Here is a 72089-nt window from a genome sequence, read left to right as displayed (position 1 = left end):
TACCAGGCAGATTTGATTCTTAGAGCCACCTCCCCCTCCCTGACTGCCCAGAAACACGCCCAATATACAGGGCAGGCAACACTAACTACACACGCAAGCTTGGTACACCAATTGGACCCCACAAGACTCACTCCCCCACTCACCAAAAAGGCTAAGCAGGGGAGAACTGGCTTGTGGAGAACAGGTGGCTCGTGGACGCCACCTGCTGGTTAGTTAGAGAAAGTGTACTCCACGAAGCTGTAGATCTGATAAATTAGAGATAAGGACTTCAATTGGTCTACAAATCCTAAAAGAACCCTATCAAGTTCAGCAAATGCCATGAGGCCAAAAAACAACAGAAAATTATAAAGCATATGAAAAAACCAGACGATATGGATAACCCAAGCCCAAGCACCCAAATCAAAAGACCTGAAGAGACACAGCACCTAGAGAAGCTACTCAAAGAACTAAAGATGAACAATGAGACCATAGTACGGGAGATAAAGGAAATCAAGAAGACCCTAGAAGAGCATAAAGAAGACATTGCAAGACTAAATAAAAAAATGGATGATCTTATGGAAATTAAAGAAACTGTTGACCAAATTAAAAAGATTCTGGACATTCATAGTACAAGACTAGAGGAAGCTGAACAACGAATCAGTGACCTGGAAGATGACAGAATGGAAAATGAAAGCATAAAAGAAAGAATGGGGAAAAAAATTGAAAAACTCGAAATGGACCTCAGGGATATGATAGATAATATGAAACGTCCAAATATAAGACTCATTGGTGTCCCAGAAGGGGAAGAAAAGGGTAAAGGTCTAGGAACAGTATTCAAAGAAATTGTTGGGGAAAACTTCCCAAATCTTCTAAACAACATAAATACACAAATCATAAATGCTCAGCGAACTCCAAATAGAATAAATCCAAATAAACCCACTCCGAGACATATACTGATCACACTGTCAAACACAGAAGAGAAGGAGCAAGTTCTGAAAGCAGCAAGAGAAAAGCAATTCACCACATACAAAGGAAACAGCATAAGACTAAGTAGTGACTACTCAGCAGCCACCATGGAGGCGAGAAGGCAGTGGAATGATATATTTAAAATTCTGAATGAGAAAAATTTTCAGCCAAGAATACTTTATCCAGCAAAGTTCTCCTTCAAATTTGAGGGAGAGCTTAAATTTTTCACAGACAAACAAATGCTGAGAGAATTTGCTAACAAGAGACTTGCCCTACTGGAGATACTAAAGGGAGCCCTACAGACAGAGAAACAAAGAAAGGACAGAGAGACTTGGAGAAAGGTTCAGTACTAAAGAGATTTGGTATGGGTACAATAAAGGATATTAACAGACAGAGGGGAAAAATATGACAAACATAAACCAAAGGATAAGATGGCTGATTCAAGAAATGCCTTCACAGTTATAACTTTGAATGTAAATGGATTAAACTCCCCAATTAAAAGATACAGATTCGCACAATGGATCAAAAAAAATGAACCATCAATATGTTGCATACAAGAGACTCATCTTAGACACAGGGACACAAAGAAACTGAAAGTGAAAGGATGGAAAAAAATATTTCATGCCAGTTACAGCCAAAAGAAAGCAGGTGTAGCAATATTAATCTCAGATAAAATAGACTTCAAATGCAGGGATGTTTTGAGAGACAAAGAAGGCCACTACATACTAATAAAAGGGGCAATTCAGCAAGAAGAAATAACAATCGTAAATGTCTATGCACCCAATCAAGGTGCCACAAAATACATGAGAGAAACACTGGCAAAACTAAAGGAAGCAATTGATGTTTCCACAATAATTGTGGGAGACTTCAACACATCACTCTCTCCTATAGATAGATCAACCAGACAGAAACCAATAAGGAAATTGAAAACCTAAACAATCTGATAAATGAATTAGATTTAACAGACATATACAGGACATTACACCCCAAATCACCAGGATACACATACTTTTCTAGTGCTCATGGAACTTTCTCCAGAATAGATCATATGCTGGGACATAAAACAAGCCTCAATAAATTTAAAAAGATTGAAATTATTCAAAGCACATTCTCTGACCACAATGGAATACAATAAGAAGTCAATAACCATCAGAGACTTAGAAAATTCACAAATACCTGGAGGTTAAACAACACACTCCTAAGCAATCAGTGGGTTAAAGAAGAAATAGCAAGAGAAATTGCTAAATATATAGAGACAAATGAAAATGAGAACACAACATACCAAAACCTATGGGATGCAGCAAAAGCAGTGCTAAGGGGGAAATTTATAGCACTAAATGCAAATATTAAAAAGGAAGAAAGAGCCAAAATCAAAGAACTAATGGATCAACTGAGGAAGCTAGAAAATGAACAGCAAACCAATCCTAAACCAAGTAGAAGAAAAGAAATAACAAGGATTAAAGCAGAAATAAATGACATAGAGAACAAAAAAACAATAGAGAGGATAAATATCACCAAAAGTTGGTTCTTTGAGAAGATCAACAAGATTGACAAGCCCCTAGCTAGACTGACAAAATCAAAAAGAGAGAAGACCCATATCAACAAAATAATGAATGAAAAAGGTGACATAACTGCAGATCCTGAAGAAATTAAAAAAATTATAAGAGGATACTATGAACAACTGTATGGCAACAAACTGGATAATGTAGAGGAAATGGACAATTTCCTGGAAACATATGAACAACCTAGACTGACCAGAGAAGAAATAGAAGACCTCAACCAACCCATCACAAGCAAAGAGATCCAATCAGTCATCAAAAATCTTCCCACAAATAAATGCCCAGGGCCAGATGGCTTCACAGGGGAATTCTACCAAACTTTCCAGAAAGAACTGACACCAATCTTACTCAAACTCTTTCAAAACATTGAAGAAAATGGAACACTACCTAACTCATTTTATGAAGCTAACATCAATCTAGTACCAAAACCAGGCAAAGATGCTACAAAAAAGGAAAACTACCGGCCAATCTCCCTAATGAATATAGATGCAAAAATCCTCAACAAAATACTTGCAAATTGAATCCAAAGACACATTAAAAAAATCATACACCATGACCAAGTGGGGTTTATTCCAGGCATGCAAGGATGGTTCAACATAAGAAAATCAATCAATGTATTACAACACATTAACAAGTCAAAAGGGAAAAATCAATTGATCATCTCAATAGATGCTGAAAAAGCATTTGACAAAATCCAACATCCATTTTTGATAAAAACACTTCAAAAGGTAGGAATTGAAGGAAACTTCCTCAACATGATAAAGAGCATACATGAAAAACCCACAGCCAGCATAGTACTCAATGGTGAGAGACTGAAAGCCTTCCCTCTAAGATCAGGAACAAGACAAGGATGCCCGCTGTCACCACTGTTATTCAACATTGTGCTGGAAGTGCTAGCCAGGACAATCCGGCAAGACAAAGAAATAAAAGGCATCCAAATTGGAAAAGAAGAAGTAAAACTGTCATTGTTTGCAGATGATATGATCTTATATCTAGAAAACCCTGAGAAATCGATGATACAGCTACTAGAGCTAATAAACAAATTTACCAAAGTAGCGGGATACAAGGTTAATGCACATAAGTCAGTAATGTTTCTATATGCTAGAAATGAACAAACTGAAGAGACACTCAAGAAAAAGATACCATTTTCAATAGCAACTAAAAAAATCAAGTACCTAGGAATAAACTTAACCAAAGATGTAAAAGACCTATACAAAGAAAACTACATAACTCTACTAAAAGAAATAGAAGGGGACCTTAAAAGATGGAAAAATATTCCATGTTCATGGATAGGAAGGCTAAATGTCATTAAGATGTCAATTCTACCCAAACTCATCTACAGATTCAATGCAATCCCAATCAAAATTCCAACAACCTACTTTACAGACTTGGAAAAGCTAGTTATCAAATTTATTTGGAAAGGGAAGATGCCTCAAATTGCTAAAGACACTCTAAAAAAGAAAAACGAAGTGGGAGGACTTCCACTCCCTGACTTTGAAGCTTATTATAAAGCCACATTTGCCAAAACAGCATGGTACTGGCACAAAGATAGACATATAGATCAATGGAATTGAATTGAGAATTCAGAGATAGACCCTCAGATCTATGGCCGACTGATCTTTGGTAAGGCCCCCAAAGTCACTGAACTGAGTCATAATGGTCTTTTCAACAAATGGGGCTGTGAGAGTTGGATATCCATATCCAAAAGAATGAAAGAGGACCCCTACCTCACCCCCTACACAAAAATTAACTCAAAATGGACCAAAGATCTCAATATAAAAGAAAGTACCATAAAACTCCTAGAAGATAATGTAGGAAAACATCTTCAAGACCTTGTATTAGGCGGCCACTTCCTAGACTTTACACGCAAAGCACAAGCAACAAAAGAGAAAATAGATAAATGGGAACTCCTCAAGCTTAGAAGTTTCTGCACCTCAAAGGAATTTCTCAAAAAGGTAAAGAGGCAGCCAACTCAATGGGAAAAAATTTTTGGAAACCATGTATCTGACAAAAGACTGATATCTTGCATATATAAAGAAATCCTACAACTCAATGACAATAGTACAGTTGGCCCAATTATAAAATGGGCAAAAGATATGAAAAGACAGTTCTCTGAAGAGGAAATACAAATGGCCAAGAAACACATGAAAAAATGTTCAGCTTCACTAGCTATTAGAGAGATGCAAATTAAGACCACAATGAGATACCATCTAACACCGGTTAGAATGGCTGCCATTAAACAAACAGGAAACTACAAATGCTGGAGGGGATGTGGAGAAATTGGAACTCTTATTCATTGTTGGTGGCACTGTATAATGGTTCAGCCACTCTGGAAGTCAGTCTGGCAGTTCCTTAGAAAACTAGATATAGAGTTACCATTCGATCCAGCGATTGCACTTCTCGGTATATACCCGGAAGATCGGAAAGCAGTGACATGAACAGATATCTGCACGCCAATGTTCATAGCAGCATTATTCACAATTGCCAAGAGATGGAAACAACCCAAATGTCCTTCAACAGATGAGTGGATAAATAAAATGTGGTATATACACACGATGGAATACTACGCGGCAGTAAGAAGGCACGATCTCATGAAACATATGACAACATGGATGAACCTTGAAGACATAATGCTGAGCGAAATAAGGCAGGAACAAAAAGAGAAATATTATATGCTACCACTAATGTGAACTTTGAAAAATGTAAAACAAATGGTTTATAATGTAGAATGTACGGGAACTAGAAATAGAGAGCAATTAAGGAAGGGGGAACAATAATCCAAGAAGAACAGATAAGCTATTTAACGTTCTGGGGATGCCCAGGAATGACTATGGTCTGTTAATTTCTGATGGATATAGTAGGAGCAAGTTCACAGAAATGTTGCTATATTAGGTAACTTTCTTGGGGTAAAGTAAGAACATGTTGGAAGTTAAGCAGTTATCTTAGGTTAGTTGTCTTTTTCTTACTCCCTTTTTATGGTCTCTTTGAAATGTTCTTTTATTGTATGTTTGTTTTCTTTTTAACTTTTTTTCATACAGTTGATTTAAAAAAGAAGGGAAAGTTAAAAAAAAAAAAAAGATGTAGTGCCCCCTTGAGGAGCCTGTGGAGAATGCAGGGGTATTCGCCTACCCCACCTCCATGGTTGCTAACATGACCACAGACATAGGGGACTGGTGGTTTGATGGGTTGAGCCCTCTACCACAGGTTTTACCCTTGGGAAGACGGTTGCTGCAAAGGAGAGGCTAGGCCTCCCTATGGTTGTGCCTAAGAGCCTCCTCCCAAATGCCTCTTTGTTGCTCAGATGTGGCCCTGTCTCTCTAGCTAAGCCAACTTGAAAGGTGAAATCACTGCCCTCCCCCCTACGTGGGATCAGACACCCAGGGGAGTGAATCTCCCTGGCAACGTGGAATATGACTCCCGGGGATGAATGTAGACCTGGCATCGTGGGACAGAGAACATGTTCTTGACCAAAAGGGGGATGTGAAAGGAAATGAAATAAGCTTCAGTGGCAGAGAGAATCCAAAAGGAGCCGAGAGGTCACTCTGGTGGGCACTCTTACGTACACTTTAGACAAACCTTTTTAGATTCTAAAGAATTGGGGTAGCTGGTGGTGGATACCTGAAACTATCAAACTACAAACCAGAACCCATGAATCTCGAAGACAGTTGTATAAAAATGTAGCTTATGAGGGGTGACAATGGGATTGGGAAAGCCATAAGGACCACACTCCACTTTGTCTAGTTTATGGATGGATGAGTATCAAAATAGGGGAAGGAAACAAACAGACAACGGTACCCAGTGTTCTTTTTTACTTCAATTGCTCTTTTTCACTCTAATTATTATTCTTGTTATTCTTGTGTGTGTGCTAATGAAGGTGTCAGGGATTGATTTGGGTGATGAATGTACCACTATGTAATGATACTGTAAACAATCGAAAGTACGATTTGTTTTGTATGACTGTGTGGTATGTGAATATATCTCAATAAAATGAAGATTAAAAAAAAAAAAAAAAAAAAAAAAAGACTCATTGGCGTCCCAGAAGGGGAAGAGAAGGGTAAAGGTCTAGAAAGAGTATTCAAAGAATTTTTGGGGGAAAACTTCCCAAACCTTCTACACAATATAAATACACAAAGCATAAATGCCCAGCAAACTCCAAATAGAATAAAGCCAAGTAAACCCACTCCGAGACATATTCTGATCAGACTGTCAAATACTGAAGAGAAGGAGCAAGTTCTGAAAGCCACAAGAAAAAAGCAATTCACCACATACAAAGGAAACAGCATAAGACTAACTAGTGACTATTCAATGGCCACCATGGAGGGAAGAAGGCTGTGGCATGACATATTTAAAATTCTGAGAGAGAAAAATTTCCAACCAAGAATACTTTATCCAGCAAAACTCTTCTTCAAATTTAAGGGAGAGCTTAAATTTTTCACAGACAAACAAATGCTGAGAAATTTTGCTAATAAAAGACCTGCCCTACTTCAGAGACTAAAGGGAGCCATACTGAAAGAGGAACAAAGAAAGGAGAGAGACAGATAGAGAAATTTAGCAGACATATATAGAACATTACATCCCAAATCACCAGAACACACATTCTTCTCTAGTGATCATGGATCTTTCTACAGAATAGACCATAAGCTGGGACATAAAACAAGCCTCAATAAATTTTAAAAAATTGAATTTATTCAAAGCACATTCTCTGACCACAATGGAATTCAAATAGAAGTCAATAACCATCAGAGACTTAGAAAATTCACAAACACCTGGAGGTTAAAAATGAGGGAGAGGTGAAAACACTTCCAGATAATCAAAAGCTGAGGGACTTCATCACCAGTAGATCAGTCCTATAAGAAATGCTAAAGGGAATTGAGCAGGCTGAAAGGAAGGGACACTAAACAATTGACTGAAACCACGTGAAGAAATACAGATTTCCAGTAAAGATCACATGGTAAATATAAATACCAATATTACTGTATTTTTGATTTATAACTCCACTATTTACTTCCTATGGGATCTAAAATACATAAACTGTAATGATAAATCAGTGGTTTTGGACCCAATGTAAAATATGTAATTTTTGACAAGAACAACATAAAGGTGGGGGAATGGAGGAGCATAGGAACATAGTTTGTGTCCTATTGAAATAAAGTTGGTATCAAAGAAAAACAAGATTGGTATAGATTTATGATGTTAAATTTAAGCCCCATGGTAAACACAAAGAAAGTATCAGAGAATATGACCATAGAGACTGTGCTGCTTTGAATATATTGTGTCCCCCCAAATGCCATTATCTTTGATGTAATCTTGTGTGGGCAGACCTATCAGTGCTAATTAGATTGTAATTCTTAGAGTGTTTCATGGAGATGTGCCCCACCCAACTGTGGGTGATGACTTGGATGAGATCATTTCCATGGAGGCTTGCCCCCATCCATTCAGGGTGGGCCTTGATTACTGGAGCAGTATATAAGCTCAGACAGAAGGACCAAGCTTGCTACAGCCAAGAGGGACACTTTGAAGAATGCACAGGAGCTGCAGTTGGGACACAGTTTGAAGATGGCCACTGAAAGCAGACTCCTGCTCTGAAGAAGCTGAGAGGACAAATACCCCAAGTGCAAATAAGAGTGACATTTTTGAGGAACTGCAGCTTAGAGAGGAATGTCCTGGGAGAAAACCATTTTGAAACCAGAACTTCGGAGCAGACACCAGCCACATGCCTTCCCAGCTAACAGAGGTTTTCTGGACACCATTGGCCATCCTCCAGTAAAGGTATCCAATTGCTGATATGTTATCTTGGACACCTTATGGCCTTAAGGCTGTAACTGTGCAACCAAATAAACCCCCTTTTATATAAGCCAATCCGAGAGAAACTAAGATGGCAGCTAAGTGAGACAGGGCAAAAAAACACCTCCATGAAAAACACTAGATAAAAACCAGAAAGTGACCCAGAATACCGGTTACAGTGATGCACCAGCTGGACAAGGTCTGCTAGTATCACAGGAGCCGTATACTTGGTGAAACCAGGAGTCTGCATTCTGAAATAAGTGAGTAAGCTGGCTGGAAGACCCACAGCTGAGTGGTGGTGAGGGGAAACCAGGGCTTGGCATTTGGTGACCAACTGGCTCTTTTAAAAAACAAAAAGGGAAAAACTCAGGAGCAGCTGCAGTTATGGGAGTGGGAACCATGCAGTAAAACACAGCAAGAGGGGGCTGGGCCAGCCTCTCAGTGTCTGGCCTGGAGGATAGTTCGCTGCAGATACCCTTGGGGCCGGGGAATGGAGGGGAGAGCTGGAAGCTGAAAGAAACCCCATGGCTAGAAGCTGGCTCCCCAGAGGGCTGGATAAACTCTTGCCCAGGGCTGTGCCCACAGCCCAGAGCCCTGCCAGTTGTCCTGGAGCTGGGAAGGAGGAACTGTGCAAGGAGGGGTGAGACACACCATTCAGCCATCTTTGCATCAGGCAGAGAGTGCTGCTGCATGGCCTGGCAGCCCAGGGCTTCCCTTGAGGGATGGCGTGCACTTGTGATGTAGCACGGCATTCCCTCAGCAGAGATCCTGGAGGATCATGGCTGGACGGGGGACCCACTCAGAGAACCCAGGGACACTATGCCAAGTCTGGTGGTTTGTGGGACAGTGAGAGAGAGGGTCTGGGGCTGAAATGAAATGAAGGCTTATACTCTTGCGGCAGCCGTGAATCTCCGGGAAACTGGGGGATTTGAATATTAAAACTGCCCTTCCTTCCTGGCCACCCATACATGCACCCCACATTCAGGGCAGACGGCTCCAGCAACACACCCAATCTGAGTTCTCAAACTGAACCCCACCAGAATCATTTCCCCACACACTGCGGGAACAAGGTTGAGAACTGACTTGAGGGGTATGGGTGATTCACAGACACCATCTGCTGTTTAGTTAAAGTGTATGTCACCAAACAGTGTTTCTGAAAAATTAGATTGGTATCTTCTTCTTTACAACTTGAAAGAACCCTATCAAGCAAGGCAAATGCCAAGAGGCCAAAAACAACAGAAAATCTTAATGCATATGATGAAACCAGATAATATGGAGAATCCAACTCCAAACACACAAATCAAGGTATCAGAAGAGACTCAGTACTTGGAAGAATTAATCAAAGAACCACAATCTAGGAATGAAAACATGGCAAAGGATTTAAAGGACATCAAGAAGACCATGGCCCAGGATATAAGTGACATAAAGAAGATCCTAGAAGAGCATAAAGAAGACATTGCAACAGTAAATAAAAAAATAGAAGATCTTATGGAAATAAAAGAAACTGTTGGCCAAATTAAAAACACTGAATACTCACAATACAAGATTAGAGGATGTTGAACAACATCTCAGTGTCCTAGAAGTCCACAGAACAGAAAATGAAAGAATAAAACAAAGAATGGAGAAAAAAATTGAAATGACATAAAAAAGTGTTGAATTTTGAGGAGACCCCATTTATCTATTTCTTCTTTGGTTGCTTGCACTTTGTGTATAAGGTTTAGGAAACCACCTCCTGTCACAAGATCTCTAAGATATTGCCCTACATTTTTTTCTAAGAGTCTTGTGGTCTCAGTGCTAATGTTTAGGTCTTTGATTCATTTCAAGTTAATTTTTGTATAAGGTGTGAAGTAGCAGTCCAATTTCATTCTTTTGGAAATGGATATCCAGTTCTTCAAACACCATTTATTGAAGAGGCTGCTCTGTCCCAGTTGCTTTGACTTGACTGCCTTTTCAAGGATTAATTGCCCATAGATGTGAGGGTCTATTTCTGAATACTCAAATCAATTCCATTCATTTGTATATCTATCCTAATGCCAGTACCATGCTCTTTTGACCACTGCAGCTCTGTAACATGTATCAAAGTCAAGTAGTTTGAGACCTTCCACTTCATTCCTCTTTCTCAAGATATTTTTGGCTGTTTGGGGCACTTTGCCTTTCCAAATATATTTGGTTATTGGTTTTCCTATATCTGCAAAGTAAGTTGGGATTTTAATTGGTATTGCATTGAATCTATAGATCACTTTAGGTAGAACTGACATCTTAACTATATTTATTCCTCCAATCCATGAACACAGTATGCTCTTCCATTTACTTAGATCCTGTTTCATTTCTTTTAGTTGTTTCTTGTAGTTTTCTCTGTATAGGTCTTTTGTGGCTTTGTTTAAGTTTATTCCTAAATACTTGATTCTTTTGGTTGCTACTGTAAATGGAATTCTTTTCTTGATTTCCTCCCCCTGTTGCACATTATTTGTGTATAGGAACAGTGCTGATTTTTGCTTACTAATCTTGTAGTCTGCTGATTTGCTGTATTCATGGATTAGTTCTAATAGCTTTGCTGTAGATTTTATTTCTACATATGGGATCATGTTATCTGCAAACAGTGAAAATTTTAATTCTTCCTCTCCAATTTGGATGCCTTCTGTTTCTTTTTTTTTTTTTTTTTTTTTTTTTGCCTAATTGCTCTAGCTAGAACTTCCAGCACAATGTTGAATAGCAATGGTGACAGTGGACATCCCTGTCTGCTTCCTGATCTTAGAGGGAAAGCTTTTAGTCTTTCCCCCATTGAGTATGGTGTTAGCGGTGAGTTTTTCATTTATTGCCTGTATCATATTGAAAAATTTCCCTTCTATTCCCATCCTTTGAAGTGCTTTCATCAAGAAAGATGTCAAATTTTGTCAAATGCCTTCTCTGCATTGATCTAGGTGATAATGTGGTTCTGCTTTGATTTATTGATGTGGTGTGGTTCATTAATTGATTTTCTTGTGTTGAACCAGCCTTGCATACCTGGAATGAATCCCACCTGGTCGTGGTGTATAATTATTTTAATGTGCTGCTGGATTCAATTTGCAAGTATTTTGTTGAGGATTTTTCATATATATTCATTAAAGAGATTGGCCTATAATTTTATTTTTTTTTTTTCTAGTATCTTTGCCTGACCTTGGTATTAGGGTGATGCTGGCTTCATAGAATGCATTATGTAGCTTTCCCTCCTCTTCAATTTATTGAAGAGTTTGAGCAGGATTGGTACTAATTCTTTCTTGAATGCTCAGGAGAATTCACATGGGAAGCCTTATGGTCCTGGGCTTTTCATTTTTGAGAGCTTTTTGATGACTGACTAAATCTCTTTACTTGTGATTAGTTTGCTGAGGTCATCTATTTCTTCTTGGGTCAGTGTTGGTTGTTTATGCTTTTCTAGGAAACTGCCCATTTCATGTAAGTTTTCCAGTTTATTAGCATATAGTTGCTCATATCATCTTCTCATTATCTCCTTTATTTCTGTGGGCTCATTAGTTATGTCTTCTTTCCCATTTCTGATTTTATTTATTTGCACCCACTCTCTTTTCTGTTTTGTTAGCATAGCTAAGGGCACATCAATTGTATTGATTTTCTCAAAGAACCAACTTCAATTTTGTTGATTCTATTGTTTTCCTGTTCTCAATTTCATTTATTTCCACTCTAACCTTTGTTATTTCTTTTCTTCTGTTTGCTTTGGGGTTAGTTTGCTGTTCTTTCTCCAGTTCCTCCAGGTGAACAGTTAATTCTTCAATTTTTGCTCTCTCTTCTCTTTTAATATAGGCACTTAGGGCAATAAATTTCCCTCTCAGCATTGCCTTTGCTACATCCCACAAGTTTTGATATGTTGTCTTTCCATTTTCATTTGCCTCAAGGTATTTACTAATTTCTCATAATTTCTTCCTTTACCCACTGGTTTTCTAGAGTGTGTTGTTTAGCCTCCACATATTTGTGAATTTTATGACCTTATGCCTGTTATTTATTTCTGACTTTATTCCATTATGTTCTGAGAAAGTGTTTTATATAGTATCAATATTTCTAAATTTGTTAAGACTTGCTTTGTGACCCAACATGTGGTCTATCCTAGAGAATGTTCCATGAGAATAGAAAAACTTGTATCTTGGTTTTGTGGGGTGTAGTCTTCTATAAATGTCTGCCAAGTCTAGTTCATTTATCATAAAATTCAACATCTCTCTTTACTTATTGATCCTTTGTATAGGTGTTCTATCCATTGATGAGAGCGGTGTATTGAATTCTCCAACTATTATTGTAGAGGTATCTATTTCTTCTTTCAGTGTTCTCAGTGTTTGCCTCGTGTTTAGTGGCACTTTGGCTTGGTGCATAAATATTTATGAATTTTTATTTTCTTGATGAACTATCCCTGTTATTAATATTTATCATCCTACTTTGTCTCTTTTAATTGTTTTACCTGTGGATTTGCCTGATATTAATATGGCTACTCCCTCTTTTTTCTATTTGTTGTTTTCATGAAATATCTTTTTCCAGCCTTTCACTTTCAGCCTACTTTTGTCCTTGTGTCTAAAGTGAGTTTCTTGTAGACAACATACAGTTGTGTCCTGTTTTTTAATCCATTCTGCCAGTTTGTCTTTTTATTGGGGAGTTTAATCCATTTAAATTTAGTGTGATTACTGTAAGGGCAGTACTTTCTTCTTCCATTTTTGTCTTTTGGGTTTTATATGTCATACATGATTTTTATTATGTCTCCTTTTACCCTTTCTGATAGTCTTCATTTCTACACTCTTCTCCAAACACCTCTCTCCTGTCTTTTCTTACCAGCCTGTAGCACTCCCTTCAGTATTTCTTGTAGTACCATCTGTTATTCACAAACTCTCTCAGTGTCTGTTTGTCTGAAAATATTTTATTCTTTCCCTCATTTTTGAAGGACAGTTTTGCCAGATATAGTATTCTTGGTTGGCAGTTTTTCTTTTTCTGTATCTTAAAATACATACCACTGCCTTCTTGCCTCCATGGTTTCTGCAGAGAAATATGTACATAGTCTTATTGAGCTTCCCTTGTATGTGATGAATCACTTTTTCCTTGCTACTTTCAGAATTCTCTCTTTTTCATTGGCATTGGACAATCTGATCAGTAAGTATCTTGCAGTAGGTCTATCGGGATCTATTCTCCTTGGTGTACACTGTACTTCTTGAATCTGTAAGTTTATGTCTTTCATAAGAGTTGGGAAATTTTCAATGACTATTTTTTCTATTATTCTTTCTGCCCCTTTTCCCTTCTCTTCTCCTTCCAGAACACCCATAGTACATATATTCATGTGTTTCATGTTGTCTTTCAGCTGCCTAAAACCCTGCTCATATTTTTCCATTCTTTACCCTATGTGTTCTTTTGTGTGTATGATTTCAAATGCCTGTCTTCCAGTTCAGTGTTTCTTTCTTCTGCCTGTTCAAATCTACTGTTGTATGTCTCCATTGTGTTTTTCATCTCTTCTATCATGCCCTTCCTTCCCAAAAGTTCTGCCATTTATTTTTCAAGCTTATGAATTCTTCTTTATGGTGATCCAGGGTCTTCTTTATATCCTTCATCTGTCTTCCCACATTTTCCTTCAGCTTGTTGAGTTGGTTTAGGAAATTTGTTTGAATATCTTTAATTAGTTTTTTCAATTCCTGTATCTCAGTTCATTGAATTGATTTAACATTAGTTGTCTCAACTCCTATATCCTGGTTGTACTATTAGTTTGTTCCTTTGGCTGGTTCATATTTTCATGTTTCCTAGCATGTCTCATTCTTTTAAGCTGTCTAGGCATCTGATTTTCTTGATTACTTTATTCTGGAGCTCATTTTCACTATTTTACCTGGGGTCTTTTTGTTGGTTGACTTTGTTCTCTATCCTTTGGTATTCAGTTCGCTTATTCTAGACCTCCAATTTAACTTCTATGTAGCTCATAAGAATTTTTTTACCTCTTGTTTTTCTGTTTCTTGCCCTGCCTATGTAACCTTTTTGTGAGATTGTCTCCTCAGATATAGTTGACCCCAAAGATATTTTCCCAGTTCAGAGATGCCCAGATCCCAAGTCTCAGGAGGAGGATATGGAGTTTCCCTGAGACTGAAACCCTCCTGTGAGGCCTCTAAACTCTTTGCTTTTCCTATCCTGTCCTGAAGGTGGCTCTTGTCAGCCTTCCAAGAAGTGTAAAGAGTTCTTTTCATGTTTTTCATCTCTTCTATTGTGACTTTCATTCCCATAAGTTCTGGCCATTGTTTTATTCAAACTTTCAAGTTCTTCCTCATGTTCACCCAATGTCTTCTTTATATCTTTCATCTCTTTCACCATATCTTCCCTCAACTCATTGATTTGATTTTTGAATTGATTAGCACATTTGTTTGAAAACCTTTAATTAGTTGTTTTAACTCCTGTATCTCAATTGAAGTATAAGATTTTTCCTTTGACTGGGCCATATCTTAATTTTTCTTACTGTGACTCATAATTTTTTGTTGTCTAGGCATCTGGTTTCCTTGATTACCCCAATCAGATTTTCCCAGACCAGATGGGCCCAGATCCCAGGAAGAAACCATAATTAGTATCATGTTTCCCCAAGGATGAGACCAAGCATGTTGTCAGACTTTCCTGTGAGGCCTCTAGACTCTGCACTTTTCCTGTCCTGATCAGCAGGTGGTGCCTGTCAGCCTGTAGCTCCCCACTGGCATAAAGAGGTGCAGTGCCTCTAATTCTTAGCAGACACTGTCTCTGCCAGGGGACTCAGAGTGAGTCAGAGGCCAAGCTTAAGCTGTTTCTGTTTTTTTCCCCATTCCCTGGAGTCTGAATTCTCTGAAGGACAGCTACCACTTGAACTGGGCACCGCTCCCCCCTTTCCTTAGGGAAGATATGCCCTTGTCCTAGTTTGCTAATGCTGCAGAATGCAAAACACCAGAGATGGATTGGCTTTTATAAAACGGGGATTTATTTCGCTACACAGTTACAGTCTTAAGGCCACAAAGCGTCCAAGGCAACACATCAGCAATCGGGTACCCTCACCGGAGGATGGCCAATGGCCTCCGGAAAACCTCTGTTAGCTAGGAAGGCAGCTGGCATCTGCTCCAAAGCTCCGGCCTCAAAACGGCTTTCTCCCAGGACGTTCCTCTCCAGCAAGCTTGCTTCTCTTCAAAACATCACTCCCAGCTGCACTCTCTTTTCTCTCTTTGAGTCAGCTCATTTATATAGCTCCACCAATCAAGGCCCACCCCGAATGGGTGGGGCCACGCCTCCATGGGAACATCTCATCAAAATTATCTCCCACAGCTGGGTGGGGCACACTCCAAGCAAATCTAACCAACACCAAAACTTCTGCCCCACACAAGACTATAAAGATAATGGCATTTGGGGGACACAATACACTCAAACTGGCACATTCCACCCCCTGGAACCAAAAATGGCATTATCTTTCCAAATACAAAATACATTCATTTCACAAAAACTTAAATCATTTCAGTAACAAAAGTTAAGTACAAAATCCCATCAAAATCAGTTTAGGCTTGGTCAGTTCTAAGGCACAATCTTTCTTTAGCTGTGGATCTGTGGACTTAGAACAAGTTACGTGCTTCCAATACATAAAGGAGAGACATTCATAGGATAAACATTTCCATTGCCATAAGGAGAAACAGTAAGGAAAACAGGGTTAACAGGAGCAAAACAGTTCCTAAAACCCACAGGACAAAGTCCATTAGATTTCAAAGTCCGAGAGTCATTTACAGAACAATGTTGCATCCTTGGGGCTTGAGAGAGCGGGAGCCTAACCCTTCCTAAGAGCCTTTTCGGCAGCCCTTTCCTCTCCAAACACTTAGGTGAGTGCTCCAATATATCCACACATTGGGGAGACCACCTTCTCGGCCCCACCCTCCTCAAACATCGGGGCAGCTCCCGGATTCCCTTCCATCTCCGGGGCACACGCTCAACCCCTTCAGAACAGCGTGGTGGCAGCCAGGCTCTCCCCAATTCCCTGGGAATGTGCTCCACCCTCTTTGGGGCTTGGGGTGGCAGGACATTTCCTGAGCAACGAGGTGGAAGGCCCGCCCTCGACCTCCAGGGCAAACTCACCCTTTCCATGCATGTGGGCTGCTCCGCTCTCTCAGCCCTAGACCTCCTGACTCCAGACCTCAACCTCCACGGCTCTGTCTTTGAAGAAATTTTTCCTTTAATTTTTTCCTTGTCTGTCTCCTCCAGTCCAGACCGGCAATGGCTCTGTCTATAAAGATCTCGCAAAAATTCTGTTGGCTTTGCATGAAGCACACAGGGGTCAAAGCCATCAAACAATAGGACTTTCCACAAATCCTTTCTGGATAATTCCATCTCCAATCTTGGCTTGTACTGAAATGGCGGCTGGGTTTTGTGTTTGGTTACATCCTCACGTTGGGCTGTAGCCTCTGGGATTCCACCCCCTGGAAGCTCGTAATTTTCTAAGCCATCAGCTTCTGGTTTCTTTGAACCCAAGAGTTCAGTTCTAAGTTTATCTCTCTCCACTCACATTTTACTATAAGCTACAAGGAGAAGTCAGGGTATATCCTCCACAGATAGTCTGGAGATCTCCTCAGCTAAGTATTCCAGGTTGTCACTTTTAAATTCTTCCTTCCATCTGACACCAGGACTCATTTTTGCCAAATTTTGTGCCACTTTAAAACAAGGATCACCTTTCTTCCAGTTTGCAACAACACATTCATCATTTCTGCTCAAGTCCTCATCAGAAGTATCTTTAGAGTCCATATTTCCACAAACAGTCTCTTTAAAGCAGTTTTGGCCTTTTCTATCACGCTCCTCACAATTCTTCCAGAATCTTCCCCTTATCCACTTAAAAAGCCGTTCCAACATGTTTGGTATTTGCAGACTCAGCAGCAAAAGCACCCCACTTCTCTGGTACCAAAATCTGTCCTAGTTTGCTAATGCTGCAGAATGCAAAACACCAGAGATGGATTGGCTTTTATAAAACGGGGATTTATTTCGCTACACAGTTACAGTCTTAAGGCCACAAAGCATCCAAGGCAACACATCAGCAATCGGGTACCCTCACCGGAGGATGGCCAATGGCCTCCGGAAAACCTCTGTTAGCTAGGAAGGCAGCTGGCATCTGCTCCAAAGCTCCAGCCTCAAAACGGCTTTCTCCCAGGACGTTCCTCTCCAGCAAGCTTGCTTCTCTTCAAAACATCACTCCCAGCTGCACTCTCTTTTCTCTCTTTGAGTCAGCTCATTTATATAGCTCCACCAATCAAGGCCCACCCCGAATGGGTGGGGCCACGCCTCCATGGGAACATCTCATCAAAATTATCTCCCACAGCTGGGTGGGGCACACTCCAAGCAAATCTAACCAACACCAAAACTTCTGCCCCACACAAGACTATAAAGATAATGGCATTTGGGGGACACAATACACTCAAACTGGCACAGCCCTGAAGGAAATTATCTCCTTCAATTGACTTCTTCCTTTGTCTGACTATCTTAAATTCACCCCTGCCTGGGTCAATGCTGACAATTGAAAATGTGTGAGGCTTTCTCTAATGAGTTACTTGGAATAAGAGAAAAAGAAAGAAATCCTCTCTTCAGATCCACTCCCAAGACCCCAAGTTTCACCAGTCAAGAGCCAGAGATGGTATGCAGTTCTGTGTGCCCCTTTTCTTAGGACACATCACCTTTCCAGTATTCTGAGTTCAGCCAACTCCAAAAACCTCTGTTTTTTTTTCCATTACTCTGCCCCTCTCTGCTGGGAGAGACCTCAGGGTTCATTTCCTACTTGGTCTGGATTTACCTGTGCTCATAGTTTGTATTCAGTCATCCAAACTTGTTAATTAAAACTATGATTGGAGCCTTGTTGAACCACTTTCCCTCGCTCTCAGCAGAGACAACTTCTTTTTCCAACAGGGAAGTGTTCTAACTCAGCCTGCCATGCCAGTGGGGAAGAGGCACCAGCTATGCTGTTTGCAGTGTTTTCTTTACAGTTTTATGCTGTGGTCTCAGTCCTTCTACCCATTCCAGACTGTTGTATGATGTGTATCCAGTCACAGATGTCTCCCAAACAATTTTTCTAGACTACATACTAGTTGTTCCTGGCTACTTACTAGTTGCTCTAGAGGACAAACTAAATTCCACACCTTCCTACACTGCCATCTTGCCCCACCTCCTCTCCAGTATATTTATAATTTCATCTACAGTGATTCTTATTTCATAATGTCTGTTATTTTTCCATGTATTCTTTCAAATTCTTTATGCTCTTCCAGTGTCTTCTTAATATCCTTTATCTCTTTATACACATTTTCCTTCATTTCCTAGTTTAATTTCAGGAGATTTGTTTGAAAATCTTTGATTGGTTGTTCCACATTTTGTGTCCTCTACAACTTTTTATCTGTTCCTTTAACTGGGCCACTTCTTGAGTTTCAGTTTTCCTTGTGATGTTTGGCTGGTCTCTGGTTATCTGATTACCTTGATGGGTCTATTCTGAAGGTCAATTTCTCTCTCTTGTCTAGGATTTAGTTGTTGCCAGGTTTTGTATCAGGGCACTGCTTTTGATCGTGAGGTCACCCATATTTCTTAACCAAAACAAAGCCTATCCCCAGGCACTTGGTGTAGAACAGCTCTGAAGGGCCTGGGATAATGTCTGGAAAACCTTGCAATTTTGCCCTGCACTTTCTGGCCTGCCCAGCAGGTGGTGCTGCTTGGTGACTTTTCCTCAGAAGCTGTTCACCTCCTGAAGCCCACAGCATCTGACCAGGAAGGGCTGTGCCCTAGCTTTGATGGACAAAATCTGGCTCAGTGTGGGTCTCTATCACCCACTGTGCTTGCGGCAGAGGACCCCCAGCCCTGCAGTCTGCAGCCATACCCCAGGCAAGGATTGGGCTGCCTGCTGCTGTTTTCCTTAAGGGTATGGAATGGGCCCCAGGACCCATGACTGGAAACACATCCACAGTCAACATTTCTCAGACTCTTCATCTTTCATTGATCTGGGACTCTGTCTCCTGGGTCCCCAAACAGTAGATTTGGACAGTTTCTTCCTGGCTACTTGCTGTTTGGGGGAATATTCTGCCATTCCCTCCTTATTCCACCATTTTGGAAACTCCTCCTTGTTGTCCCTTTATAATCTGCCCTCCCCAGTGCTTTAAGTCCTTTTGTGAGTTCCTGTGAGCTTGGATTTCTATGTCTGGATATAGGTGGGGATCTGTCTCACTACTTTGAGAGATTTTATAGTCTGTGTTCCTGGTGGGAGGTGGAAGGGATCCTGGCTGCTGCCTGGGCATTTCCAAAGTTGCATGTGACTGAGTGAGAAGGGAGGGGAGATGACCATCCTGTCTGGTATGGAAGTTTCCTACATGATATTTTTCTCTTTCTTTGATTCAGCTTTTGTGGGATCTTTCTCAGGTCTTTACCTTCCTCCAGAGTTCAGAACAAGTGAGAATTGTCCTTTTTTTGCTGCATCTCTGTTCAGCTCCTTTTGATACTTGGCAGTTCAGCTCAGCTCTCAGCTCAGTTCTTGACCCTGACCTTCACTGAAAGCCTTAAGGTTTGATACTGTCTCATAATGGAAGCAGATTCATCACTTTGGGGCATCCTTCTCTCAAAACAGCAGTACTCTACTGAAACATTGTAACAATTAGCCTGAGATCCACCTCCTGGTGAGGTCATGTGATGACAGCTCTTATTGTTTTTTCATCTTGATTATTGATCATTGGCTCATAAAGATTAGTGTAGATGGTCTCCATCCTGGTGGGAGTGCATTAAAATTTTATAGATGAAGTTTATAAAGGTCAGGGAGCCTAAGAGTGTTACTCTAGATGAGTCTTCACTGGAGTCTATACTCCATATTTTGAAATCTATGTGGTTCTCTCTCCCTGCTTACATGGGTGACAAGACTCCATCTTCCCCGACATAGATGTTCCTGGTCTTCAAGGGGTTCCCAGCACCTGGTTGATAATATATTCTGGCTCTGGTTCTCCCTCAGGAGTAAGAAGATTCCTCTTCAATGACTCTGGACCCCTGGACAGTCTCAAAGACCACATGGTCAAGATAAAGGCTAGAAAAGTCAGATTGGCTGTAATGCAAACCAAGGGTGTTGGGGCTTTACGTCTAGCTTCTAGAAGACAACGATCCTGGGGTCATGAGTCCCAAGTCCTGGGAATCACCATCACATGCTTTACAGATTGATTCACCGGCCAAAACTCCCGATGCAGCCTCTTGCACCCCACTTGTCACAGAACTGCCATCAGCACCCATGTGATGTGCTTGTACATCCACTTCCCATTCCTGCATCAGCTGCCACAGTCTCGATGTGTCATATGAAGCCCACTTCAGATAACCTGTTCCAGAAAAACACAAGGATTTGGAAACCAAAAAATGCATAATTATCTTCAATTACAATGATAGAGTTACTTGCTCAAGAATTGTGTCTGCTCTGTTCAGGATCATCATCCACCATCCCCATCCCTGTCTTTCCACTCAGTGAAGACCTCAACCTGCACCTCCAATTCTCACCCCATTTCTGGCCTCTTCCCCTTTATCCTCACACTCCACCTAGGCCAAGACTGACTGCTGGAGGGTCAGGACCTCAGAGCTAGGCTTTGGAGGAGAGGATTAAAGGTCCCCACATGCAAGAGCAGGCTCTGTTATAAAGACCCACGTGCCTAGGCTGATTATTAACCCAGATTGTATATAACAAAGAGGCTAGCAATGGCCTGGGGACGGCACTGCTGGCAATCATGGCCAGCACGTTAAGCCCCAGCATCACATCTGGGACCCAGGAGCCATCTGTGATGTCAGAGCACATCCAAAATGCTGCTGACATCTCTGTCATTGTCATCTATTTCATAGTGGTCATGGCTGTTGGGCTTTGGGTAAGTGGTAAGTGGGGCTCTCAGGGTGGGCACAAGGCATGGGAGGAAAACACCTTAGGGAGGGAGAGGTGTGGAGTGACAAAGCTAAGAAAATCAGATGGCATTTACAAATTTCATTGCATTTCTATCAGAATCATTTTCTTGTGCATGACATAGATAATCCTTACACTGAGTTGCATGAGTTAATTTATTCTCCTAACAATCTGTTTGTTGAAAACAGAGCCAACACTAAAAACTTCAGACTCATTCTGTTCAGCATCTCTAGCACCTATCATCAGTGAATAATTTATTTTTGTATTCTCCTTTCTTTTGCTTCCCTTCATTATTTGGTCCTTTTTTAACTTTATGAGCTGAATGCTTAATTCATTTACTTTCTTCCTTTCTTTTTAGTTAATGAGTTTGAGGCCAAATTTTCTTCAAAGCACAGTTTAGCAGTGCCTCACAATGTCTGATTAAATGAAAATAAACAGAGTAGTTAGGAGACAAGTTGAGAAATATGATTTCTCAAGTTCCATCAAGCTCAGGGATTTTATGAAACAATGATTTTAAGCCCTTTAAACAATGATGCTGTATCACAGCTTCCAGCAAAATGATTCTCTCTTTCACAGTGCTAAAAAGTCACCTCTGTCAGCATCCTGGCCTGTGCATCTGAGATGTCTTGGGTGCATAAGCTGTGATATGACCCTCTCATTTCCTCCATTATGCTCAGGCCATGCTGAGGACCAACCGAGGCACCGTTGGAGGCTTCTTCCTGGCTGGTCGAGATATGTCCTGGTGGCCAGTGAGTTTCCTGGGAATAAATCTCCTGTATATGTTTAAGTTTGAATAAAGAAAATATTGGGAATGACCATAATTTCTGATGTACATTGGTTGCTTACTTGCTGGCATCTCTTTTCCTAAATCCCTGGCCTTAGGGCTCAGCTCTATAGTTTTAGTAAATTATGGTTTATCACCAGATGACAACAGGTTTCATCTGGCATTTAAGGATCTCTAGTTCAAACTCGACTTCATATTCTTTTTCCCTGTTCCTCATCAAGGATCTTGTTCTCTGGCTTCATTCAATGTACCCAACACATTCCTTCTTTGTTCCCATTCCTGAGCTAATGATGTCCTTCTTGTTTGGATTAGTCTCCCCTTTCTCTTCTCTCCTCCTTTAAAATCCAGCTAAAGTCCCTCTTTATGTGAGAAGCCTCCTCACTCCCTCCAGTCCTCACCTGCACACTTAGTCTTTTTATTCTGAGTATATCACTGGTAATGGATTACATGTTCCCCTGTGATGTGCTAATGGCAATGCCTCTTTGACTCTTGTAAGGTGGTATTTTCCTTGCTGAGTTTCGATATCTGGCCTCCTCCTGACCTCCCCATTGCAGAAGAGTGTAGGTCTTCTCCTCTGAATCCAAACAGAACTGAAACTGGGCTGGGTACACATGGGTGCTCAGTAAGTTTACTGACATATAGTATGAAGGAAAATGGATATTGGGAATTGATCTGGACAGGGTAATTAAAGAGGACAACCAGTAACCAACTACGAGCTTGAAATGCACTTTTATTTGGCTGTCCAATCAGGCATTGCCTTTTTACAACTATTTTTATGAAACATTCAAGATTCAACAAATCCCAAAGCCACAAATGTCTGAATAGAAAAGGCAATTATACAGAAGACTGGAAATGTGGGAACACAGAGAAGTGTGCTTGATGAAATGGCCCTACAATAGTCCCACACCCCCAATTATGTTCTGTTAGGACCAGAGCTCATCTGTGCCCAATCAAGAGTTCTCTCTTAAACTTTGAAACTTAAGACTAGTAGGCAAGGTGATGGAAATTGTATGGTTGAGGAAAGAATCCCAGGGATGACAGGATGGTGAAGAGGTCCTTTTTCCTTCGCTTTTGGATCTTTGAGGCTGTTTAAAGAGGCAGAAGCTGATGAGGAGGTCTTGCAATTCTTGGGCAAGGACGGACTCAATACAGAGAGTGCAGTTAGATGGATCATTATTCCCCTAAGGCAGGAGTCAGGAAGCTTGGTCTATAAAAGACTCCAATATAAGTATTTTATACTTTGTTAGCTATAGGTTTCTTGTTGCAACCACACAACTCTACTGTTATAGCACAAAACTGCCATTGACAATACATAAACCAATGGGTTTGCTGTGTTCCAATACAACTCCCACAGTCTGTAGTTCTCTGATTCCTACCCTAAGGAGCAGTGATTGAAACATACATCTCAACATTTCCATTTAAAGAAGTCTGATTTTGATCTTTCAACTCTGATCCTAATCTTCTTTTGGATTCCAGATGGGAGCCTCTCTCTTTGCCAGTAACATTGGCAGTGGTCACTTCGTGGGCTTGGCTGGAACAGGAGCGGCTTCAGGCATCGCCACGGCAGCATTTGAATGGAATGTAAGTGACATCACTTTTTCCTTTAAATCCACCCCATATCCAAGAATGTTTTTTGGGAGACTGTATAGGATAAACTCCCCTTTGGTCTGATTTCTAATTTAACGTTCCCCTAATCTACTCCTTGTTTGACCTTCAGGACCTTCCCCAGGTAGCTCCATTTTGCTTGAACAATTCCAGACTTATAATTCCTCACCTGTGCATGTTTGGGCAAGGAGTTATTCCCACCAGGAATATCATTTCTATCCAATTCAAGCCCATTTTCACTTGACTTCCTTGGTCATTTTAGCTCCCACTTGTATCTCTTCTTTCTGAGCCATCGTACTAGGTGTCCAGCTCTGAATTAGATACCGAGAATTAAACTGAAAACCCCACAGTCCTTCCTTTTGGGGAGCTTGCATTCCAGTGGGAGAGACAGACATGTGTCAATTTATATAGGAAGTACAAGGACAGGAGCATGGACAGAGTATTGAGTGAATACACAAGAGGGACATCTCTCCTGGTAAATGGGTGGGGATTGGCACATATTGAGGGAGCTTCCTGGGACTGACATCAGGAGGATGAGTAGGAATTAATAAGTGTGACCTGATCAAGATAGAGACAGTATAGTGAGGAATGAATAATTTGATGGCTAGTAGGTAAACTCTTCAAGATTTTGTGATTGAGTTCTTAATTGTTCTATTATCATTTCACCTATAGAAGAAATGTCTATTTACTTAGACCCTAACTTCTTTAGGGACAGAGGCCATGTCCCCTCTTCCACTCATACCAGCCCATTATATTAGACGTGGATGGGCACTTAGTGAACATGCTATAAATATTTCTTGAATTGTCTGAGTTTCTTTTCTGTTCTTTTCTCTTACTCATTTTAGTTTTTTGCATGTATTTGTGGTATACATCAATCAGAGGAGATGTATGTGTGGAAGAAAGTTGGATCATAGTGAAAGTGTAAACAGACCATTCCCAGATGGATTTGGGAAGTTGCCTTGGATCATTCCCACTGCTTGGGCCACTCCCTTGTGGGAGATTCTTTCCCTAGTTTTATCTTGATAGTGTCGTGGACTTCAGAATGGACCCAACCTCCAGAGGCATGGACAGAATGACCTATGGCCCGAGTGAGTGTGATGATCGGGATGCAGAAAGTCAGGCTGCTCTTTTTAGAGCCATATGACTTTGGACTTCATTAATATCTGAGCTTCAGGTTCCCCCTCTATAAGATAGGAATGATTGTTCTTATCCATATCTGCCTCACCTAGTTGATATGAGAGTAAAATGAGCAATATATATGAAGGCAATTTGTAAACATTATGTATTAATGCAAGATTATACTATTATCATTACTATTATTTGGCAAGACATAGGGTGCACTGGGAAGATTATTCTGTCTCCTACTTTCTTTCTCATTGCTTTGTCATCTGCCTATAATTCCTACTATTCAAAAATAATTCCTATTGGCAAAGATTGTGATATTCCAGTGGTCAACCTGGGTTAGGACCCTTTATCTTCTGTCCATTTTTCTACTGGAATAAAACTTGTTTATCTTTATGACACTGCTTGAACAAAAATTTTTATTACATATCAGTCATTTGAACATACCTGGGATTTAATATTCTAGGGAAGTTCTTTATTTTTTATCAGAGTGACAGGGAGCTTCAAGCTTTTTGTTAAGGTCAGAACTTGTGAAAGAAGCCACAGCCCTTCCATAGCCTTTTTTTAATACAATTTTATTGTAATATAGTCACACACTTCATAATCCATCCAAAGTGTATAATTGATGGCTCACAGTATCATCATTTAGTTGTGCATTTCTTACCAATCCAATTTTAGAACATTGTCATTACTCCAAAATAAAGAAGAAATAAAAATAAGAAAGAACATCCAAAATATCCCATAGCCCCTATCCCCCCTATTATTTATATACTTTTGTCTTTATTTTATTACTCATCTGCCTATACACCATACACTGGATAAAGGGAATGCCAGTCACAAGGTTTTCATAATCACATGGTCACATGGTAAAAGCTATGTAGTTATACAATCACCATCAAGATCAAGTTCACTGGGTTACAGTTCAACATATTCAGGTATTTCCTTCTAGCTATTCTAATACACTAGAAACTAAAAAATGAATGTCTACCCAGGGGAGTGAATCTCCCTGGCAACGTGGAATATGACTCCTGGGGAGGAATGTAGACCTGGCATCGTGGGACAGAGAACATCTTCTTGACCAAAAGAGGGATGTGAAAGGAAATGAAATAAGCTTCAGTGGCAGAGAGATTCCAAAAGGAGCCGAGAGGTCACTCTGGTGGGCACTCTTACGCACAATATAGACAACACGTTTTAGGTTCTAATGAATTGGGGTAGCTGGTGGTGGATACCTGAAACTATCAAACTACAACCCAGACCCATGAATCTCGAAGACAATTGTATAAAAATGTAGCTTATGAGGGGTGACAATGGGATTGGGAAAGTCATAAGGACCACACTCCACTTTGTCTAGTTTATGGATGGATGAGTAGAAAAATAGGGGAAGGAAACAAACAAACAAACAGACAACGGTACCCAGTGTTCTTTTTTACGTCAATTGCTCTTTTTCACTTTAATTATTATTCCTGTTATTTGTGTGTGTGTGCTAATGGTGTCAGGGATTGATTTAGGTGATGAATGTACAACTATGTAATGGTACTGTGAACAATCGGATGTATGATTTGTTTTGTATGACTGCGTGGTATGTGAATATATCTCAATAAAATGAAGATTAAAAAAAAATGAATGTCTATATAGTGCATAAGAACAACCTCCAGAATGATTTCTGAACTCTATCTGAAATCTCTTAGCCAATGAAACTTTATTTGTTTCATTTCTTTTCCCCCTTTTGGTCAAGAAGGCATTCTCAGTCCCATGATGCCAGGGCCAGGCTCATTCCTGGGAGTCATGTCCCATGTTGGGGGATGGTAATGAATTTATTTGCAAGTGGGCTGAGAGAGAGAGGCCACATGTGAGCAACAAAAGTGGTTCTCTGGGTGTGTCTTCTGTCCATTTTTTAAACACATCTTTTATCACATGCTAAGCCACAGGACACCATAGCTTCTGACTCATGTAAACAAAGGGAAGGATTGTGTTGAGTGGGACAGAATCAAAGCAAACTTATTTTTTTCAGAGTCAGATCATAAAATGACAAGGTCCACAGCCAAGCCTCTTTAACTTTATACTCTTCTTGGTTTCTTGTAGGCCTTGCTGCTGTTGCTGGTTCTAGGTTGGTTTTTTGTTCCCATATACATCAAGGCTGGGGTGAGTATCTGCAGATGGGTGTTGTTGTGCTCATCTGTCAGGTGTATTTCATGCATTCACTTATTCAGTCATTAATTCTGCTCAATCGAGGAACACTGGTACCTGGCACTCACTGACCTGTTGCTAGAAATATACAGGTGACAAAGAAAGCCCTAGACAGGCTTTCAGTATAGGATGTAGCTGCAGCCAGGTGACAAGTTGGTAGTGGCCTTGCACATTGATCCCTGTGATTGCAGTCAGCCCAGCTTGGTACAGGAATACTGAAGCTGGGACCAGCCATGTGCTTCAAGAAAAGCTTCCCAGAGGTAACCTGAGTTGAACCTTGAAGAATAAGGGCCACCTTTTAGGTAGGAAATTGAGATCATGGAGATTCAGAGGAAATAATTTATGGAAGCTGAAAATCATAGAAAAACTTGGAGTGTTTGAGGGACAGGTAAAATTTTACTAAAATACAGGGTATATAGGAGAAAAAAATAGTAAGAGATGGAAGTGGGTCTGCAGGTGTAGGTGGAGCTCTATTGTGAAGGGCTTATGGGCAGTGTAGACTTAAAGGGTGTGCCCTTTGTCCTCCTGGAAATAGGCAGTCAGTGTAGACTTTCAGGAAGTTGAGAGTCATGATGAGATTCAGGTTTTTGGAAGCTTCACTCAAGCAGCTGAGTGAAGAATGGACTTGATCAAGAATCTACTTGAAGGCAAGATAATGAGGAAGTTCATATGATGCTACATGAGGCTCTAGGCAAGAAACAGAGAGGAAGGAGAGATGTGTCTGGGATAAGGATGACAGGTTTGGTGGTGGATTAGAGGTGAAGGCCGTGGAGAAGGAGGCAATCAGATCAATCCTAAGAAGTCAAGCCTGGGGGTCTAGATGCCTGAGGCCACCATTAACAGAGTGGGGAATTCCAGAGTGGGATGAGGTGATGAGTGACAGAGGAAACAATAAGCTCACTTTGGAATTGAGTGAGTACTTGTAGTTCAGGACATGGAGATGCCCAGCAGGCTGTGGGAGACAGATTTGCAGGGGATCAGGAAGGAGAGCTGGACTGGAGTTATTGACATGGAAATTCCTCTCTTCTGAAACATTGGTTAAGAATCCATTCCCTGTCAGGCACTGTGCATGGTGTCGGAAATGCATCTGTGAACGAGAAGTCATCCCTTCCCAGTAAGTACAAATAAATTGGATGTCCCATGTAGGAAATCTGTCTTGTCACTATAGAAGAGCTCTTAATCCATTCTGGGCATTCAAGGAAGCCTCCCTGAGGGAGATGTCAGCCAGGCAAAGAGGGTGAGGAAGGGTGCCCCAAGCAGTGGGAATAGTGTTTCAAAGCCCAAAATTAGAGAGCATGAGATACCTGTGGGGACCTGGCAGTGGTTCCATATAGATGAAGCACAGATGCTGGGGCTGGAGATGGAGAGATGGGTGGGACCTGATGCACCTGGCCATTGTGGGGCTGGGGCACCACTCAGCAGGACCCTCAATGTGAAGTCCTATGTTTTTCTTAATTCTGGAGAATTATCAGTTGCTCACATTTTTTTTTATTGTGCTTCAGTTTCACAGAACAGGAGTGCTAATCATTATATATATACATACATACATACATACATATATATAAACACACACCACATACACACACTATATATATATATATATATATATATATATATAATATCACAATAGTGTAGGAGAACAAGAGTATTTATCACACTCCTCAGTTCATGGCATACTGTCATTTGAAATCTGCCTAAAGTCCTCTCTTATTATGTTTTGTTTCCCTTTCCCTCTCTATCCCACCTTTCATTTACCTTCTTCCTGCAAGTGTCCACTTGAATGTATTTACTGTGTTACTAAGTACTTCTTTCTCCTTGGAATTCTATAGAGGTTTTGTGTATATATGTATGTATGTCTGTACATATATACTTAATATTTACATAAATGCTATCCTGCTACAGAATTTATTGTTATTTTTCTTATTTGGGTTTGTCATTTAGAATTGCACACTTCTATACACATGCCCAGTCTATTACTTTTGGCTGCTACTCATTCACTTCTCTACTGAGGGACTCCTAGATTTTCTCCAACTCCCTAGCACTACAAAGGGATAGCACGAAGGAATTTTTTTTTGGGGGGGGGGTGATGGAACTGTTTTTTATCTTGACTGTTATGGTAGGTACTTGACTGTGTACATTTGACAAAACTCATACATCAAAAGGAATTTTATTGTATGTACATTTTTAAATTAATTTATTTTTAAGTGTGGTAAAATATACATAACAGTATGAGAACCCTATATTTTATGCATGATTTTTCTGTAAACTCATGACTTATATATGTGCACATAACATAGAAATCATTTTAGCCGTTTTAAGAGGACAGTTCTTTGACATTAAGCACATTGACAATACTGTGTAATTTTCTCTTTCCAGATTATTTTCATTATCCTAAACCAAAACTCATACTCATTTAGCAATTACTCCTTATTCCCCAATCCTGTTATTGCTGGGAACTTTTAATCTGCTTTTGATCTCTATAAATTTGCCGATTCAAAGTATTTTGTTTAAGAGAAATCATACAATATTTGTCCTTTTGTGTTTGGCTTATTTCAATCAACAGTATGTCTTCAAGGGTCATCCATGTTGCAGGATGTACCAGCACTTCACTTCTTATGGCTGAATAATACTCCATTGCATAGATAGACCACATTTCATTTATCCATTCATTTGTTAATGGACTCTTGAGTTCTTCCACCTTATGGCTATTGTGAATAATGCTTCAATGAACTCTGTCTGAGTCCCCACTTGTATGTAAATTTTTAAAGTAAATAATTTTGAAAGTAAATAAAAATACTATGGTGATGAATATCTTGTACCTTTCTTCTTATAGACCTCTAAGCCAGGATTTCTCAACCTCAGCACTGTTAACATATAGGACAGATAATTCTTTGCTGTAGGGACCTGTCCTGTGCATTGTAGGATATTTAGCAGCATCCCTGGGCTATATTCACTAGATACCAGGAGCACCAGACATTTTCAAATGTCACCTGGGTCAGGGGGAAAATTCACCCCTAGTTGGGAACCATTGTTCTATCTAATATGTCCCAGAATATCTGGGTGTTTATTTACATAAATCCACTAAGTGCTGCAACATGCTATTGAGAATGGCTACAGCCAGCTGCCCTGCTGCTACTTACTATTATGAGAGTTCCAAATTTCCTACCTCCTCACCAACACATGGTATTTTCTTTCATTCTAATTTTTGCCATTCTGATAGTTGTAAAGAGGTCCCTCTTTTTAACCTTATTTTAATTTTTTTTATTAGAGAAGTTGTAGATTTACAGAAAAATCATGCATAAAGTGCAGAGTTCCCATATACACCCCCTATTATTAACCCCTTGGATTAGTTGGGTACTTTTTTTATAATTCATGAAAGACATTTTTGTAATTGTACTGTTAACCATAGTCCATATTGTATTGTCCTATGGTTTTAATTTTGTTTGCTCTTTTTTCAATTTTTATTCTGGTAACATATATAAGACCTAAAATTTCCCCCATTTAACCACATTCAAATATGTAACTCAGTGCTGTTAATCTTTTTAAATTTAGGGACAGAATACATAACAGCTGTGGCAGCTCCCCTTCAGCCTTGGTGTTGCCAACAAACTGGAGCATTGCCCTATCTCCCTAAGCCATGTTCCTACATTTTTTCCTTTCACTGCTGGTGCTTGGACCATGGGATGCTATATCCCAGGATAAGTCCTGAGACAAGGATGCTCAGAGAGCAAGCCTTCTGGCCAGTCCCTCCGCAGGTCTTCATGTGCTCCCCCCTTTGCTCAACTTTGGGTCCCTTCCAGTTCTAGGCTTGAACAAGCTCTGTTGAAGGATGCTGTAGCCTCCTTGGTGCAAACTGCCAACTTTCTGCCAAAAAACTCACTTGCATGTTTTTGGCAGTGGCTTTTCAACTTGCAGGACATCCTCACAGTTCCTGGTCCACCAAAAGTTCCCCTTCTTGTTTAAGAATGTTTTTGCAAATATTTATTTAACATCCTTTTACACTAGGAGAGACTAAATCATGAGCTCAGTGTGCTATGAATAAATCAGAAATCTGCACTTTTATGCTCGTTATCACAAAGCCAACCTCGTATTTCAGTTATGATAAACACACATCCCAGTTTTTTCTCTAAGTAGGGATTTGGTGACATTCTATTCTTTTCAATAAAGATGATGATATAAATGCATACCCATATGTATATTTGTTATTTGTTTAATTATTTATTTATGTCATCATAATTGTGATTCCTTATTGACAAGTAATATTATTTCTACTAGAGTGCAAGATTATAGGTGAAAATAATAAAAATTATGTGATGAGTATCTACCATGTGTTAGTTGTTGTAGGTGCTTCATGTGAATCTTCATATTAAACCTCCTCTTTACAGATGGTTGCAATAAGGAGATTATTTGCCAAAGGTCACACTTCTAGTAAAGGCCAGAACTGAGAACAGATCCCAAATTGACTCCAACGCCTGCATTCGTTCCAGCCTCGCTTCTCTTCCAAGGGGTCCTGCCTTTCTCACCTCTGTATCTCCAAGGTTCCATGCACAGTGCTTACTGCCTGAAGGTGCTTACTAAATGTTAAATAACCCAGCTGTGCTGGGCTCTGAGGGTGAATCCTGTTGATGTCTGTCTGTGCAGGTCATGACCATGCCAGAATACCTGAGGAAGCGGTTTGGTGGGAAGCGACTCCAGATCTACCTCTCTGTGCTCTCCCTCTTCATCTGCGTGGCTTTGAGAATCTCAGTGAGTTCACCTGATTTTGTATACTGTCTTTGAGAGATTGCCTTGATGAAGCAGAAGTGCTAAGATCAGAGAGACAGAGGTGTAGACTATTGAAAGCCTTCACAGTTGAATAATAGGAATGTCTTAGCAACCTAGGGTCTTGCCATCAAGTCCTTGTGGAAAAGCAAGAGATTCAGAGAACCTGTGTTCATACAGTAGTTGACCATTTTAAACTTCTTATTACAGTAACATTAATACAACTCAAAAGGTCCCATCTTAACTGCTCTCCATTGTGCCTTTCGTGGTGTTAATTACATTCACAATATTGTGCTACCATCACCCACGTGCATTACCCCAACTTTCCCATCACCTCAAACACAAACTCTTCACCCCTCAAGCATTAACATTAACATCTCCCCTTTCTCCTCAATACCAGGCCTCCATTAACTCCCAATCTACTATCTGTCTCTATGAATTTACTTATTTAGATATTTCACATAAGTGTGTAGTAGACTTTTAAGTTGCAAGAAGCTCCAGTGTAAATGCACCCCCTCATTAAGGATAAGAACAAATGGATGTAGGGAAAGAACAAAATGTTTCGTTCAAGTGACAGAGCTGTTTTGTAGTAGACAAGAGGAGAACTCTAGTCTCCTGCATCATTTTCCACTGCACAATAACCTCTTCATTCTTTTTGGCAAAGCCAGTATGGGTTTCCTTTTTTTTTTTTTTTTTTTTTTCAGCTAAACTGACTCGTGAACTAGGAAAAAAAGTATTCTACATGTTATACACTGACTTTTTTAAGTCTATTCTATTTATCTAAGACCGCCGCTGTAAAACAGTATTCAAAGTATTTAAAAGTTGTTTTAAAAGTTACTTTCCTTTGAGATAACCAGTGAGGAAAGAAGAAAGAAATTTGAAGATTCAGCAGCATGTGTAGGAAAGAAAGAGTAACTCATTTGCTTCTCATGGAAAGGTGACTAATGCAATAATCTCCCACAAGTTTACAGTCTAGGCAGTTGTCTCAACGTTAGTGAGAGAAGAAGCTGATCTTCACTATTGCTCTTCTATTGAGCTAAGTCATTGTTGGAATAAGTCACCCACTGAGATTTGATGGCATGAGACCGCCTACCACAGTGTGAGCATTTCCCTAGTATGTGCTGTTTTATACTCAGCTCCATGATGGGATGAACAGAGAGTCCTGAGTTTATGATTCCTGCATGACTATATGGTTATGGAGGTAAGAATTATGGCAATATGTGTAAATATAGCAAAATGTGAACTGGAATACAGTATATGTGGACAAGTATAGGAGATATGCTGTGGACACTCGGGAAGGGGAGTGGTCCCTACTGGAATTTCTTCATGGAGCAGGAAACTGAAGGAGGAAAGACCCCACGACCAAAGGGTTAGGAGTGGTAGAGGGAAGCAGAGAAGCCCATGGGTGTCTGAGACTTTGCGCTTGCATGTTGCAAGATTCAATGGTGGGTTGGACTCTCCGACCTCCCAGTTCTCCTCTGGCTCTGACATTTACAGTTTTATGGTTCCAAAGAGCATTAACAAGGTGCTGGGGCAAAATCAACAAGGTGCTGGTGCCAAAAGGGTACCTGGGGTATGCAGCTTCCTGGAATGGAGTGTTCCTGGTGGTGAGGATGGACCAGAATGGTAGCAAGCTGGGTAAGGGGAGCAGAGAAGTCCAAGAGCGTGTGCAGGGTTTGTGATCAGCTGGAATGATATGGTGGCAGGGGTCTATTCTTGCTTCCAAGGATGTTTTAAGTGATATTAGTAACAATGCTAAGAGGTGTGACCTTTTGTGTTCTTTTGCATTCTGATAACAGATTCTGTCCTGGTTACTCATTAAATGATTTATTATAAAGAAGTTAAGACTAATTTTAAGAAGTTAAGACTAATTTCATAGTCCTCCCCTGCCCCAGGTTTGGAAAAGTTCATCTTGTTTGCTGGTTCTCAGTCTTCAATAATAATAATAATAATAACAAAATATAATCAATACATATTATATATGATAATATATTAGGAATCAGAGGAATCTGTTGCAGACATGATGCCCCTTTACCCTTGAATGTTTCACTTTTCAATTTCTAAAACATCAACATTATAAATTTTAAAATCAGGAAATTTATTTGGATTCAAACTATTATCTAATCTACAGACTTTATTCAGATATTAAATATTGTCCCAATAATGTCCTTCATAGCAAAAGAAAATCCTGGTTAATGCAATGCCTCTTTTTATGACAAACATTTGATAATACTCCCTTAAATATCCTGAAATACAAGTCATTGACAATGTAAGCTTTTCACATATCAAAGTTATTAATTTAATTCCTTAATGATACTACGTAAGAGAAACAAAAAGAGGATTCATAATAAAATATTGTATGTTTAATATGTAAATTTTGGGGCATGGCTGTGAAAGTAGTCCTGATGCTGTGATTAAATAATTGCCCTTATTGAAAAATTCAGTGTATAATAAATTTGCTGTAAGTAATTTGTGTTTATAAAACAGAGTTAGATTCTAGGCTTAGATAATCATGAAGTGATTTTTCACCAACACAAATGTCTGGTGGCATAATAAAATGTCAGATCTTGCTTCAAATCTAAAAAAAAGTCTCCTCTTTTAATGGCTTTTATAGTGGCTTTTTATAATGGCTTTTAATGACCTTTATATATACATACATATATACATACATTTGACAGCTACTTTTGAGAATTTATGCAACCTTGACTGTTCTGGTTCTTTTATAACTTGCTGAAGGACCCATTTTCTCACCCACCAGTCAATAGAGCAAAACCTCTTCCAGTTTCAGCTACTGTTTCAAAACTGGCCCACTGTGCTTTCCAGTGAATATTTGCTGCTATTTGGGGGTTGTCTGGTTCTCAGGTTCTTCAGAAAAGCTGTTGTTTTCCTCTAAATCCACCCAGATGCTGTTTCACATGCCAGTCTCATCTGTGGTTGATTTGTTCCCATGTCTTGCATTTTAGCTTTGTGGAAACACCTTGTCACCTAAATCTCTTGTAAATATTCATGTGTGTTTGGTTTTTCTACTTTTGGCTCCTTCTTTCTTATGTGGAGATTAATGAAGATTCACAAATTATGCTATCACGATCTCAACTTCCCAGAATGATTTCTTTATACTTTGGAGTATGCTTGACATACTTAAATAAAATACCATGGTGGTAGTACAACAAAGTTTGAACAGGGAAAGCTTTGGAGTTACACTGTACAGGCCCAAATGCTGATGTTACCACTTGCTATCTGGGTGACCTGAGGCAAATTAATTAACCTCCCTGTGACTCAGTTTACTCAGATGCAAAATTATTATAAATAACAAATTCTCTCAAGGTTTCAAGGAATAGATAATTCTTAGCAACTTATGTTTTTTAAGAACAGAGAAAAAATATTGCCCTATCCTCCCCTAAAACATACCCAAACCTGTATATAATTGTAGCAAAAGGAAAAATCATATATAATTGTGAAAATTGTTTTTGGCCAACAAGAATGTCAACTTTATTAATATATATGAAAAAGATACTCCAATAATGTCAAGTGTGTTTCTGTAAAGTTCTTGGTACAAAGAAAAGTCTCAGGACATGTCACTTCATTTAGTAAGTGTTTCAATTGTGAAATGAATTAAGTGCTCTGAGGTTACAGAGAAAAGAGAGTGAAGATCACTGTTCAAGAATTTATGGAAATTACATGAAACTTTGAATAGAGAGTGAGATCTGGTTGGTTTGTACAGGTTAGTGTGGAGCCCTGATACATCCTAGAGTAATTTGGGCAGAGAATAAAAATGTATTTGCAAAGCCCCCTTGAAGGACTGGGGGAAAATGTGGAAATATAAAACTTCCCCATCTGGGGAATTCCTGATGTTCTGGCAAGCTTTGGGGACTACCAGTTTAGTCGGCTGAACCTTTGGTCTTGGGCTTGCCCTTATGAAGCTTGTTACTGCAAAGAAGAGGCTAAGCCTACTTATAATTGTGCCCAAGAGTCACCCCCAGAGAACCTCTTTTATTGCTCAGATGTGGCCTCTCTCTCTAAACCAACTCTGCAGGGAAACCCACTGCCCTCCCCCCTACATGGAACATGACTCTAAGGGGTATAAATCTCCCTGGCAATGTGGGACTCTGAAGAATGAACCTGGCCCTGGCATCATAGGATTGAGAAAGCCTTCTTGAACTAAAAGGGGAGGAGAAATGAAACAAAATAGAGTTTCAGTGGCTGAGAGATTTCAAATGGAGTCGAGAGTTCATTCTGAAGGTTATTCTTATGTGTTATTTAGATATCCCTTTTTAGTTTTTAGTGTATTGGAATAGCTAGAAGGAAATATCTGAAACTGTTGAGCTACATTCCAGTAGCCTTGATTCTTGAAGACGGTTGTATAACTGTATAGCTTACACTGTGTGACCATGTGATTTTAAAAATGCTTTAGCTCCCTCTCTTTATCCAGTATGCTGACAGAGGAATAGAAAAATGGGGACAAAAATAAATGAATAATAGGGGGTTAGGGTAGGATTTGGGGTGTCCTTTTTTACTTAAATTTTTATTCTTATTTTTATTTTTTTGGAGTAAAGAAAATGTTTAAAAATTGATTATGATGATAAATGCACAACTATATGATGGTACTGTGAACAACTGATTATATACTTCGGATGGTTATATGATATGTGAATATATCTCAATAAAATTGAATTTAAAAAACAACAAAAAAGACTTTATGGAAGGTATTGCTGTGGAGACAGCCCAGTAGAGTCTGTAAAGATGAGTAGGAGTTTACAGGAAAAGAAGATAGGATACATTGAAGCAGAAAAATCAGAGGCATGAAATGCATATCAATTTTTCAATCCTAACTGTTCCCTTTCAGTCAGACATATTTTCTGGAGCCATATTCATCAAGCTAGCATTGGGACTGGACCTCTACCTGGCAATCTTCATCCTCTTGGCTATCACTGCTATTTACACAATTACTGGTGAGTCTGTCGCATGTTTAGCTCAGTCATGCTGTCTTCTTGTTCCATCCCAACTTGTAGATGGGATCCTCAGTGTTGACTTTGTCACTAAGGTAAGGAAACCACTTTGTTCCCACTATGAGAGTCAAGCACAGGCCCAGAAATATAACCAGAGCAAAGAAAACAGAATCTGTAATATTGGGCACGGGGCACCTTTATCAAGCTTAATGAGACAGGCACTCAGGGTAGGGAATTGATGATTTGGCTCAGCTGTGGTTTTGGTGCCCAGATTGGCAGTTAGGACTCTAGCATTCATACACATGGAAGATCATTATGAAATAGAGGCACAGAATAAAGACTGGGAAGTGCAAGTTGGAGTCCAAATTAACACAGTTTAACTGTACCCATTCAGTTGGAAAAAATAAATAAAAATGTCAGTTTGAGCAATCAAGAAGAGTTTAGAGCTATTTTCACACAATGAACCTATGTTCAGAATAAGTGAGATGGAGGCACAGATCTACTGTTTTCAGGACAAGTCTTCTTTCCCTAGGACACTCTCATAAGGAAATATCTGTTGACTGTGAGGCTAGTGAAATTAGAGTTTAAAGAGTTCGGATTGTTGTTATTTATTTCTGTACAACATTGTAGCAAAACACTATCCTATACTATGACCAATTGTATGCTTACAAACTAGACAACTTAGACAAAATGGATAACTTCCTAAAAACACGCAAACAACCAACACTGACTCAAGGAGAAATAGAAGGCCCTAACAAACCCATCACAAGTAAAGAAATTGAATCAGTCATCAAAAACCTCCCAAGAAGAAAAGTCCCATACCAGATGTATTCACATGTGAATTCTACCAAGCATTCAAGAAAGAATTAGTACCAATCATGCTCAAACTCTTCAAAAAAAATTGAAGAGAAGGGAAACTACTTAACTCATTCTATGAAGCTAACATCACCCTAATAACAAAGCCAGACAAAGATACTACAGGAAAAGAAAATTACAGACTAATCTCTCTGATGGATATAGATGGAAAACTCCTCTTTAAAATCCTTACAAATAAAATCCAGCAGCACATTAAAGAATTATATACCATAACCAAGTGAGTTTTAGTCCAGGTATGCAATGGTGGTTCAACACAAGAAAATCAATTAATGTAATATACCACATCATTAAATTGAAGGGGGAAAACCACATGATCATCATGATTGATGCAGAAAAAAGCATTTAACAAAACTCAGCTCCTTTCTTGATGAAAACACTTCAAAGGATAGGATCAAAGGAAACTTCCTCAACATGAAAAGCCCACACCTATCTTCATACTCAATGGGGAAGCTTTCCCTTTAAGATCTGAAACAAGATAAGGATGCCCACAATCACCATTGTTATTCAACATTGTGCTGGAAGTTCTAGCTGGAGCAATTAGGCAAGGAAAATAAATAAAAGGCATCCAAATTGAAAAAGAAGAAGTAAAACTTTCAGTTTGCAGATCACATGGTCCCATATATTGAAAGTCCTGAAAAATCTACATCAAAGATACTAGAACTAAAAAATGTGTTCAGCAAAGTGGCCAGATACAAGATCAGCATGCAAAAATCAGTAGTGTTTCTATACACCAGTAATGAGCAATCTGAGGAGGAAATCACGATAAAAATTCCATTTACAATAGCAACAAAAAGAATCAAATAATTAGGAATAAATTTAACCAAGGACATAAAAGACATATACACAGAAAATTATAGAATAGTGCTAAAAGAAATCAAGGAAGACCTAAAAGATGGAAAGACATACCATGTTCATGGTTTAGAAGACTAAATATAGTTAAGATGTTTACTCTACACAAAGTGCTTTATAGATTCAACACAATATCAATCAAAATCCCAACAACTTACTCTGTAGAAATGGAAAAACTGACAATCAAATTTATTTGGAAGGGCAGTGTGCCCTGAATAGCTAAAAACATCTTGAGAAAGAAAAATGAAGTTGGAGGTCTCATACTACCTGATTTTAAAGCATATTACAAAGCTACAGTGGTGGTCAAAACAGCATGGTACTGGAATAAAGACAGATATACTGACTAATGGAATCAAATTGAGAGTTTAGAAATAGACCCTCTCATCTATGGACAGTTGATTTTTGACAAGGTGGCCAAGTTCTCTCAACTGGGACAGAAAAGCCTCTTCAACAAATGGTGCTGGGAGAACTGGATATCCACATCCCAAACAATGAAAGAAGATCCCTCTTTTATACGTTATACAAAAAGTAACAGAAAATGGATCAAAGACGGAAACATTAGAGTTAAGACAATAAAACTTGCAGAAGAAAATGTAGGAAAATGTCTTAAAGATCTAGTGGTAGGAGATTGTTTCCCAGACTGTAAACCCATAGTGCAAGAAATGAAAGAAGAAATAGATAACTATTAATAGATAAAACTGTCTACTTTTGTGCATCAAAGGGCTTTGTCAGGAAAGTAAAAAGCAGCCTACTCAATGGGAGACAATATTCAGAAACCACATATCCTATAAGGTTTTAATATACAGAATATATAAAGAGCTCCTACAACTCACCAATAAATAAACAATCCAATTAAAAAATGAGCAAAAACATGGATAGACATCTTTTTCCTTCCAAAGAGAAAATTCAAATGGCTAAAAAGCATGTGAAAAGATGTTCAATTTCACTAACTATTGGGAAAGGCAAATCAAAATCACAGTCAGATACCATTCATACCTACTAGAATGTCCATTATCAAAAAAACAAAACAAAACAAAACTACAAGTGCTGGAAAGGATGTGGAGAAGTTGGTACACTTACTCACTGTTGGTGGGAATGTACAGTGGTGTAGCCACTCTGGAAGACATTTTGGCAGTTCCTCAGAAGCCAAGTATAGAACTGCCATATGATCCAGCAATCCCATTACTAGGTATATACTCAGAAGAACTGGAAACAGGGACATGAACGGACATTTGCACACTGATGCTTATAGCAGCATTATTCACAGTTGCCAATAGAGGGAAACAGCCCAAATGTCCATTAATGGTCGAGTAGACAAACTGTGGTATATACATGCAATGGAATATTATATAGCTGTAAGATGGAATGAAATCATGATGCATGCAACAATGTAGATGAACCTTGAGGACATTATGTCAAGTGTAATAAGCCAGAAACAAAATGACAAATACTGTATGGTCTCACTAATATGAACCAACCATAATGAGCAAACTCAGAGAGTTAAAGGTGAGAACACAGGTTATCAGGAGATAGAAAGTGGGCAGAGATCGGGCAATCGATGATTAAGGAGTACAGAATGTTCAATAAGATTCATTGTAAAGGTTCGGAAATGAATAGCACAGTACTGTGTGATGGTAACACAATACTGTAATTACAACTAACAAAGTGTGAATATGAGTATGAATATAGTTGAAAGAGGAAGGCTAGAGACATGTATGTCACCAGAAGGAAAGCTAAAGGATAAAAAATGCGACTGTATAACTTAGCAAAACCCAGTGTGGACAATGATGATGATTAATTGTATAAATATAATGGAGTTCCTACATGAACTAGAACAAGCATGCGTCGCTATTACAAGGTGTTAATGGTAGGGTATTAGGTGGGAAAAAATACAATTAGTGTAAAGTCAAGTCTATAGTTAACCTTGTAATATTCTTTCATTAATTGTAACCAAGGCACTATACCAAAGCTAAATGTCAATTAATAGGGGGATATAAGGGACATGGAATTTTTTTTTCAGAAGAAATGAGAATGTTCTCATGACTTTGGTGGTGAATGCACAACTATGTGATTATACCAACAGCCACTGATTGTATACTTAGGGTGAATTGTATGGTGTGTGAATAAAACTTTTAAAATAAAATAAAATGAAAAACACCATCACAGGTGGTGTTTATACTACTATATGTACTTTTCAACCTAAGATTTGATGATTTTTTGAGAGATGGTATGCTATACTAAATATGGCAAATTAAGGGATTGTTAGGGGAAACTTTCATAATATAAAATTTTTCATTTTCCCCAGTTAATATTCAAAAACTCACACAAAGATGGAACTCCACTATAATTCATGGAAACTATGAGTCAGGGCAAGGCAAGGGAGACAGGAGAATCAATAAGAGACACAAGTCTAATGAAATAATGATTCCCAGACAAACCTGTATCCCAGCCTGGGTTTGGGTAGAGGAGAACTCAGAGGTGAAAGCAAAAAATCAGTGCACATGGACAAAATGCCCTTGTCTTTTTCTTTCTCTCCACAGGAGGTTTGGCCTCAGTGATTTACACAGATACCCTCCAGACCATCATCATGCTCGTAGGCTCTTTTATTCTCATGGGCTTTGGTAAGTGAAAAAAGGCACATGGTGGCATGCCTGTAAGCAGCCGCCGGACTGGAAACCAGGGGACATGTTTCTACTCAGTCTCTCTGGGCTGCTCTTTAGCTACTGCCTCCCAGTTCCATCTGGACTCATTTTCCAGTCATTGATATAATTTCCATCATGGGAAATTATATCAATTGACTTCTTTCTTTCTGCAGTATTTCATCATGAAGAAATGGGGAAGAAAGACTTTACTCCCTTTACAAAATCACTGCTTAGGTAAACTATCCTGTGTAGTATTGTTTCTCTGTGTCCAGAATAGACAAAATCAGTACCAATGGATTCACGGTTTTGCAAGTGTTGACTCACAAGAGTCAATGCGCAAAAACATTTTATTTGCATAGTATCATTGTGAAATGAAAGATTAACTTGGGGAAATTTTAGGTAACTAAATATTAGCCTTATTATGCTCATTTCAGATGGAAATTCTTTAAAGACTGTTACTCACTTTATTGTTAGAATAAACAACCATAGGTTGAATTTTCTGTGTTGACTGTGACTTGTTAATACCAACAGTTAGTGTGCTCTTTTGATTAAATCGTGCCAGTAGGCAATATTGATAAACTGAATTCATAGTTTACTAATTTTTGTTTTATTTTACTATGGCATTCACTTATCTTTGGATAGGAAATTCATGCACATAGTAAAAAGAGTATAGAGTGAAAATAAACCTCTCTTCATCCCACCCCTGTTCTGTAGTCTACATGCTCCAACTACTTGAACTGCAGGAAGTACAATCCTGAATATACATGAATCTAGTCACAGAGCTTCAAGATACGTGAAGCAAAAACTGATAGAACCACAAAAACAGACACATTCACAATGATAGTCTGTAATTTCAACACAATACAGATGCCACTATCACACGTGGCTATTTAAATTTAAATTAATTAAAATTAAATAAAATTAAAACTTGAATTCCTCAGTCACCTACCCACATTTCAATTTTCAATGTATGGTTAATAGCTACCATATTGGACAACACAGATATAGAACAGCTCCATCACTGCAGAAAGTTCGATTGCACAGTGCTGCTCTGGAAGCAACAGCTAGTACCAATTTTTTGTGTGTCTTTTATTCAGTTAGCCAGAACCTCTATACTATTCATGCTCTTGGTTTTTTGGTTTCTGACTTCAGTGATGCACTCCCTGGCAAATTATATAGCCTCTCTAAGCCTCACTTCTCTCATCCTTAAGATGGGAAGATGGGACTCTCTCATCTCTTGGAGTCTCCCATGGATTTTTTTTTTGCAAACCAAATTCATCTTATCAGAGCAATTTCCCCTATAGTAGTTGCTTGTCTGTACCTCTCACAAGGCTGAGCTCCTGCCTCGCTCATTTGTTTTGCACATAATCTCATCCCTACTGCTCAGCTCAAAGTCTGGCACCTAGTAGGTGCTCAATTAAATAACTAATGAGGAAATGAATTAATGTTGACTGCGACTCTACAATTATATGATACTCTGATGAATTTTAAGTTTGTAACATAGGCAAAATACAATGTTTCAGCAGAAAACTGGCGGATAAGGTTAGACTTGCCAGGCTCTATGTCAGGAAGAGAGACTTTCACTTCCTGGCCCTTTCAGGGGAGTTGGGGCTTTCTAATGACTAATTTCACTGCATTCATTCATTAGTTCACATTCAAATTAGTTTCTGTTCTGAATGGCTGTGAGACTTCAATATCAGTCTGTTGTATAACAGTTTTACTTTACCATAAAGCTAGAAACTAAATCAAAGTTTTAAAAAGCATTACAAGGAGAAAGGTGAAAGAGCAATTTGCTTTTTATATTTTGTGAAAGTAAATTTGGTAGCAGGGACAATGCCCTGGATCCCGGAAGAAAGACACTGAGAATTTGACCAGGCTTGCGTACTAGGCTACCTCGGCCATAAGGAAATAATCATGAACACCAGGTGTCTCCAACTTCTGTAATATATTTCACTTTATCTGGTGCCTTTTCAGCATTTGCTGAAGTTGGAGGCTACGAGAGTTTCACAGAGAAGTACATGAAGGCCATCCCATCAATAGTCGAGGGTGACAACCTGACCATCAGTCCCAGGTGCTACACTCCACAGCCAGACTCCTTCCACATTTTCCGAGATGCTGTCACTGGAGATATCCCATGGCCAGGAACGATTTTTGGAATGACCATTGTAGCTGTGTGGTACTGGTGCACAGATCAGGTGACATGTGTGTATGTGCATGTGTGTTTTTAATTGTTTGTGTTGTTCTTTTTCTTCTTGAGAAGGCTTTAGTTTCTATAGTGTGTCAGATTTACACACACATTGTTTTTAACAGTTCTACAAGGCTTTTTATGAAAAATAGCAGCCCAATACCCAGCTCTCTCCCCTGCTTCTTGTCCCCGGAGGCAAACACTTCAGTTTCAGCAATTTCAGTTGAGCATTTTGGTATTTATTTCATTCTCTAAATCCTTGCACTAAATGTGCGGTCTGTGGATGGTCAGCATGGACATCACCTTGAAGCTCATTAGAAACAAAGATTCTCAGACTCTGCCCAGATCCGTTGAATCAGAATTTGCTTGTAAACTTGATCCTCAAGTGATTCAAATAACATGCTCATGTTGCTCCCTCTAGGTTTTCCAGTTTTAAGATTTTTTTCTATTGGCTTCCCATGATGAGAAAGGAAAGTTTAGTTCTCTTTCAACTTTGCATTCTTGTTCACATGCAAGCAGACCTCCTGTCCCCACCCTCCCAATAGATTTAAATCACAATTTTGGTGAGATCAACATTCAGTGTTTCCATTTTGTGTCCTTATATATATAATTCATAGCTGAGCCACGTGGTATCCTCTGATCTCTTCTTCTTTACTATGGCTTTTTGTTTTACCTGGAATTAATAATTAATCTTAATTTGGGAGTAGGGGTTAAAATTTTTCAGTAATTAGTAATTAATCCCCAAACTCTCTGAAAATTGCCTAAACCTCCTTTCAATACTTGCAAACACATCAAGTATTCACTAATTCCTTTTCCTCACTTTCTCCCAAAGTGCTTTGGCCTCTTCCAATCTAGCAAGCTGTCCTCTTTGCTTCATCCCCTAGCTCACCTGGGGCACCGTTCACTACCATCATGGGTTTCCCTTTGCCTTGTCTCTTATTTCCAGTAGCCACGTCTTCTTCTTTCTTGGCTTACTCTTTCTTCCAGGGCAAACAAATCCTCCAGTAGCTTTCTGAGAAAAGCCTCAGAGGAGACACATTTATTGTATACTTTGCATGTTTGAAAAGTGTCTTCACTCCACTCCTTCCATAATTGATAGTTTGGCCATATGCAAACTTCCAGATTGTAAATAATTTTCATAAATTCATAGATTCATTGACTTCTGACTTCCACTGTCACTGTTGAAAGACCTGAAATTATTCCTTTGAACAATACCTGTCTTTTCTCTCTGGATGCTTGTTTTTCCTTTGTCCTAAGAGTTGTGAAATTTCACCACAATATGCCTTGGTATGGATCTATTTTTGTACATTGCACTGAGCCACTATGAGCCCATTTAATCTGGTGATTGATGTCTTGGGTAATTTGGGGAGATTCTTTCTTTGATTTCTTCCATTTTGTTTTCTCTTTTACGTTCTTCTATGTTTGGGTGGTGGACTTCCTGGGCTGGTATTATTATCTTTTCTCCTCATTTTCTATCTCTTGGTCTTTTTGCTCTACTTTCTTTTGACAATTCCCTCAACTTTATCCTCCAGTTTTCCTGCCTTTGTATTTTTAATTTGTAAGATCGCCTTAATTTTTTTGTTTTTTTATTCTTTGTCCCATTTTTATAGCATTTGTGTTTTTTTAAGTTTCTCCCTGATCAGTCTCTGTCACCTACAAGCTTATAATTTCACAATCTTTAACCCATCTCAAATCAATGGTTACTGTGACATTAGTGTATGATTCAGCTTTATTTTCTCTATATAATGAACTAGATTTCCAAAATATCTTCCAAAGAATACAGTTTTTCACCACTGATTTGGAGGATGTTCTTTGTTATCTTATATTTCACCTTTGACCATCCCTGGAGGAAGGCATAGCCATTGCTGCATGGGAGCCATAAACTTATTTTAATAGTATCTGATATTTATTGACTGCTATGCACCAAGGACCCTACATACATTATACCAAATATTCAGAATAACCTACAAGAAATAATCCCATTTTAGAGATGATAAACCTGAGACTCACAAGGACCAGATATTATATAAGAAGAATAAGGATTTGAATCCTAATCTTACTCCAAAGCCCATTATTTTACACTGACAATGACATCATTTCCTAGTGTAATATTAAATCTCAAAAAGAGACACTCACCTTCTTTGGAACCATCCTCTGGTTGTTTCATGAGTGCATTGTGTCTTCCTGGCAGGTCATTGTGCAGCGCTGCCTCTCGGGCAAGAACATGTCTCACGTAAAGGCCGCCTGCATCATGTGCGGGTACCTGAAGCTGCTGCCCATGTTCCTCATGGTGATGCCAGGAATGATCAGCCGCATCCTGTACACAGGTAAGTCCTGAAGCCATATGTCCTCTTTTTCATGCTTGAATTCTGAGAAGTGTTTTCAAAGTGTAGCAAAATCTTGAAAAAAAACAGAAGGGAAAAACCCAGATGAAAGGAAAAGCAGAATTTCAGAACTTGTGTTGAGGGCCAAAGGCAGGAGAGTTTGATGTATTCGACACTCTTTCCCTTAGCTCCTTCATGCTGCTGGCCTGTCTTCCATAGGTGTTAAAGCCCATGAATCCTTTTTTGGTGAGTGGCCTGGATTTAGGCAAGTGTAGAGGATAAGACAGAAAGTTATGGGAGGATGACATAGAATTGAGTGAGCTGTGGAAATTGAGTCCTGTGGTATCTCTGACTGAGAAGATCCTTTAACATGTACTGTCATTTCTTGGTCCCTTGGATGGCTGGAGATCTATACCAGCTTTCACTGCTTTGGAATCATTGATGGAGTACTTTATTTTCTGAGTCAGCTGAGGATAAACACTAGTTTTGAAAATCTTCCTAAAGCTCAACTTTCTTTATTATGAAGAATGAAGGAAGTATAATCAAACCTTTCTTGGCTAATCAAGGCCTCTGGTTATTGTTGAGACAATCCATCAAATTACACTGAATACACTTGATGTTTTGCATCATTTTTATTTGGGTGAAATAACAATGTAGTATGTTTATAACACTAAAGAATATACAGATAGCCAACAGACAGGGACTGGCTAAAGAAATTATTGTATACTTACATGCTTTCTGGAAAATTGCACTCAAGAGAATGAAGACTATCTCAAAACTTGGGAAAATGATGAAGTTACTATGTTAAATAGAAAAAACAAGCTACAAACTTTTGTCTCAACACTTATTGTAGTTATCCAAAAGAGAAATTTCTCTGTGCTAAATGATTCAAAAGGGATTTTTTACTGAAAAGAATCAGGTGTACAAAGATGTGGGTATTCTGGGTGATTCATCATCAATTTTTGCCATCTGCTATTATAATAATGCTCATGCAAAAAGAATCACCAAGATATTGTGCAACTACCACAGTAAAGTTAGACTGCATCACACAGGGAGCAGTCACCCCAGCTGAGCATCATAAGTGACACCTCTTAGATGTAGGTGAAGTTACCAGGCTAACGATGACTGGGTACAGGACGAACTCCCTGGGTCTTTGTGGTTTTATCTATGGAGTTCAGTGCTCCTGGGAGAACTTATTATCCTGATGCTTTTCTGGAGGATGGCATCAACTCCTCTGTTTGTTACAATATTCTACCTGGACCACATCTCAAGGAAAAGCCACCCCACTAGATCAGTGAAAGGGAAGCTACCAGTGTGAAAGGGGGGCTAGATCTGTGGTGTGAATACTCAGCAATAATAATTCAAATTTGAGTCTCCAAGCTCTGGACAAACATCTTTTTCTCCTCTGAACTTACAGCCTGTCTCTTTGTCCAGTGGTTGTGGGTTGTTGTTTGAGCCCTCTCTGAACTCACCTCTGAATTCCTCCTCAGATAAAGTAGCATGTGTCATACCTTCTGAATGTATGAAACACTGTGGTACTGAAGTCAGCTGCATGAATTATGCCTACCCAACGCTGGTGCTAGAGCTGATGCCTGATGGTAAGAAAACATCACAGCTGGGACTACCTCAGAGATCTGCTAGGTAGATGAACCATTAGGAAGGGTGATGGTAAATCCTTGCTAATTCTCACTTCCATTAATTCAATTCAATCAAACATTGCTTGAGCACCTTCCATAGGCTACCAGCCCTGTTCTGGGCCCAGGGAATACAGAGATGAATCAGATATATACAGTTCCTGCTAGAAGAGTCCTTAGTCCCTCATAATTAAGACTGTCTTCCAACAATGAAGGATATTTGAATACCCTAATTGTCAATAAAAGAGTTCCACAGCCATAAACTTATACACTCAAGACTAGAGGTCATCTTTAGACCAATGATATCCACATAAAACATCCCAATCTATTTTATTTACAACTATTTATTGTGTACTTATTTTGTGCCAGACACTGCCCTCATTTTTGGAAAACATCAGTTAGATAGGCACAAAATCCTCAGCCTCATAGTAGCTCACTTCTAGTTTGTGAGATAGAAAATGAACCACATACTTATTAAACAAGTAAGTTATATAGGATGTAAGAAGGTTGTATTGCCATGACATAAAGAAACAGAGCAGAGTACAGGCCTTGGAAGACAGCAGGTAATCTTGTACCTTAGGGTCATCAAGGGTTTACTAATGCTTCTGCTACCTTCACTTCCCTGATACACATGAGCATTTGCAGTAAGAAGGGAGCATGACCCACAAGTGACATTCACCCCATTCTATAAACTGTCTTAAGAGGTTTAGAGGCATCTCTAATGGACAGAGGAAGAAGCTGTCATAATGTCTCAAAACCCTCAGCTTTGCCCCACCAAAGATGTCTTTGGCAAAACCACCTACTAGGATTATTCCAGTTATTGCAAGTCTTCAGGAAACCAATAGTTCCTCCCCAAAGACAAGTTACACTGCACTGTTTTCTCTCTTCCAAAATTGGTCCCAGCAGATGACCTCTAGGTTTATACTTAGAACTAAAATTCTTTACTGGATTGTTCTCAAATCACCAGGATATATGCTGAAAACTCCCCATGATAATGTGTGTTGATAGGCACATCAGTTTGTTAATGTTCTGTGACACTTTTATCTTGGAATGACTCTGGTTTTGCAAGACCCTCAGTAGACCACGGCTTCCAGCCCCTAACTGGTGTTTGCACCTCTTCTGGTCCCAGGATTGCGAGGCCTGATGCTGTCAGTCATGTTGGCCTCTCTTATGAGCTCCCTGACCTCCATCTTCAACAGCGCCAGCACCCTCTTCACCATAGACCTCTACACCAAAATCCGGAAGCGGGCATCAGAGACAGAGCTCCTTATAGCTGGACGGTGAGAGAACCCTAGTTTCTGCCTGAAATTTCTCAGGAAAAGTGTAAATGAAGGTCTGAACTAGAGTCTCCTCACTGGTGAAACTAGTCAGAATTCTAAAGTGGGGGACGTGGCATTAAAGAACATTTAATTCAACTTTATCTTTTTTCCAGCTACAAAAATTGGGGCCATAGTTTTAAAGGAAATAGTTACTTCTTCAAACTTTCAAATGCTGCTGGTTATCTCTTATTTCTAACAGTCACATGTTTGATCTGTTTGAGAAGAGCTGTGAGTGAAGTTTGCACTCAGGGAGCAATTAGGAGAGTGATAACGCACGAGGTTGGAAAGGTAGCCAGAGACCATAATAAGACTCTGGAGTTTATTCTATATGTGATAAAAGCAATTGAATCTTGGCTAGCCCCAACCAATAGAATGCCTGAAAGCTCTAGGTAGTGCCCTGTGCTCTATCTAAGTCTCTATAAATCTTATAGCTTTCCTGGCTTTGGTAAACTTGTGCTTAAAGTTGACCATTTGTTTGTCCTTAAGTTTAAATTGCTAACATTTAAACTGTTTTTATAAATTGATTTTAATGCAATTTTATTGAGATATATTCATACACCATATAATCCATCCAAAGTATACAATCAGTGGCTCACAGTATCATCATATAGCTGTGCATTCATCACCAAAATCAATTTTAGAACATTTTCATTACTCCAAAAAAATTAAAATTAAAAGAATAAAAATAAATAATGAATGCTGCAGAAGATGGTGGCATAGAGAGGAGTGGAAGCTAAATAGTCCCCCTGGAACAACTGAAAAAAATACCAGAAACAACTAGTAAATAATCCAAAATAACTGCAGGGGGACAAACATGACCATCCACTCCTCATACACCAACCTGTATTGGGAGGAATGCCCAAGATCACAGCATAAAATCTGTAAGTAAAAACTGCGGATCCAAATTAGAAGACCCCTCCCCCACAGCCCGAGCTACAAAGCCTCGTGGTGCCAGAGAGAAGCTTTCTTCCAGCAAGCGAACATAGCTCAGCTGAGTTCCAACTGGGGTTTTAATTAGCGAGTGTGAACTGCTCACTACAAGGTATGAGTCCCCAACAAGTAGACAGAGGCTTTGGGTGACGACTGACCTTGGAGAGCTGGAGGGTCGCCTCGGACTAGCTCTGCTCCTTTTTTGACTCAATGGAGAAAGCCTCGACCATTTTCAGTTCCCAGTTCTGTGACCCAGACAAGGGTATAGCACAGGCAGAGAGAGACCACTGAAATGCTAATGACCTCCCCCTAGGGTATCTATCTTCTCTAAGAGGAAAGGGGTGGGGCCCAGCTCTACTACCTGCCTTTCATTCAGAACTTACACCAGTCAAGAATTATAGGCTAACAGGTGCCACATGCTGAGCAGAAAAGCACAGTGACCAGAGGCATCAGAGGGTGTACCAATTTTCTAAGACACACCCTCAGGGAAACTGGATACTGAATATTTCTTCCTTCTGGGACCTTAGCCCATTCTGGTCTGGGGAGGCCTGATTGGGGTAACCAAGGAAACCATGCCTAGACAACAGAAAACTACAACCTACACCAAGAAAAATGAGGTTATGGCCCGGTCAGGGGAACAAATTTGCACTTCAACTGTGATGCAGGAATTGAAACAACTAATAATAAGTGAATTCAAAAAGTTTAGGGTAGATATGGCAAAAGAGATAAACCATATAACGAAAACACAGGACGTACATAAGGTAGAAATTGAAAGTTCAAAAAACCAACTGGTGGAATCTATGGAAATGAAAGGCACAACACAAGAGATGAAAGACACACTGGAAACATACAACAGCAGATCTCAAGAGGCAGAAGAAAACACTCAGGAACTGGAGAACAAGGCACCTGAAAGCCTACACACAAAAGAACACATAGAGAAAAGAATGGAAAAATATTAGCAATGTCTCCAGGAACTTAAAGACAAAATGAAAAGCAAGAATTTATGTGTCATTGGTGTCCCAGAAGGAGAAGAGAAGGGAAAACAGGCAGAAGCAATAATGGAGGAAATAATCAATGAAAATTTCCAATCTCTTATGAAAGACATAAAATTACAGATCCAAGAAGCGCAGCATACCCCAAACAGAATAGATCTGAATAGGCCTACGCCAAGACACTTAATAATCAGATTATCAAACATCAAAGATAAAGAGAGAATCCTGAAAGCAGCAAGAGAGAAACTATCCATCACATACAAAGGAAGCTTGATAAGACTATGTGCGGATTTCTCAATAGAAACCATGGAGGCAAGAAGGAAGCGGGGTGATATATTTAAGATACTGAAAGAGAAAAATCACCAATCAAGAATCCTATATCCGGCAAAACTATCCTTCAGATATGAGGGAAAGCTTAAAATATTCTCTGACAATCAGACAATGACCAAGTTTGTGAACAAAAAACCTGCTCTACAAGATGCACTAAAGGAAGCACTGCAGACAGAAAGGACAAGACAGGAGTGAGAGGTTTGGAAAACAATTTTGGAAGATAGTAGCACAGCTATGTAAGTACACTGAACAAAGATGACTGTGAATATGGTTGAAAGAGGAAGGCTGGGATCATGTGGGACACCAGAACAAAAGACGAACGATAAAGACTGGGACTGTGTAACTCACGGAAACCTAGGGTGCTCAATGATTGTAAAAGGTACAAATGTGTTTTTACATGAGGTAGAACAAATGAATGTCAACATTGCAAGGTGTTAAGAATAGGGTAGGATTGGGGGGAAAATACAATCAATGCAAGCTAGAGGCTAGAATTAACAGAAACATTGTATTATGCTTCCTTTCATGTAAAAAAAAAGCAGTATACCAAAGCTAAATGCATATGGGTGGGTGGGGAATAGGGGAAGGGTATGGGACTCCCGGCATTGGTGATGTTGTCTGACTCTTTATTCTACTTTAGGTTAATGCTATCTTTCCTTTTGTCACCTTCTAGCTTTCAAGCTTTTGTTTTTTTGTTTGTTTGTTTTTCTCTCTTTCTCTTGCCTTTTTCTTCCACCTCTCTGCCTTCTTTGACTCTTCCTCCATCTTTGTGGAAGAAATATCCTTATATAGAGAGTGGTGATGGTGCTCAATACATAAATACGTGACTATATGGGGAACCAACGATTGTTTACTTAGGACAGAATGTATGGTGTTTGAACAAAACCATCTTAAAAGAAATGGTTTGATGAAGAAACCTTGAGGGCACTATATCGCGTGAAATAAGACAGACACGTGAAGGCAAATATTGCAGGGTCTCACGGATATGAACTAATTATAATATGTAAACTCATAGACATGAAATATAAGTTACCAAGGTATACAATGAGGCTAAATAATGGGGAGCAGTTGCTTATTATGAGCAGAATGTTCAACTAGGGTGAATTTAAATATTTGGAAATGAACAGGGGTGATGGTAGCATGTAATTAGAATAACTAACAGTGCTAAAAGGTGTGTGAAGGTGTTGGAAGGGTAAGCTCAGAGTCATGCATGTCACCAGAAGGAAAGTTGGAGGTTTAAAGATGGGAATGTATAAAACAGTGAATCTTGTGGTGGACAATGTCCGTGATTAACTATACAAATATTAGAAATCTCTCTCACAAACTAGAACAAATGTATGTCACTATAACTAGAGGTTAATAATAAAGAGGCATATAAGGAAAAAATATATACTTATTGCAAACTATATACTACAGTTAGTAGTCTTTTAACATTCTTTCATTAACAATAACAAATGTACTATACCAAAACCATGAATCAATAATGGAGGAGGGGAATGGCATGGTTAGGGGTATGGGAGGATGTGAGTTTCTCTTTTTTGTCTTTGTTTCTTTTCTAGAGTAGTGAAAGTGTTCTAAAAATTGAAAAAAAATAATTGTGTTGATGGATGCACAGCTGTATGGTGGTGCTGTGGGCAATTGATTGTATACTTTGGATCTTTGGGTAGTTGTATGGTATCTGAACAATCTCAATAAAAATAAATTAATTAATTTAAAAAAATAAATAATAAATAAATAAGTAATAATTAAAAAGAACACCCAAAACATCCCATACCCTCTTTCCCCCTTATTATTTATTTATTTATTGTCTTTATTTTTATTACTCATCTGCCCATACATTGGATCAGAGAGTGTCAGTCACAAGGTTTTATAAATGGATATTTAATCACATGGTTGAAGATAGGACTAATTATAAACAAGCAGTTGCTTTATCAGCATTTTACTGACTGATAATTATTAAACATGGGTTCATGTTAGAACAAGAGCTTGATTTTATTTTGGAAAACCAATGAATGGCCACAAGAATGAATGCAAGAACTAAAGTTCAATGCAGGTCCCAGTAATATTTTTGTTTAATATTAATGTTAATGATTTCTTTCCAGGCTATTTATCATTCTACTAATTGTCATCAGCATTTTGTGGGTCCCTTTTGTACAGCTTTCTCAAAACGGGCAACTATTCCATTACATAGAATCAATTTCTAGCTACCTTGGACCTCCAATTGCAGCTGTCTTCCTGCTTGCCATTTTCTATAAGAGAGTCAATGAACAGGTAGGTAAAAGGAGAAAAATTTCCTCTGCTAAAATGAGAAAAACTGTTTATTTCACTGGGGTAGAAAAATATTTCCTTTCACCCTAATTTTATATCTCCAAGTTTCATCTCAATTTCAGTTTCATCCAGCTATAATTCTTGATGCTCATTCAAGTGTATAAATATATAATGCACATTCACAGTATAGTTTTATACTTCTTGTGAAATACTATGTACATATATAACACAGTGCTGAAGAACACAGGTTTCGAAATCAGACTGCCGGGGCCCAATCCTGCATGTGATTTTCAGCAAATCAGTCTATTCTCTGTGCCTCAGTTTCCTCATATGTAAAATAAAGATCATAGTAGTACTTACCTTATGGGGTTGTTCTGATGATAAATGAACTGAAATGTCTAAAGTGCTTTTTAAGAAGACATAGCATACTAAAAAAGGGTATGATTGCTATTATGATATATGTAATTGATCAACTGTAATGGACCATGTAAATTTAATCCCTTAATTGTTCCAAGGTGTTGTACTTACTATTATTAAAATTATAATTTTTGGATAAGGAGCCGGTTTAGAGAGGTTACTATCCCTATCCTTGCACATTTACTTAATATTAGTAAGTAGGGCCATTGAGGTTCAGATTCAGGTCTTTCTCCATCCAAAGCTCATTCTCTTCACCTCAATTCAATACTGTTTTCCTTAAATATAACACCTAGGTCAGGAAACGGGGGCACATGTCCCCAACCCCACCAACTTCTCAGAGAAAATCAATGCTTTTGCTTGTCAAAAACTTAGTGAAACTGTCGAAACCACATGTCAGCTATGTATATTGTATAACAGAAGAAAGTTCTGTTTACTCTACAAGGTGAATCATAATATTTTAATCTATATGTGAATGAAAAGCCAAGGAAAACTATTCAGCTTGGGGTGGGGTAGACAGGATGAATTAGTCTCGTGGAGCTTGGAGAATCAACAGTGCAGTGATATTTCAGGACCACAGAGAACAGCTGCTACCAAACACATGTGTTTGGAGCTTTCCTGGCTTTGGTAAACTTGTGCTTAAGGTTGACCACTTGTTTGTCCTTAAGTTGAGAAAGCAGGTAGTGTGGTAATTATGACTTTTCATCTTTTCTAAAACTCTGAATTTGTTCTTGTTTCTTTTGCAGGGAGCCTTTTGGGGTCTAATCACTGGCCTTATAGTTGGCCTCGTTCGTATGATAGCAGAGTTCGCCTATGGGACGGGCAATTGCTTGACTGCCAGTGCCTGTCCCAAGATTATCTGTGGAGTGCACTATCTGTACTTTGCCATCATTCTCTTTTTTATGTCCATCCTGGTCGTCCTGGGAATCTCCCTGGTAACCAAACCCATTCCTGATGTACATGTGAGTAATGAGTAATGGATTTGTGCTCATTTTTAAAGAACAGTTTTTTGCTTTCTAAAGCTGCAACTAGTCTCCAAGTCCTAGGCCTATGGAATCACAGCACAACATACCAATAGAAGTAGAAGGAACCTAAGAGATTATCATCCAGTCATTCAATCAAACAATGATTTGCACCTAGTATGTGCAAAGCACCAGGAATTAAGATATAAGGGATTAGGAAAAAGGCTCCATCCTCTAAAAACCTCACAATGCAGTTGCAGGTAAATTACACCATTGTTATAGGATAGCAGAGGAGATCAATTAGCATTGCCTAAAACCTGAGAAAGGCTTCACAGCAGAACTGTCATCTGGGCTGGGTCTGTTTAGGGGCAAAAAGGATTTCACATCCTGCCTAATTAGCAGCACAGATGTGAAAAAGTTCATTGCACCAGAGACCAAGTATAAGAAAAATAGAACAATAGATGCATTTGTTGCCTTTCAGAATGGAAAATAAAAGTTTGGTATGATTAATATCCAGTGTCAGTGAGGATATGTGGAAATATCCACTTTCCAAAACTGTTGGTGAGCATATGAATTTGTAGGAAGACAATTTGGCAGTATTATCAATTTTTAGATTCTTGTATCCTATGAGTCAGCAATTCCTCTAGTAAGAGTCTATTATGTGGCAATACATTTACAAGTAGGATAGGTACAGAGGATGTTCTCTGTAGCAAGGTTTCTAATAGAGAAAAAATGGGGGCCACCCAAATTTCCATCACTAGAGGAATATGTACCCAAATAATAGTACATTGAATATTATGCAGCTGTTTAAAAGCATAAGCTTGCTCTATTGCTAGCTTCAAAAAAATGCCCATATATGTGCAGAATAATATCACTTTTGGAAAATAAAATACACATAGACATATATATGTTTTTCTATACATACAAAACACTAAAGCATACATATCTGAAGCTGAACAATAGGTATCTCTGGAGGATATAAAGGGCCAGCAAATATTAAACTTTTTTCTAATTTAAGTAATTCTTTATATACTTATATTCTTCAAATTTCTCACTAACATGTATAACTTTTCTGTATTTTTGCATTTATTACTCATAATCTTCCCTTCATACTTATTTGCATATTTCCTTGGGAAGTAACCAGTTGATTAGGTATGGATGGGGAAACCTGAGACCCAGGATGATCCAAATGACTTGACCAAAGACACACCATTAGAATTCATGACTAAATATTGATGCTGAGTATTGGGAGCTGTACTGAGTAAAAAAACATTAGAAGACATATCATAATTTTCAGAGAAATAAATCTAAATATTAAACTCTTTATGCCATAGAAATAACCATGTTTATTTGTTTTTAAGAAAAAATATTATCTGCAGGACAAATGAGAACATTTATCTAATTTATATTTATGTTTCATTAATACACTGTGAATTGAAAAATTGCAAAATGGACTGATAAATATTTCAGAGAAAGTCAAGGATAATGTTGTGGAACTAACCTAGCAGTACAGTGAAGAGAAATCCTTGGATGATAGATTTTTGGCAGAACTAGAAAACACCTGGTCCAAATTAGAAAAGGAATTCAAGGAAGCCCAAGAAGAGAAATTTCACAAATAAAGTAGATTGAGCTTAAGAAACACTATTCTTAAGAAACATAAGAAGCAATGAATAATAATCTTACTGATGAGAAAACATATGCCTCTGATGTCAACACAAATAAAGCCAATTACAAATTCTAGTCAAATAAATCTTTATAAGAAAGTCATGGCCAAATATGAGGTCAATTAAAATAAGGCATGATTTTGAGCATATGATGGATTGTAAATTTTAAAACCCCATTTGATATGTGGGACCATTTCCTTAAAATGATCCAGGTCTGACATTTATTCATTCTGTTTAATTGCATGTCTTGGATCTGTGGCAAAAAAAAAAAAAAAAAAAAAAAAAGAAAAAAGAAAGAAAGAAAATAGGTGCATAATCATAATAACAAAAGTGCTATTTACTTATTTTCAATTTTTTAATCAACTTACAGGCAAAGCATAGAAATTTTATTATATTTACGGAAAAAGTTTAAATTCTGTAAAACTTAGTTTAAAAATAATGGTAGAGGTGACTGAAGTTGGGAGGTGGACTGAGAAAGGGATATGTAAGGCTGTTAATTGCTGTCAGGTCTAGAGAATAATATAGAGATACTATAGAAACTTGTTGAGTCCTGAAACAGAGTTTAAGAAGATACTTTAAAGTTATAAAAGTAACCACTAGATGAACTGAAAATAATTATGTCACTAATAACATTTGGGTGAAAGAGACAATGAGTGAAGCCTGGGTACAGTAAATGAGCTAAATCCTCAACGTTTATAAGATTATAAATTCAGAGTAGGAGTTTTAAACATACTATTTAGAATTTTTAAACTACCAGAAGGATTAAAACAGAAATAATTAAAAGTTGTCAGTGCATTTCAGGGAGTGGGTGTGGTGGGAGACAGTTTTTTCTGTGTGATCTTTCTTGTGCTGTTTGATTTTATAAAGTCATACAATAAACTAAGGTACTGCTGTATTATTGCAAACATTTCCCTGCCACTAACGTACTTGTGAACGGTCTCTGGACAGCTGTATCGACTTTGCTGGTCTCTTCGGAACAGTACTGAGGAAAGAATTGATTTAGATGCAGAAGAGAAAAGACAAGAAGAAGCTGACAATGGTGTTGAAGAAGGTAAAATCTGGTATATGATTGTTTTTCATGTAGGAACTCTGTGTGCCTGGCTTGGTTTTAAAAGACGCTGAATTCAGGTTCTGAAAAAAGCTGTTGAACTTACTGCAAATAAACTTTACATATTAACTTCTGAAGGATGATGGTTGTGTAGGTAGTTCTAGATTTAGTCCATCCTCCAGGGCATCTAGTAAATAGGCAGGAATGGTCCGAAACAACTCTTTGGAGAACTTCAGAGACAAGGCACACATCGTACACCAGCCAGGAATGAGTGGAAGAGTGAGACCGAGAGACAGATGGATTGCAGCGGAGAGCTGTAAGTAAATCGTTCCACACTTGGAGGCCAGTACACCTCCCCCACTGGTATGGCAGACTGACTCGGGGGTTACTCCCTGGTGGGAAGCAGAAGCCCCCTCTCCTAAGAGCAAGGGGAGGAGAACTCTACCAGGCACCAATTGCAGATGTGATTAACAAATTCAGACTGCTGAATACCCTCAGGGGCACAGATAAATTTACAACACAATCAAGAAAGAAGCCAGGAGTTCTGTTTCAGCCCTGCTCTCAGCAGGGAGGATGCAGAACTGATGGAGAGAGGCTTCTGGACTGGCTGAGCTCAGTTTGCTGAAAGTCTGTTCTGCACCAAGAAAAGGGGCAGATAGAGCAATTCAATTGCCAAAATTGAATTATTCTTTCCTGGCAACAGTGCATGAGAGTGCCTGTTTCCACACAGCTGCACTAACATGGAATATTGTGAAAATGAATTTTTGCCATTGATAGATGAGAAGTGATATCCCAGTGAAGTTTTAATTTGCATTTGTTTGTTGTCTTGTTTTAAGTCAGGATAAGGGCCATTTGTCTTTTGTTTCTATGAACTATTTATTTTTCTCTCTAGCATGTTTACATGGGATTATTAGCATATAAGTCTTTCCTTCTCTGTTTTTAGAAACTCATTATATATTAAGATTCTTGTAACTTTGTGATATGAGATGCAAACGTTTTTTCAGAATTGCCGATTGTCTATTTCTTATATTTAACTTTGTCATGCAAAAGTTTCCTATTTTTATATAATTAAATTTATCTATATTTTTTCAGTGGTTTTTAGTGGTTGTGTATGCTCTTTACAATAGCCCGTACTATATCGACAAGAAATAACTTCTGTCATTTAGAATAAAAGTTCTATATCCCATGTTTCGTGATAATTTTTTGATCTTTCTCTGTTTCAGATTACCCTGAGAAAACTCAAGGATGTCTCAAGACAGCTTATGATTTATTCTGTGGTTTGCAAAAGAAAGGCCCCAAGCTGACCAAAGAAGAGGAAGCAGCCCTGAAGAAGAAGCTGACAGACACATCCGAGAAGCCCTTATGGAGAACTACAGTGAACATCAATGCCATCCTCCTTCTGACAGTAGCAGTCTTTATGCATGGCTACTTTGCTTGAATTCTTATCTGAGCCACTAAGAATATTTAATAAGCAAATAATAATTTTAATGAGTGTCACTTTTATAGAGCTTTTTGTGGATTTCAAAAAGGAGGTGAGCAGTTGGCAAGTCTATCTACTAAAGTAACTACTGAACTGATTTATTGCTTGTATTGTTCTTTTGTGTCAATAAGGATAAAGAATTGATCACTTAGAAAGCCAGTGAAATGACCAGATATGTGCATAATCTAGAAACATGAGGCCTAAATTCTTTTTTGATCATTCTCCAAGCAGTTTTCCCGACCTTACTCTTACTTTCTGCAATTTACAGAGATTTCCATTTGGCACCGCCTCTCCCAACCCTGCCTCACCCGGTAACCTCTCATCTACATTTATATATATCTTTCATCTTCACCTTTGGAAAATATAAATATTTCCTAATTGGGAGGAGGGTGGGGAAGAGTGGAAATCACTGTTAAATTATTTTTATGAGTATAATGGGAATTATTAGCTTATATTTTACATAAATCCATCTCTCACTGAATGCTGCAATATCAAGCCCATTGATTGAAATATAATTCACATACCATAAAATTCATCCATTTAAAATGTACATTCAGTGGTTTTTACTATATTCACAGAGTTTGCAACCATCATCACAATCTAACTTTAAATATTAACATTAATTTTTTGGCATTTTTTTATTTGTACACGCATATTTTTCTGTCTTATTTCTCTGTTTTACTTTGACATTCTGATGACAATTATCTTGATATAGGATTGTGCATAGGCTTAAAAACACATCTTTTCACAAGCCAACAAATTAAAAAGCTGTTTTAAATAAATCACACAAAAAATATGTCTATCTTAACTGTTATAAAAAATTCAAACTGTGTTACTTTATAAAATTAAATATGGTACTATCCACCAACAACCCACCCCTCTCATCCATTCCCACTAACTTCCCAGAGAAATAACCATTAACAGTTTAAAATGTAAGCTCCAGGAATATTTCTATTCATTTATATACATGTATGAAGATACACTATTTTTACAAAATGCAATCTTGCTTTTTATGTTGCTCTGTGACTGGCTTTTCCCCATAAAATATATCTTGAAGATTTTGCCTATCAGTACATACAGGTCTCTCTCATTCATTTTAATAGTTGCCTCAGTATTCCATAGGTTGGTTTGCCATAACTTGGCCACTTTCCCTACTGAGGAACACTCATGTTGACTTCAATTATTTCCTATTATCAACAGTGCTCAACTGGACAAACCTGTACATTCATCTTTTCACACATTAGCTAGTGTTATTTTCTCTAAATTATAAACCATTTATTTTAGGAGTGTGTTGTTTATCCTCCAGGTGTTTATGAATTTTCTAAGTCTCTGATGGTTATTGACTTCTAATTGTATTCCATTGTGGTCAGAGAATGTGCTTTGAATAATTTCAATCTTTTTAAATTTACTGAGGCTTGTTTTATGTCCCAGCATATGATCTATTCTGGAGAAAGTTCCATGAGCACTAGAGAAGAATGTGTATCCTGGTGATTTGGGATGTAATGTTCTATATATATGTCTGTTAAATCAAATTCATTTATCAGATTGCTTAGGTTTTTAATTTCCTTATTGGTCTTCTTTCTGGTTGATCTGTCTAGAGGAGAGAGTGGTGCATTGAAGTCTCCCACAATTATTGTGGAAACATCTATTTCTTCCTTTAGCTTTGCCAGTGTTTCTCTCATGTATTTTGTGGCACCTTGATTGGGTGCATAAACATTTATGATTGTTAATTCTTCTTGTTGAATTGCCCCTTTTATTAGTATGTAGTGGCCTTCTTTGTCTCTCATAACATCCTTGCATTTAAAGCCTATTTTATCTGAGATTAATATTGCTACAACTTGCTTTCTTTTGGCTGTAGCTTGCATGAAATATTTTTTCCATCCTTTCACTTTCAATTTCTTTGTGTCCCTATGTCTAAGATGAGTCTCTTGTACGCAACATATTGATGGTTCACATTTTTTGATCCATTCTGCCAATCTATATCTTTTAATTGGGGAGTTTAATCCATTTACAGTCAACGTTATTACTGTGAAGGCATTTCCTGAATCAGCCATCCTATCCTTTGGTTTATGTTTGTCAGATATAATTTTTCCCTGTCTCTCTTATTGTCCTTTAATGAACCAATATTGAATCTCTTTAGTACTGAACCTTTCTCCATATCTCTCTCTCCTTTCTTTGTTTCTCTGTCAGTAGGGCTCCCTTTAGTATCTGAAGTAGGGCAGGTCTTTTATTAGCAAAATCTCTCAGCATTAGTTTGTCTGTGAAAAATTTAATATCTCCCTCAAAATTGAAAGAGAGCTTTGCTGGATATGGTATTCTTGGTTGGAAATTTTTCTCTCTCAGAATTTTAAATATGTCATGCCACTGCCTTCTTACCTCCATGGTGGCTGCTGAGTAGTCACTACTAGTCTTATGTTGTTTCCTTTGTATGTGGTGAATTGCTTTTCTCTTGCTGCTTTCAGAACTTCCTCCTTCTCAGTATTTGACAGTCTGATCAGAATATGTCTTGGAGTGGGTTTATTTTGATTTATTCTATTTGGAGTTCGCTGGGCATTTATGCTTTATGTACTTATATTGTGTAGAAGGTTTGGGAAGTTTTCCCCAACAATTTCTTTGAATACTCTTTCTAGACCTTTACCCTTCTCTTCCCCTTCTGGGACACCAATGAGTCTTATATTTGGATGTTTTATTTTATCTATCATATCCTTGAGGTCCATTTTGATTTTTTCAATTTTTTCCCCCATTCTTTCTTTTGTTCTTTCATTTTCCATTCTGTGGCCCTCGAAGTTGCTGATTCATTGTTCAGTGTCCTCTAGTCTTGCACTGTGAGTATGCAGAATCTTTTTAATTTGGTCAACAGTTTCTTTTATTTCCATAAGATCATCTATTTTTTTATTTACTCTTGCAATTTCTTCTTTATGCTCTTCTAGGGTCTTCTTCATGTCCTTTATATCCTATGCCATGCTCTCATTGTTTGTCTTTAGTTCTTTGATTAATTGCTCCAAGTTCTGTGTCTCGTCTGATCTTTTGATTTGGGTGTTTGTGTTTGGGTTTTCCATATCATCTGTTTTTTTCATATGCTTTAAAATTTTCTGTTGTTTTTGGCCTCTTGGCATTTGCTTTACTTGATAGGGTTCTTTTAGGATATGTAGGATTATTCAAAGACTAATCTCTAATTTTTCAGAACTATAGCTTGGTGGAGTACACTTTCTCTAACTAACCAGCAGATGGTGCATGCAAGTCACCTGTTCCCTTCAAGTCAGTTCTCCCCAACTTTGTCTTTGTGGTGTGTGGGAGTCTGATTCTTGTGGGGTCCAATTGGTGCACCAAGTTTGGGTGTGTTGTTGGTCCTGTCCACCCTGAATGTGGGGTGTGTGTCTGAGTGGTTAGGGAGGGAGGGCGGCTTTAATAATCAAACCTCCCAGGTGTTCCTGGAGATTTAAGGCTGTTGCAAGAGTCTAAACCTTCATTTCAGTCTCACCACTGACTGTCTCTGCTGCTGACCCACAAGTCCTTGTTATTGGCATATGGTCCCTGGTGTTTCTGAGTGGGTCCCTCTTCCTAGCCGTGCCCTTCTAGGGCCTCTGCTGAGGGAAGGTTGTGCTACATCACAAGTGCATGCCATCCCTCAAGGGAAGTTCTGGGCCGCCAGGCCATGTAGGTGCATTCCAAGCCTGCTGCAAAAATGGCTGAATGAGGCATGTTAATTTCCCCCTTTTCACACAGCCCCACCTTCTCAGCTCTGGGACACTTAGTTGTGGGTGCGTGAAAGGCTATTGTCCACGCCCAATATTGTGGCATGTGCGCGTGTTGCTGGAAACACTTCCCATCACACTGGGTTTTTTGGCGCAGCTCTGGGCTGTGGCTCTGGTGCTGGGCAGGAGCTTCCCAGCCCACAGGGAAGATGGCTGCAAGGGGTGTGGTTATTTTCCCCTTTTGGCTAACCTTTGTCTTCCTCACTCTGAGACAATTAGCAGCAGGTGCATGAAAGGCTATCTTCCATGCTAGTTATTGAGGCATTTGCACAGCCTGTTCCTGCCACGCTTCACTGTGCGGTTCTTGCTGCCGTATCTGCAGCTGCTTTGGGGTTTTTTTAAAAAAATAACTCATCCGCTTCTGAATGCCAACCCAGGTTGGCATGGCTGTCGGATATTCAGCAGGCTTACTCACTCGTTTCAGAATGCAGATTCCCAGTTTCACCACGTGCACGGTCCCTGTGGATTTAGCAGAACTTGTCCAGCTGGTGCATTGCTGGAACTGGTGTTCTGGGTCACTTTATGGCTTTTATCTAGTATTTTTCACAGAGGTGTTTTTTTGCCCTGTCTCTCCTAGCCGCCATCTTAGGTTCTCCTATTTTCTCTAATAATTAATTCCTAGAAACAGAATACTGGAGAAAAAAAATGGACAATTAATATTTTCATAAAAATTTAAAATTTGTGTCCAAAAAGGATTCACCACTTCATATTTTTTCATCAATATATCAGAGTTCTTATTTATACATATATTAATAGAGGATATTATCAATCTCAATTGATTTTTGTTGATTTGACATTTGAGAAATAATCGCATTTTAAAATTTTTTATTTCTCTTATTAGTGTGATTGTGCATATTTGTATATATTTATTATCTATTTGTTCTTTTTCTTCTGTGAATTTCCTGATACATTTATCTAGTCTGTAACTTATTTATAGACATTATTTGTGTATTTGTTATTTGCATGTGAGTTGCAATTATTTTTTCTTAAAGTCTATGTCTTCCTTTTAACTTTGTTTATGTTGTCTTTTGGTGTACAGAAGCTTTAAATTTTACTTAGTCAAATTGTTCAATCTTTTCCTTATGGCTTTTGGGTTTTTTTAATTCATTTGCTTTTAAATAATGGGCTCAAATGCACATTAGTTTGCAATTTAGTTTTCTTTCTTTGTAGCACATGGTACACATCACGATGGCTAACTAATGTAAATCAAACTTACTCATTATAAATTGTTTAATTATATATAATATAAATCTATTCTGATTTCTTTAACAATTCCTCTTTAGATGGATGTTCCTAAAATGTATGCAACCACATATAATGTTGCAATCATCATCCTCATGCAGAAATACCTGCTGAAGGTTTTATTTCTATAGGATAGAATCCTCAAAGTAGTATAACTGAAACATGAATATGATTATTTATAATTGTAATAGATATTCACAGATTACATTCCAATATTTTGAGGAATCCACATCCCTGCCAATAATGTAACCTGTTTCCTTGTAGGCTCAGTTACACTAAAAGTAATTGCTTTTGCAAAAAATTACTAATCTGATTGGTGAAATACCTCAAGGAGCTTTAACTAATTCTCTATTTTAACTTCAATGTTTGTCTTATTTCTAACCTTTGACTATTTTTCTATCTAGTAGTTTATGGTGGGAAACATTCTTAAAAATAGGAAACCTAGATACCACAAAAGGTGAAAATGCATGTTTGATTAAATAAACAATTGAAATTTTGTATATCAAAAGGCAGTGCAAGGAGCAAGGAAGATGGCAGCATAGGGAGTTCTAGGATTCAGTCCATCTTCCAGGGCAACTAGTAAGTAGTAGAACTGTCTGAAACAACTGTTTGAGGGACTTTGAACACCAGGCACATGTGGTACACCAGCAAGGAATGGGTGGAAGTGTGAGATTGGTAAATCATAGTGAAGAGTTGTAAGTAAATCCTTCCACACCTCCAATTGGCATGGCAGGCTGATCTGGGAGTCACTCTGGTGGGAAACAGAACCCCTCTCTACCAGGAGCAAGGGAAATGGATCTCAGCCAGGCTCCAATTGTGGATTTGATTAACAAATTTGGACTGCTGAATACCAGCTCTAAGCACAGATAAATTTACAAAGCAATCAAGAAAGAATCTGGGAGTTCTGTTTCAGCCCCACTTCCAGCAAGGCTGACAGAAAAAACAAAGGCTTCTGGAGTTGGCTGAGCTCAGATTGCTGGAAGAGGGCTGTGCCCCCAGGAAAAGGGGCAGATAGAGCCACGTACCAACTCTAGCTCTTGATTGGTGAATCTGGAGTGCTGGGGACCAGTCCTGAGATCAGCTTTTTTTAAAAGCAGTCCATTAAAGAAAGCAGCCCATTAAAGAAAGCAGCTGGCAGTCTCTGTTTTCAGCCCTGCCCTAGGCAGGGGCAGAAGTAGGGTTGACTGAGAGACAAAGTAACTAGTCAGGTGGTGGAGACAGTTCCCCCAAGGAAAGGGGGTCAGGACCCAGAACAAGTGGCAGCTCTCATTCAGAGAATTTAGATCCCAGGGGCTGGTATATCAGCAACAGTTTCAGCCTACAAAAAGCAGAGCCCAGCCTGTGTCTCCAACACACTTCTGTAGGGGCAGAAGTGGAGCTGCTTAAGAGTCACTGTAACTTTTCCAGCCTGCAGAGAACAGGGGGATGAAGAGTGGCTCTTCCCCAAGAAAAGAGGGAAATCAAAACCCAACAAGGTGGTGACTGATATTTAGAGAATCCAGACCCCAGTATCTGGGAAAAAATAAAAGAGTTTAAGCCCAATTTCCCCTCAGCCTCTGTCTCAGGACATGCAAGATAGGGGCGCGTTCTGCTGATAATTAAAGGCACAGTACCACCTTAAACCTGTGGAGGGCAGTGGGCTGAAGAGTGCCATCTGCTGGGCAGGACAGGAACAGCACAGAATCAGGAGGCATCAAAGGGAAGACTGGCACCCTCCTGGGTATCATCCCCAGGGAAACCTGATAGTGATCTACACCCCCTTTGTGAGTCCCGGACCTGTCTTTTCTGGGAAAAACTGACTGAGGTAGATTGTCTCTGAGGGTACCCTCTTCCCAAAATCAGCCCTCCAGGTAAAAGTTGCTAGAGGTAACTAAAGGAGTGTTGAAAACATATAGAGGGGGAAAAAATTTAAAACATACAAAATGCAAAATGAACAAAAACAAAAACACAGTAGATCAACATTCCCTGAGGAAGAAGAGGGAAGAGAAAGCTTTTCCTGAGGGCAAAACAACTGCACAAAAAGGGGAATCTCAAAAATCATTCCATATATGCAGGGCAAGAATCGGAAAAATAAGAGCTGATAAAGTTCTGATCAGTTAAACAGAAGCTATGTTAGAAGTCTAGAGTTAAGCTGAGCCAAATGTCAAAGAACAGCTAGAACACAAAGCCAAACAACAATAAAACCATAGGCAAAAGAGAGAAAATTACCTCCAGAATGAACTAGTCAAGAAAATCAGAGGCCTAGACACCAGCAAAAAAATCACAAGACATATGAGTAAGCATGAAGCAGTCAAAAGAACAAAATGAAACTTCAGATGAGATACAGGATTTAAAACAACTAATTAAGGATGTTCAAATAAATCCTCTTAATCAATTCAATAAGTTGAAAGAAAATGTGGCAAAGGGGATGAAGGATGTAAAGAAGACACTAGATGACCATAAAGAAGAACATGGAAGCTTGCAAAAAAGGCAATGCAGACACAATTTAAAATAAGGAGTCCAAAAACACCATAATGCATGAAAATTAATAAGTTCCATAAATGAATGAGGAAAAGACCAAGAGGTCTATTGTTCAACTGCATCTGGACAGGGAGGACTGTAACAAGGAATGAAAATAGCAGTTGTGAGGGAAAGACTTGGGTTTCCCTGCATGTGGTTTAACTCTTGTAATCTAGCATGTTACTTGCCAAGAACCAATAAAGTTATATTCATAAGCTGTTTTCATGGTGTTTTCCTTATCCCTGATTTTAAAAGAGCACCTCAATGTTAAACCATTAAGAATGATTTGGATGCTTTTACCTCTTTTTGATTCCTAATTTACAAAGAAGTTTTTTTAAAAACCACAAACAGATGCTGAATTTTATCGAAAGTTTTTTTCTATTGAGGTAATCATGGGATTTTCTTTTCCTTAAAAGAATCACTTATATTATCGTATGGAAATAATGAAAATTAGCCTCTGCTTCACTCCATTTGCAAAAATTAATTTGATGTGAATGACAGCCCTAAGTATAAAAACTAAAACCAAAAAGTTCCTAGAAAAATTATTAGAAAACATCTTCTTGTCTTCCAAATAAACAAAGTTTTCTTGGAAAGGACACAAAAATTACTAAACATAAAAGAAAAATAATAAATTGTCCACATCAAAATTGGAAACTTTCACTTAACAAGAGCCGCCTTTAAGAAAATGACCAGATAAGGTACAAAATGACAGAAAATGCTTACAGTACATATATCTGACATTATATATATACATATATATATGTATATAGCCAGAATATATAAGAAAACTACTGCATCTGACAATGAAAATACCAACAGCCCAATTTAAAAATGGGCAGAAGACTTCAACAGACTCTTCACAAAAAAATATACTGATGGCAAGTAAGTTCATGAAAAGATGACCAACAGTTTAAGTCATCAGTGAAATAGAAAGCTAAACACTTCACACTCACTAAAATGCCTATTAAATACAGCAACATCACCAATGGTTGGCAATAAAGCAGAGCACTTATACATACACTGCTGGTAGGAGAGTAAAATGGTACAGTCGTTTTGGAAAACACTTTAGCAGTTCCTTATAAAGTTAAGCTTAACCTACCCCATGATCTAGCAATTCTACTTCTACATATTTATCTAAGAAAAATGAAAAGATGAGTTCCCAAAAAGACTTACATAAGAATGTTTATAGCAGCTGTATTGGTTATCTATTGCTATGTAACAAACTACCCTAAAATGTAGTGGTTTATGACCTCAAGCATTTATTACCTCACAGTTTCTGTCAGACAGAAATCTATATGTGGCATAGCTGGGTGCCTCTGCCTCAAGTCTGTCACTCATAATGCTGCAATCAAGGTGTTGGCTAGGGCTGTAGTCTTATCCAAAGGCTTAATAAAGGAGTACCCACCCATAAGCCCACTCACTTGACTGTTGGCTGGCCTCAGGTACTCACTGCCTGTTGGAAGAAGACCCCAGTTCTTTGCCACATAAGCCTCTCCATAGGATACTCACAACATGATGGCTTGCTTGCCCTAGTGCTCTAAGACACTGAGTGAGAGAAAGGGTAGGTAAGACAGAAGCCAGTCTTTCTGTAACCCAATCTTGGAAGTGACAACATATCTTTTTGCTGTGTTCTGTTCATTGGAAGCAAGATATTAGGTCCAGCCCATATTCAAGAGATTATACAAGGGCATGAATTCCAGGGAGTGGGGATCATTGGGGACCCCTTAGAGGCTACCATCCATAGCAGCTTTATTCAAAATGGCTTAAACTGGGAAACAACCTAAATGTCTATCAACTGGTAAATAAAACAAATTGTACCATATGCATAGAATTGAATACAAACAATATTGGTGGATCTCAAAACCTTTTGCAAAGCAGTACAAACTGTATGATACCACTCTTATGAAGTTCTAGAGCAGTCAAAACTAATCAATAGTGACAGTTATCAATAGATTTGCCTCGGAGGACATTGACTGGAAAGGGGGTTTGAGTGCTCTTTCTGAAGTGATGGAAGTGTTCTAAATCTTGACTGGGCTGTTGGCTACATGGATATATAGATTTGTAAAACCTCATTGAAAAGTACACTTAAGATATGTGACATTCACTGTGTATAAATTATACTTTAATAAAATAAAAAAGAAAGAAGTAAGGCAAAATGGACATTTTTCAGTCAAAAAAAAAAACAATTGAATTTGCCATCAGCAGTCTTGCTTAAAGGAAATTGTAAAGGCAGTTCTTTAAGGAGATAGAAAATAATCTGTCAGAAGTGCAGATAATCAACAAAACTTAAGATTAAAGAAAGTGGGTAAATGTGAGTACATCTAAAGGACAATTGAGTAGATAAAATGACAATAATTATAATTATTTTATTATATATTCTATAATATAATATATTATTACAATTATTAATTGATGTTTTAATACAGGTGTGTATGTACATGTGATCATGCATGACTGAGTGTATGAATATACATCTATGTGTGTGCATATATGTAAACATATGGTATTTCTATGTATTTTAACACTATATAAATTGGGAGAGTAAATGGAGTTGAAAGTCCTAAGGTTCTTGCATTATATATGAGGAAATTCAAGTACAGATTAATATCAGTTTTTGGAAAGTCAAGGATATATGTTTTACTTATAGGGTAATAAATAAGATAACAGGAAAGGGCAGATTAATTTACAAATGAATGAGAGAAGGGGTTAACAAAAGTAGTCAACCAATCAAAACTGAGGCAAGAATGTAATGGTGCCTAAGAGTCTCCCCCTGAGTACCTCTTTGTTGCTCAGATATGGCCCTCTCTCTAACTGAGCCATCTCGACAGGTGAACTTACTGCCCTCCCCCATACGTGGGACCCGACTCCCAGGGGTGTAAATCTCCCTGGCAATGCAGAATATGACTCCCGGGGATGAATGTGGACCCAGCATCATGGGACTGAGAGTATCTTCTTGACCAAAAGGGGGATGCAAAATGAGACGAAATAGTTTCAGTGGCTGAGAGATTTCAAATGGAGTTGAAAGGTCACTCTGGTGGACATTCTTATGCACTATACAGATAACACCTCTTAGGTTTTAATGTATTGGAATAGCTAGAAGTAAATACCTGAAACTACCAAACTCCAACCCAGCAGTCTGGACTCCTGGAGACAATTATATAATAATGTAGATTACAAGGGGTGACAGTGTGATTGTGAAGACCTTGTGGATCACACCCCCTTTATCTAGTGTATGGATGAGTAGAAAAATGGGGATAAAAACTAAAGGACAAATGGGGTGGGATGGGGGTATGATTTGGGTGTTCTTTTTTCACTTTTATTTTTTATTCTTGTTCTGGTTCTTTCTGATGTAAGGAAAATGTTCAGAGATAGATTGTGGTGATGAACACATAACTATGTTATCATACTGTGGACAGTTGATTGTATAACATGGATGATTGTATGGTGTGTGAATGTATTTCAATAAAGCTGAATTTAATTAAAAAAAAAACTGAGGCAAGAAAGTAGAGAAAAACAGAATGTGGTCTGGAGAATGGGGATTCACTGGAGCAGAAATAATCCAGTTTTCCCCAACCTGTATTCTTTCTCAGGTAGGACTTGTTATTACAGAAGAAAGAAAGTTGGTAGAAAAAGCAGAATGAGACATAATAATGTTGGTCTCTACACCCAATGATGTAAATTGTACATGGAATTTCTTGTCATGGCTATCAGTAGGATATTGAGATTTCAGGTCTTTTGTTGCATCATTCCACTTTGGGGACCTCGAATCCAGAAAAAAATCAGGACTGATTCCAGTCTACTGGGTTCTGAGCTCTTTAATATCTAAGCAAGGACTTCTCAGGAACTGAATGTCAGATACACTCATATGTCTCCTGACAGACAGAAAGCGTCCTCCAGCTGTCCTTCCTAGATGGACCTTTCTCCAATGTGCATCAAAGATAATAACTATCAAAATCTTTCATTCCAGACCTAACAGAGGACTTCTTCATTTGTGTATGATAAGGTACAGGCAGAGAGAGATGAGATAAAGGGAGACATGTTCAGTTTTTAAATAAAACTTAGAAGAAATATAGAGTACCCAGGACTTGCTAAGCTAAAAATTAAAACTATACTCATCTCCAGTCTCTTCAGTTTGCTTAAAATTCTCAACATAATAAATGGCCTTAGTGTGAAGACCAAGTCAAGGATGTAACTTTAAGACCCTTTGATAAAACCTCAGAAAGATGTAAGGCAATGTTTCATGAACCCTCACAACTAGACCAATATTATAATAATATAAGGATATTAAGGGTACTGCTGCACATTAACTCTCTACTTATTCCAAGTAAAGAGATGACTGACTTAAAAAAAATTGTAGATTTGCATTTTGTAGAATAAATCCCAATAAAATTCACAGGGATCCCACAAAGATTTTTAAGAGAAATGTTCTTTGGGATTCTTGGGGTAGTGGGCGTAGTGTATTTTGCATGGGGAGGAGACAAGAATCATTGGGACCCAAAGGTGGACTGTAATAGATTTTTACAATTATGGCCCCCAATGACTCAAACATCCTTCCCTGTACCCATGCCTTTGTGCAGTGCCCTCCCACACTGACTCTGGAATTGCCTATGTGCCATGCCTTGTTCAATGGGACATTAGCAAACATGACACAAAAAGAAGCTTAAAAATACAAGTGACTTGGGCTTGACTTTCTTGCTGCTGAAATCTCCCAGCAGACCCCAGCCCAAATTGCTGACTTAGAGAATCGAGTGCTAAAATAACATTGGTTTAAACCACTAAGTTTTGGAGTGTTTATTTACATAGAAATAGATAACTGATATAGTGAGTAAAAGAGTAGTTATTGCATAATGGGTGTAGGGTTTCTATTTGGGGAGATGGGAAACTTTTAATAATGGAAGGTGGTGAGAGTACCATGATATTGTGAGTATAATTAATATTGTGAATGATATGCTTGGGACTGAGTGGTTGATATGGGAAAATTTATGATGTATATATGTATCCACAATTTAAAAAAAACAAAAACAAAAGAAAGAGCACCTAAACAGACAATGGCAGTAAATGCAATACATGATCCTGGATGGGATCTACCAAGAGAGGATAAAAGATTCAAAGGGACATTATTGAGACATAAGAAAAAACTGAAACTTTATGTCAGTATTAAATATCTTGAACTTGATAACTGCACTCAAGGTAATTACATGAGTGAATGTCCTTGCTCTTGGGAAATGTACATGGCAGTATTAAGTGTTCAAGGAGCATAAATGTTTATATTGTTTGTGTTCAAGTGTTCAGGAAATAGGTTAATAGATAGGCAGACAGATGATATAGAGATTAGATAGATAGATGGGTAGGTAGATAGATAGACAAGACAGACAGATAGACAGGCATGGAATGATACAATAAATGTGACAAAATATTAAAATTGGTGGATCTGGATATTGGCAGGGGTGGTGTATGGATATGTTGGAATTCTCTGTAAGGGCTTTGTATTATTTTTGTAACTGTCTTGTAAGTTTGAAATTATTTCAAAATAAAAAGTTTTTGAAAAAGATCCACAAGCAAGGGATTCTCAGAAGTGTCCATCAGCTTCTTCCTAAGCACTGCTTCCTCTTCTTTGGTCAGCTGACAGTCTTCTGCAAACTGCAGAATAAATCATAACCCTTCTTGAGACATCCTCAAGTTTTCTAAGCAATATCTGAGGAAAGGAAAACATTTAAAGTGAAATACAGGAAGTAAAACCCTAAGCCCAGAGAACCTAAGATGGAGGCTAGATGAGACAGGGCAAAATAACACCTCCACGAAAAATACTAGATAAAAACCAGAAGGTGACCCAGAATACCAGTTTCAGCAATGCACCAGCTGGACAAGGTCTGCTAGAACCACAGGGGCCATACACTTGGTGAAAACGGGAGTCTGCATTCTGAAACAAGTAAGCCAGCTGAAAGACCCGCAGCCACACTGCAGTGTGAGGAAGCCAGGGGTTGGCATTTGGAGATGGACTGGTCCTTTTAAAAAAAAAAAAGGAAAAACCCAGGAGCGGCTGCATTTGTGACAGTGAAAACCACTCAGTGGAAGCACGGCAGAAGCAGTCTGAGCTGGCCTC

The 72089-nt window shown here is 38.6% G+C and overlaps 1 protein-coding gene across 1 annotated transcript; it reads left to right on the top strand.

Annotated features, from left to right (window-relative positions):
- Positions 1–20986: 20986 nt before the first annotated feature.
- Positions 20987–58448, top strand: LOC119519370 (solute carrier family 5 member 4-like). Its single transcript, XM_037816952.1, has 15 exons — positions 20987–21139; positions 21849–21920; positions 23432–23536; positions 26765–26824; positions 31511–31615; positions 36474–36579; positions 40842–40922; positions 42918–43138; positions 45320–45455; positions 46943–47050; positions 48216–48366; positions 52757–52925; positions 54083–54298; positions 56911–57013; positions 58234–58448. Exons 1-15 carry the CDS (start codon positions 21005–21007, stop codon positions 58446–58448), a joined length of 1983 nt encoding a protein of 660 aa, XP_037672880.1. The 5' UTR covers positions 20987–21004.
- Positions 58449–72089: the final 13641 nt, after the last annotated feature.

This window comes from Choloepus didactylus, chromosome 23 (assembly GCF_015220235.1).
Source record: "Choloepus didactylus isolate mChoDid1 chromosome 23, mChoDid1.pri, whole genome shotgun sequence".
Classification (NCBI taxonomy): Eukaryota; Metazoa; Chordata; class Mammalia; order Pilosa; family Megalonychidae; genus Choloepus; species Choloepus didactylus.
Note: the sequence above shows the minus strand (reverse complement) of the source record. Positions and strands in the feature narration are given on the sequence as shown.

Bases quoted from the DNA above. Each gene is read 5' to 3' on its own strand.
- LOC119519370 (XM_037816952.1), top strand. From the start codon at position 21,005: ATGGCCAGCACGTTAAGCCCCAGCATCACATCTGGGACCCAGGAGCCA. The intron at 45,456-46,942 runs GTAAGTCCTGAA...ATTCCTCCTCAG, and splicing joins CAGCCGCATCCTGTACACAG to ATAAAGTAGCATGTGTCATA. The intron at 57,014-58,233 runs GTAAAATCTGGT...TCTCTGTTTCAG, and splicing joins TGACAATGGTGTTGAAGAAG to ATTACCCTGAGAAAACTCAA.